Below are 72,089 nucleotides of genomic sequence, written 5' to 3' on the forward strand. Positions count from 1 at the left end.
CCAGGATGGTGCCGCCCCCAGAGGACAGACACGGGAGTGTGACAGATCTGACCTCCATAGCGCTCTCAAAACCCACCTTAGCAAAGACAATGGCTGTTCTCGTCCCTGTTTGCCTGAGTCGAAATGACTTCCCCAAAGGTGTGGAAGTGCTCAAACCAAACACACACACAAAACCTGCAGACATTCCTCCAAACGAACAGCTCCCCACTTCTAAGAAACAAACCTTGAGGAGATAGAGACAGGTATGGGTAGGGGGTGAGGTAGAATGAATCGGGGTCAGGGTCCTTTACAAAGAGCTCAGCTTTGACTCCCCACTGCTGACAAGCACCTCGCCGGTCCCCAGCCTGGCCCCAGCATGGCCCATGCACTTAACAGAGCACCATTCACAGCCGTCACATTAAAAGAAGACCACGCTCCCACTGAAGTTGAGCCAAATACCTTCCCCGATCAATCATAAATCCTTTNTTCCTCCAAACGAACAGCTCCCCACTTCTAAGAAACACAAACCTTGAGGAGGTAGAGACAGGTATGGGTAGGGGGTGAGGTAGAATGAATCCGGGTCAGGGTCCTTTACAAAGAGCTCAGCTTTGACTCCCCGCTGCTGACAAGCACCTCGCCGGTCCCCAGCCTGGCCCCAGCATGGCCCATGCACTTAACAGAGCACCATTCACAGCCGTCACATTAAAAGAAGACCACGCTCCCACTGAAGTTGAGCCAAATACCTTCCCCGATCAATCATAAATCCTTTCTTTGGCTGCATGTTCTGTTTAAAAGACTCAGAGCCATCAGGACATAGATTTAGCTTTAGCAGCCCCAGTGAAAGATTTGCAGAGTCAGGCGCCCTGTAGTTAACCGTGCCCTGGTCCTCGAGAGCGGTGTCTTCTCAGGTTCCCACCGTGGGTTTACTCCTGGGTAGACGCCAGGCTGGAGCCCCAGAGACTCACGGGGTGAGCCCAGCGCTGAGCTCTGTGGGATTCCCGGAGCCGTGGCGCCCGTGGGCTGGGCAGCCACCACGGAGCAGGGGGCCCTTCATTAATGCCCCTTGCCCAATCCCCTCATTTCCTGTCCATGAGTTACACAGGCTTCTGCACATCTCCAGACTTGTGGAGTCTTCTGTCCCTTTTTGATTGACCCCTCAGTCACCAGTGTCCAGTGCAGGGCCAGTTAAGTGAAGGTGTGGTGCCTAATAGGTGGTCAAAGGCGGCCTGGCCGCCCCCATGCGGACATGGCTCAAAGCCCTCCATCACGCTGACTGAGGCAATGTGAAAGACAAGCCAGCGCCCAGGGATGTGGACACACAATCAGCAGCAGACCCAGAAACCACCACCAAGAAATGAACACCACCCCAGGTTTGGGGCGCATGCTCCCTAGATGGGAGGTGGAGAGCAAAGGTTGAATTAAAGATCCCAGAGGGTGGCTCTGAAGGAGACTCTGGGACATGGCTCCGGGAGGAGAAACAAAGCATCACTTTCAGACACTTGGTCAAAGTCTTTGGCCATCGAAGTGCAGGGATGCGGTGAGTGACAGGCAGGCTCTGCCTTCCTCAGGGCAGTGCCCTGTGTGGCCCTGGGACTCTCCACCCGGGCAGCATTGGTACTCAGGGCACAGCTGTCAAGAGCTTCCTGCGTGCCAGGCATGGGGCTGGGGCTGGGCTGCAAGAAAGAGTAGGCTGACACAGAAGAGGAGGAGCGAGAAAACCAAGGCTAAGGGAATGGCAGAAACGTGGGGGCCACCAGACGCAAGTCACAGGTGCAGCTCTGTCCCCACAGCTCGGGAGGGGAGGGGATGCACCACACTCGCAGTAGAGTCTTTGCTCCCGAAAGTCAGGCTATCACGTCTTGGAACCGAGCCGGTGATGAGGCACAGTGGCCAAGGGGAGGTGGGGGCGTATGAGCAGTCCCCCCCTCACCCAGATGTGGTGGGCTGGCCCTCCCCGCCACCCGCTCACGGAGCACGCCTGGTGTGTTGGCAGTGTCCTCGGCGCCGCAGGTGCACCAAGGAGCACTCAATCGGGAGCTGACCTTCTAGTGAAGGAATCAGAGAAACAGTAAAGAACAAGACTGTTTCAGACACGGAAAGGGGACCGAGGAGATGCCTCGCTGGCCCAGTTGGGGCAGATCCACGCTGCAAAGTCAGACGAGCTTTGAGTCCCAGTCTGCGGTCAGACAAGGCGCAGCAGCAGCTGAGCCCCTAGGCCTGGAGGGGGTCAGCTCAGGGTTCACGCCAGAGGTTAGCGTCTGGGCCAAGGGTCAGGGCAACCGGCACAGGGCTCCAGGAGCACGCCGGCGCTCAGGCCTCCCAGTCCCCCTGCTCAGTGAGGGCTAAGGCAGCACCGACTGCGGTCATCGAGATTCTTGTTCGAGGCACCCGGGTGGATGAATGCAACCTCCATAGCTCAGAGAAAAACTGCCCCTTTGTGTGAAGGGAAGAAGGAATTGGAATTCCTTCAGGCGCAGCAACCCTGCCCAGACTCCCTGCCTCTGGGCAAGGCCTGGACAAGGCTGCAATCACATGTGTCCTTGGGCTGGCCCCCCGATGCTGAAGCAGAGGCCCTGGGCACAGATGCGGTTCATATCTGCCCTCCCCATTCACCTCCAGCACTCTGCCTGACACCTGGTGCAGAGTAGGCCCTCGGGGAACGGCCTGCGACGTGGACAGACAGCGGACGAACCCTTGGCCTCCCCCAGCAGCGCTGGCTGGTTCAGGGAGGGCAGGAACCAGCCGAGGCCACGTTGGCCCTGCGCCCACTAGCACCCTGTCTGAGGAAATGCTGTGAGGCAGAGACACGCCGGCCACGCATGCCATGCGCACCTCCGAGCAGCCTCGTCAGCCCAGCAAAAGAAAAGCAAGTGAGAGTCATTTCAACAATGCATTTATTTACTTAACCAGCACATCCAAAACAACATCGGTGTTAGTTTGGCATGTCGTCAACATAAAAAGGCACTAATCGGGCATTACACACTCACTTTTCTGTGCTGAGTCTTTGAAACCCCACGGTGCACACGGGCAGCGGCCACACACAGCTCTTGGCTCCCAGATTAGAAAAAGCGTATCTAGAGCCTATGATTTCCAGGGGAAAAGAAACTTGGAGATGTAGAAGAAAACGTTTTATTATTTAGAAGTGCTCAAACAAAACCCTGAGAGACATGGGAAACACTCCACAGAGGTCCAGCGAATAGAAGCTCACAGACCGCAGCAGCCCCGCCCTGGCCCTGGTGTGAGTTGGGTGTAAGTCCCGCCCCCACAGGCTCCCATAGGGCAGGGCCCAGGGCTCAGCTGAGATTTGTGGTATTAACAAGTCGAGGGCAGCCCAAGTCTGACTTCTTCCTTAGTTTCACAAACTTGCATTTCAAGGGAGATGGGGGTGGATGTTAATATATCTTATGTGATGTGGGTGCAGCCCCAAAAACGAGCATTCCCGAGGTCTGGGCAGGTGCTAAGTGTTCCCGTGCCACCCCCCCCCCCCCCCCCCCCCCCCCCCCCGAGCACTGCAGGCCGAGGGTTTGCAGGTGAGGAGACACGGATCGCCCCACTGAAGCAGGAAGCTCAGGGCCAAGGAGCTGGGCATAACATGTCCTGCTGACTAAATACGTTTTCCAAAAAGGAGCAGATTTGCACAGCACCCCGGATGCAACGATTGAGACTTGCTTCTTTTCCGTGCCTGTCAGGCCACTTATTAATCACAACATATTATTACTCTGCCAGTTCACTATGTGGCATGAAACACCAGGATCCAACTGAGAACAGAACTGAAGAGAACGGAGCTGGACGGCAAGAAAAGAACAAAATCGACACAGGCTAAAGCGAAAGAGAAAAACGATCCTGCGTCCGGCTAGACCAGCTCTCCAGAGCTATCAGAAAGATCAGGGAAACTTCAATGAAGTGTTCGTGTAGCTACGACCCTCAGCTTTGGCATTCCTGAAAGGGGGTGGCATTTGGAGGAGAGGGGCCTGAGGGTGAAGAGCTTCAGATGAATGGAGTCACCAGTCCCGCCTTCGCCCGTCACCTTTCCGACACAGCGGTGAATGAGGGTAATTACTATCAGCTTCGTGCTGGGCCATGCAGGTAGGAAGTCAAATTGATGTTGGAAAAAAAATGGAAGAAAAATATCAGAGCGTGGAGAAAGGAGGATGAGGGTCAAAGTCACTCCTGACACAGCAGAAAGGACATTACAGACTGTAGCAGGGAATAAATTACAAGGAAGAAGCGAGGTCATGCACCCTCCTGGGAGGCACCTACTGAAACTTGAAAATAGGAGAAGGAACGAATAGGAGGAAAAGGAGACTCACACAAACACACACACACACACTTCAGTTACATATCAAAGTCCTCAAGAAGTGGATCCACACCTGGCTGTGGGCAAAGGAACTTCAGGAGGAGGGCTAATTTTCACAGCATCGTAAGTCTTTGCTTTGGGTCATTGCCAATACTGAATGAAGGCCACGAGCATGCCCCTGCGCCAATCCTCTTGGTCCCTGAGTGGAATGGACTAGGAACGCCTGTCAGTTCTCCTGGGCCTCGCTCTGGACTTGAGGTTGAGCTTTTCAACCCATTTCCCTTTTAAATCTTCACTCAGGAACCTCTGGTGCCCGGCCTCCCGCACAGCAACTCTCCGCAGTGTGGCCAGGTTCCTAACACCAGACAGGGCCTCGGTCCCCCACTGAAGGCCGACAGGTCACAGATGTTGGCCACATCGCATTCCTCACTCAGCCTGGACGTTCCTAGTCCCGGCTGTGAAACACTCACACACACGGTTTTTGGAAGCATCTTAAAATCCCATTGCAAAGGCGGCACGTATCCATCCGCGCTTGATGGGACAAGAAATGTGTTGGGGTTGGCGCGAACAAAGCTGTGCGCGCTCCTTCCTGCCAAAGACGGAAGATGATTGACTGAATGGGAGCAGGAAAGCGGCTTGCCAGGGTGTCTCTAAAGTGGGATGAGCGTGCTCGGTGGAGGCTTAACGCCGAGCTACGAAACAGGGAAAAACAGGAAAGTCCGTGTGCTTCCCAGCTCGTCCTAGAGATGAAGGGTCACTTCGGGGGAACGTGAGAGGACAGGGTGCACACGGAGTCCAGTCCAGTCCCTCGGAGACAGTTGGGTATTTCGGAAGGCGGAGTGGCCGCCATTTAGAAGGAGCCGCAGTCAGTTCGCCAGAGAGCATTTGCAGTGTGGCCCACTGCCCGCCTCCTGGGAGGGAGGTGCGTGCAGGCGTAACACCCTGCTCTGGGCAGCAGCACAGCCTCCTAACAGTGGCTGAGGCGACAGAGACTGGCAGCTTATCTGCTGCATGTCAGGCACTGCGGTAGGAACTAGGGACACAACTCGGGCAGGACACGACCCCATCCTTCAGAGTGGTGGAGACAGAGGAGTAACCGGGAGTCCCACTAGTCCATGGTAAGGACGGTGAGGGCAGCAGGTCCAGGATCACCTCGGAGACCAGCCGCCTGTGCCAGGCTTGGTCGGGGTGGGGAGAACGGTCCTCCGAGCAACATGACCTTCAGAGTAAGACCTGAAGGATGAATAAGACATAGCCGGTTGAGGGAGCCATGGGGCTGGAGGGGTTCCAGGTTGGGAAATAGAGACTTGGGGGCCATGGCAAGATTCCAGAGCTTGGTGTGGTCCCATACAGCCAGAATGCAGGGGACCACAGCATGTGACAGGAGATAAAGCCACGGGGGCCAGTCTTAAAGGGCCGTGGATGCCTGGCAATGAAACTGGGACTTCACCTTGAGGACAATAGGGGACAGCAGATGTGTTTCAAGCAAGGGAGAGCCCAGGTCAACCATTTCCTTCGGCGTGAATATTCCAGCTACCACGCAGAGGACAAAGAGGAGGCTGGTCAGACAGAGGCAGCCTCAGAAATTTAGCAGAGAGGCTCTTAGAAACCTTGCCTAACCCCCTTGCTTTGTACCTAAGGAAACTAAGGCACAGGAAGAGAAGTTACTTGCCCGAGGACGTAAAGCCGGCATGTGAAAGCAGGCCAGGCAGGTTTGTAACACTCAGATGAGTGGGCTGCATTCACAGCGCTGAGGAGTTCCCGTGTTCCTGTTCCCACTCGGAAAGTCACAGGCAGGCACGTCTCCTCTGAGCATACGCGGCTCAGCGGCTGGTGTGCCTGATCCAGTTTAGGAGGGACTCCCACCCGCCCACCCCAAGTAGACTGGTCCCTACACTTCACGCTCCCAAATGACTGGAGAAACCAACCCCAGTGGCTTAAGCTGAGGCCGTCTGAGATCGGCAACACCGACGCCTGGAACCACACGCCACATGTCCTTCTTCCGGGAGTCCTCCCAGTCCTTCGCAAGTGCCCATCGCAGCCCTGCTCCCACCCTTGGTACCCGGGTGTGCAGGGCTGGGAAAGAAACTGCTCCAATGAGCTCTTTCAGCCCTAAAGAGGGGTCTTGGTGCACGAAAACACAGCCACAAAGGCCGTGAGCTCATGGGAGTGAGGACACAGCTCTGACACAGGTGGCCGGCTCGGGCGGCCCCCTCCGCTCTCACTCCACACCGGACCCAGGGGCTGCGCTACCACGGTGGGGCTGGTGTCACCCACCCCCCACTCCTTAGATTCAGGATCGCCAGCCCTCCCACCTGGGCTCCAAAATGAACCTGGGGAGGAAGGTCCCCAATGAGACAAGCCCGCCCTGCCCCCTGCACTTTCAAGGACAGGCGGGGAGAACGGGGTGACAAGATGGAAGAAAGGACAGGCGAGAAGCCAAGACGGAGTATTACCAGCAACCTGGAGAGAAGGGGTTATTTTGCATGTGGTGACACCTCCAGTGTGAGCCACACACGTACCCACAGGCAGATGGTGCCACAGTCCCCTTTTAGGGTGACCAGGGAACACTCCTTCTCTCACCTTCCAGGATCCCACCGAAAGAAGACTCGCTTGGGTTAATCCACCTATCGGAAACAAAGCCACCTGTCCATGGATAACGGGGGGGTCGTCGTTGCTCATCCCACCTTAGTGACATCAACTTAAAATATGTTTTACTGTCTGGCAGGCCCCACGGAACATCGGGACCCTGGACGTGGAGGGAGCAGAAGAGGGAGCGGGCGCTTGGGGGCTGAGCCCGTGAGGGGTTCAGGGGACCTTTCAGCTCTGCCCTTGAGCAGGCGGCCGGGGCACGGGCAGAGCTGGCCGGAGGTGGGCTGACAAAAGGGGTGGGGGCTGTGCCAGAGGGAGAACATGACGCAGCCACGTTAGGGGCACAGGACAGCTTCCCTGGAGACCGTTTGTCCTAAACATGGAACCAGTTTTGGCTGAGCCCTGCCTCCTACCGCAGCTGTTACATCCATTCTCTGGGGCCACTGGGGACGGCAGAGACAACGTCCCTTTGTTTTCCCTGCCAACACTGGGAAGGAAAGGCACTCGGGTCAGAGCCGTGCTGGGTTTTGCCGGGAGGTTTGGAGACTCCTCAGAAACTCCTCAGATGTGCAGACGACGTGAGCGCAGGTGACTTCTGGCTGTGCCTTCTGGTGTCACTCTGGGCAGGGCGGAGGATTCACTGGGGAGTAGTCCCCCCTAGTTTCCTGATCAACCATGGTTTGTCTCTCCAGAGCATTACGTAGCTACGTCACAGCGACGAACTCGGTCTCAAGTGCTGCGTGCAGAAGGACGGCAGCAAGGGGGCAGGGGGAGGCCACTTATCAGGTTCAAAACATCCTTCCCATCCCTTCAGATCCCACTCTGACACCGATTTCTCACGGCTCCTTCTGGGAGATGTGGCTTGTCTGGCCTTCTGGGGGGACTCTCTCACCAGAGGCAGATTCAACAGGTATCTGCGGCACGTGGGGGATGCCAAGGAGTCCAGATGTCTTAGCTCGGTTGATCTGAATGGCAATCCTTTGTGGCCCCAAGTTGTGGGGCCTCGCATAACTGCGTGAACTGGAAGAGGCCGAGAACTGTTGGTGGCTGCAGGTCAGAGTGGGAAAACTAAGCAGATGCTTATCTCCTTGTCTGTGTTGGATAAGGGTCCCTGGATGAAGTCACACTTCAAAAAACAACAGGTTCCGGGCACAATGTCCTGGCAGGTTATAGATGGGACCCAGAAACATGGGGTTCCCAGGGAAAGGCAAGGCCCTGGGACAGCTGAGTCAGGAACCAGACAGATGGAAGGACCAGAACAGATCCACAAACATTCCAAGTCCCTTTCTACCCCAGGGCCTTTGCACATGCTATCCTCGCTGTATAGGCTGTGCTCTCTCTGCCTAACAGTGCTCACAGTCCAGTCCTTGGTCACGTGGAAGCCTTCTCCTACCCCTTCCCAGCCTGTGAGATGCCAACCAGGCCAGGCAGCCCAGGCGAATGCTGTGGCCGCTGGGCAGAGAACGCCAGCTGTGATTTATAAACTGAAAAGCACAGATGCTCAGGCAGCCGGAGGTGGGGTCAGCCACTTCTCTCCACAGCTCCCGCAGTCAGAGTCTGAGTTAGCGAGGATCAGTGACTCCTGGTCCCTCTGAGCTGCACAGAGAGGCCCTGTGGGCAGGTGAACCTGTGCCGGGCACCAGGGGCGGCTTCCCTGGGATCCTGGATCTTGTGCTGTTGAAAGTTCTCTTCAGCTCCAGCTGGGGTTCTTCTCTGCGACTTCTTTGCTAAAACCCTACCAAATAACTACACTCCACGGGTAGGGGGCCAGGAACTCACTTGCTGACGTTGGTGAGAAGTAAGCTCCATCCTTCTTCATCTTAAATTGTTTAAAATACCTACTGTGCCTCCTAGTTTGGGAGGCTTGAGGATTGCCGAGAGGGATCTTTGACTTGTGATGAGTGTTAATCAAGGGCTCTACCTGCCAGAGGGTCACTCTGGCCCGTCCAGGAAAAAGGCTTTGCTATGCAAACGTGGGGTGTAAACAGTGTCCCAGGAACACGTTTAACCTGCTGAAGAGAACACACGGGCTGCAAGTAATCTGGTGGTGTTCGTTTGCATCCTGACAGTTTATCTGCCCTTGTAATCGGGTTTATTTATGTGTTAAAGAAACGAATCAAAAATCCTACATAAATTATTTTAAATCTTCTGATTAAACAATGCACATCTATTGGGGCGAGGGGGCGTTAGATGATACCAACGACCAAAGAAGAAACAGGAAATCACCCATCGTATCTCCGCCTGCGAATAATACCTAGTTTGGGAGGTCTGAGGAGCTTTGACGCTCCCCTCTCCCATCTCTACTCGCCTGCCCTCCCCCACCAGCCTCCATAGACTTTGCAGTCCATGATCCTCAATTCTAATCCTGCCTTTACCACACACTCGCTGCATCAACTTGACCAAGACAGTGCATCTCAAATTGTTCTTCCGCCAAAGGGGATGCAACAGTACTGGGCTCACACGCCGCTGGTCACAGAGATGGCCGATGTCATTCTTCAGAGGCAGCGCCTTGCCCTTACTGAACATGCAACAAACGGCAGTGTCATAGTTACTAGGTGTGCAGAAAAGAATTAACAGAGCAGGCGTGATTATTTTCCCAGGCTACCACCTGGGAATCTGGCTTTGGGGAGAGTGCCGCCATTTTCTAAATGATAAGCGTGGCCCTCTGTGTTGAAGCTGTTTGTGCAAACAGTACGGTTCAGGCTGAACACCTGCTTTCATCCTGGCAGTTGGGCACCTGGGCACGTGCCAGGCAGGAGAGTGCTTACACAAACAGCCCCCGATGCAACCCCCAGGCACCAAGTCTCCCCTGAGCTTCTCTGGCTGGCAACATTCCCCTGTGTTGTCACAACTCCCTTCCTGGGGAAGTAAGCACGTGCTGTGGGGGTCCCCCGGCTTGCTCCTGGCTTCCCCCAGACCTTATCACCCCATGAACCTGTTCCCCGTGATCTTGCTTTGCATCCTTTTGCTGCAATGAACCATAGTCAGGAGTCCTGGGGGTCCTGCTTCCGAACCACCCCACCTGGGGGTGGTCTTGGGGGCCTCCCAACACGAGAGCGTGTCCCTGGAGTTGGGCTGTGGGGCTCTAATCCCAGTTCGACCACAATTGGTCTCTGCACGATTCGAGTTCCCAGCAGGACTCAGATGACTTCCATGAAAGGTCATTTATCAAGGAGTGGGCAGGGTTTGAGAAAACCAGTGAGGGTCAGTGCAGCATCTTGGAGCTATGGGGGTTTGTTGTTTCCCACTAATGAAATGGCAGCGGTCAGGACAAGGGCTGGTAATTATCACTATTATGTTGGCTGTAGACGTGGTTTTCATGGGACTGTTTCTCTATTACTTTAGAGCCATGTCCACATAATACTCATTCTGGAAACAGGGTAGAAGGAGGGGAGCAGAGAGGGGAGGAGGGAGGGAAGGAGGGAAGGGTTCAACCCTTGCCATTTTAAAATTTGATTTGTTTCTCACTTGGTCCTTACACAGATGTTTCTAGAATCTAACTCGAGGAACACCCTGAAGTGAAAACTCTAGTCAGCCAGCAAAGGCCCTGAATTTCCTGGTATTCACCTCCATTCACCAACTTCATACAGGCATTTCACACCACCATTCTTGGATTGTGGTCACGATGCCAAAGAATCCGAACCCGACAAATCCTAAGTGGGCTTGAGGGCCCTTCTGCCCTCCCCAAGCCTCAGCCCAGACCCCAGACCCCAATTCAAGAGAAAATGGTGAACACCCCTCCACTCAGGGCTAACGGGCAGATAGCAAACTCTCCCCTCAACGCCCTTCAGATTCCACGTGTGTGGCACACCTACCCAGTGCACAATTCGTGATAACCCTGCTCCCCACCCGCACACTGCACCCCACTCCTTCCCCAGAGAGAGTGGAGCCGAAGGTCTATACACGAGACTATAAATTGAAGTGAATCAAAGACGGGCCTTGGGTAATGAGGCAGCCGGGAGCCCCAGGGAAGCTCAGCGGAGTCCAGAAAGCACAAGCTGTTTGTCAGAACTTAAAGGCACAGTCTCAAATGGAGTTGCAGGAGAGGAGGCTGGAGAGGGCTCCAGTCCAAGAGCAGTGAGGGCGGAGCGAATCGGGTCAAGGAGAGGTAAGGGGAGGGCGCACAGCTGGGCCCGTGATGCTGGAGGGGCATTTCGGGGGAGGCCAGAGGCAGAAACACTTGGAGAACAGAGCCAGTTCCTTCAACTCTTGGCAACTGCTTCCTGGTGGTCATTTACATAATGTTGCAATTGTCACTGCTATTTGCTTTCTATCGCAAAGGGAGACCCAGCATCAGAGGAACAAACCGCTAGGTTAATTCAACCCTCATTAGCCAGTGGCAACATGGAACCCGGTTAATCACCCACTTAACTTGAACATGGAGGACGAAGCCCTATTTTGTTTGGAATGGGGTTTCAGGGGGCAGATGCCTTCCAGCAAGCCACACCCTCACTCTCGGTTACTGGGCTGGTCTGCAGCAACAGCACGAAGGTGCTGACATATCAGAAGGAACTGGGACCAGAAGGTGCTGTAAGGGCCTCAGGTAGGACAGGTAGCACCGCAAAGCGAGGTCAGAGGCCCCAGCTCTGTGCTGGCTCAGAGGCCGTGGGCAACTTACCAACACCTCTGAGCCCCGGTTTCCTCTTCTGTTAAATGGGGACAACAAAAACATCAAATTAGAACATTGTGGTGAGGATTAAGTGAGATGCTGCAGATGGAGCTCTCCAGATGCTAGGCCCATTCAGTAAACGCTAGTCGCCAGGATTTTCATCTGTGCTGACACACTGCCCCTCCTTAACATAGCGCCATTCCCCAAAGAAGGCACTTCTATGTCCAAGAAGAAGCAAGGAAGGTAAGTAAGGCCTTGACTCATCTGCGGTGCTGATGTAACTTCTCTGCCTAAATTCACTGGTGGCTTTGACTCACTTCAAGGAACTTCCCAGGAGGCTGACACAAGCCGCAGGCCAGGATGGGCACCTGAGGGCCAGACTCAGCCAACCGAGGGCAGATGAGAGGCGAGAGGCATTCCGTGATCGGTTCAACTCACAAAACAAAGAATAAATCGATCTCCACTGGGTTCCCCCGTGTCGACACACACACACACACACACACACACACACACACGTTGTTCTGAGACCAGGGGATGTCACTTCCTTCGATCTTTGAGTAATATCCATGCCTCCCAGGTAGGCAGGGAACCCTCTGAACCAGAGAAACTGCCTGTCTTTGCAGCGTCTGCGTACGGGACACCACTGACTCTCAAGGCTGGGTCACCAGAGGCCGGGAAGGCTCTGCTGAAGGTGGAACGCCCGCCCTGGGAGCCCTGAGGCCACCACTCGAGAAGCCTGGGGCTGCCACGTACGAGGAAGGCCAAGCCGCAGGAGGGAGCTGCAGAGGATCGGAATACATCCCTGGAAAACACACCACTTTTAAGGCAACTGAGAAACAGTAAATGCAAATACAAAATGAAAAGAAAATCTCTCCACCTGCCCCCACCCCTACTCGTATAGAAACAGGCTCGCACTCTTACACACTGGAGCCGGCTCCGACTCTGCGCCCAGACATGGCACCAAGGGGCACGCACGCGACAGGCCTCTCTAAAGCAGCCCTCACCTTCTGTCCGTTTCCCCAGACACTCGCCCTCCCACGGTCCGCACCCCCTGGAGGTCCAACCCCCCTTTCCTTTGCCTTGTTGCTTCTCTACGAAGCCGATGCTCTGTGTGGGGATGCTGGGTGAGCCTCGGGTGCTAACCACCCCTGGAGGTGCTCAGCACTGTTCCTCCCAGTGCACCTGCATTACCTGTGTTAATAACTCTGTTTTCCCTTGTTTGTCAGTCTTTTGTCGGTGTCATTGGCAGGATCCCCAGCCGCTGAACCCCGGAGGGTAGAGGGGAATGGATTTTCCTCCCCTGCAAGGCCATTTCTGGGGCTACGGCCTCTTCAGTTGAGACTGTAGCCCTACCTGAACCCAGCCTTTGGGTTGTCCATAAAGCCCAGGAGACAGAGGGTGAGTGAGGAAGCCCCCGCATGACCCCAGCCCCCAGCCACGGACCCGAAACCCTCAGACCCAAAGCCCCGGACATCGTGGGGCAGAGCCTCACGCTGGGCCCTGCACGGACTCTTGATCTGCAGAAGCCACGAGCACAATAAAGTGGGGTCTGTGTTCTAGGTGATTCGTCATTAAGCAGCGGGGAGCTGAAAGAGTAGGGAAGCGCCCCCTGCCCCTGGGAGCATGCAGCTTACATGAATTCAACTATGTAGGTTCGGCAACAAAAAGTGAAAATCAAGTCCTCGCTAAATAAGTGGAGCAGGTGATTTGGCTCACCGGGCACTGCATTCAGTGGGCACATCCCTGGACAAGGGTGAGAATGAGCTGGGAGAAGAGGCTCCCCCTCCAGTGGTTCTCAGCCAGGTGAAGCACTGCCCCCTAGGGGACATTCGGAGGTATTTGGAAAAGTGCTTCATCGTGAAGGGATGGTGGTAAGGAGCGCCCGTGGCAGTGAGGGAGAGACGCTGATGCCCATGCCGCACAGACCGCCCAACACCAAGGGTCCTGCCCTAAACGTTCAGACGCCCCTTCTGGGAAGCACTGCGTGGTCTCAGCTTCAGAGGGCCTGTCGTGGGGCACGCAGCTTAAAAACTGGTGTTTGTGCTCGAGCAGTGTGGCCCTGAAACGCAAGCTGCCACTTTTCACAGGGCGCTTGGAGACACAGTGACTGGCTCCAACATGGCAAGAAACGATATCAAGCTTCACTGACTTCGTAACAGACACTCAAACTTGACCCCAGAACAGCGTTTCCCTCAGAGGTCTCAGGAATTAGTTTTGACTGCGTCCAGTCGTCACCTTGCTCACTGACTTATCTGTGACATTCAGTTCTGCTATAAGGAACACAAAGAGTCCAGACACACAGACACACAGACACACACAGATTTTGTGGGGTTTGTTTTTAAGTTGCACGTGCTATAGTCTAGTGATATTATTTGTAAGTGTTTTTGAAGTGTGTGTGGGAGATGTCATTACTGTGTCAGTACTGAGGGTCTGCTCGAGTCTCTGAAACCAGGGAGGAGCAGCGGCCTGTTGTGTGCGTTCGCTGTAGTTTCGTCCACATACTGGTGGACATTTCGTTGTTGCTTCCCCCCCTTGTTTTCTGCAACTGCAAACAATATGTCAGGGGAAAAATTCTTGTCCTTGAGTTTTCGACTCCACTGAATGCATTTCCCCGGGTGAGGAATCGCTGGGACAACCATTCATAATCTTAATAGGCCCTGCCAAACCACCTTGCACCGCGGCTCAGCCAACTTCCCTTCTCCCCAGCTGTGTTCAAGGGTACCCCCGTTGTCTCTGGGGTCATCCTGGGTAGCTCTTCAAGGGTCTCAGGCAGGGGGTGGAGGCGATTTCTTTATCTCTCATGTTGGGCAGAGAGGGGAGAAATGTGTCCAAAAAAACTAAAGTTGGTGAGTACTGAGTGACTCCTCTAAGGCCACGACAATACTGGAGGGGTGTCCAGGTGAGACGGCACAGCCTCTACGTTCGAAGAGATGACAATCTCTTGTGCGAGCAAATTTTAGACTTTTGACATTAGAGCTGAAATAAGCCGGCGGAGGAGTTTGTGGTCCACGGCCTCTGAGGAGACGAGATGGCCACCAGTGCAGGGGCCGTGAAGCCCACCGAAGCAGGGCTTGAAGTGAAGAGTGGGAGGGACGTGGTTACTCGAAGAGGAGGAGGCACAGAATTCTGGATAGGCAGTGACAGGGATAAGGGCGCAGGTACAAATGGCAAGGGACAGGGTGGAGAAGGGGCGGAGGGAGGCGGCAACACAAAGATGGCACCGTGGAAACGCGTGTGCTGCGTCAGAGGGCAGGCGCGGTCATGGCTTCTGTTCTGCCCACAGGGGCAGAAGGGGGGAAAAAACCCCAACCCGGCACAGGGCAAGGCCGAAACCCGGGTCAGTTCTTGCACTGGGCGGGCATAACCCACACTGAATAACCAAATGTAACCAGTTCAGAGAGATGCCTGAAAAAGATTATTCCACAAATTGCATCTTTATTGATTTTAGTAGTGCAGAAAAACGAATTTCACAAAGCGCCTGACACCACACTTACTTGTAAATCGATGCAAAAACTGGATAAATGTGGCAAATGACTTCTCAACCAGGAGACAGGAAGTTCAGAGAAAAGAAAGGACAGGAACCACACTCTCCAGCAAATGGATGCTGTACCACCGCAAATACTTTTTAAAAAACAAGCTGTGTGCAGCATTTACACGCATGTGTGTGTGTGTATGTGTGCACATTACCATAAAGTTAGGAAGAAACGAAACCACTGCGAGAACTAATCGCTGCCTTTTCAAAAACCACCTAAGAGCCATTATTATATATGATAATGATAGTAACATAAGTAACAATAATCATCACAGAAAATATGCTATATTTCCATAACCCTTTTGAAGTTTTTTGACATTGCCAGCGCGATCTTTTCGCGACAACACTGCAAGGTAAGACCGGGAGGAAATTATAAATGTTTCATCAGCAACATAGCAAGCAGAGCTAATGTGAATTAGAGCAAGAATTTTTCACCTGGAGCCTAGACAGTCTTCCAAGGTCCTCAGGGGGCATCTGGGATTAGTTTGGACTTTTCAATTTGCATGTTAATGTGCAAGTGTGGTAATGTGCATTTTCCAGAGCAAGGGGTCCATGGATTCTCTAATGAGTCCACAAATCCCCCAAAGTTAAGAACTGCTGAAATAGGAAAAGAAATAGCTATGAGTTTGACATTGAGCAAAATGTTGACATTAACAAAGCGTTTTGACATTTTAAAACACATTACGGTAAGGTGTGTGGTAACTGAAGTCATATTTACCTGTAGCTATATAGACATACGCGAATAAAGTAATAAGCGTGACTTCTTCTGGCTGTGATGCCGGACCCAAGGCAAGATTTGCCTTCCTCCCTGATGATGAACAGCTGTGTGTTTTTTCCAGACGTTGGACAAGCAGCCCAGGAGAATCAACCTTCAAAGAAGAGAAGCACACAGGAGAGCCCCACAGTTTCTTTAGCTCATGTCCTGGAGAGAGTTTCCAGACCAGAGCCCAGGAAGGAGGACCAGGCACAGCCCGGTGGCCCTGCTCAGTTGGAGAGACAGAGTTTGGAGTTCGGGCAGGTCCCAGTGGCCAGAATTTTCACAACAAGAAGTGAAAGAGGAGGGAACTGTACAGGCAAAGAACTTGGAAGATTTGTAGGGGGTTTCCTCGGGCCTCTGGCTGAGGACTGAGCTGCGTGCCCTTGGGAGGACCCTACTCAAGGTCAGGGAAGGGCACCAGAGAAGAGCAAACCATGGTGCCTACGGAGCTGAGAGCGCTGTGTGGCTCCAGCAGCCAGTCTGGAAATGTGAAGCCTTGAATAGAATTCCCGGGCGGATTTTGCCTCAGTGGTAAATTTAAGGTTGCTCTGGACCAATCCTAACTTGAGTTAGGAGCCAATCTCAAAAAAATCAAACTAACTTCAAATAACTTGGATATGTTGCAAGACAACATCCAACAAAATTTAAAGAACCAGAATAAAATCCAGTGACCAACTGTGTAATAGTCACACTGCAGACACCCAGGTAAAAAGTATGAGGGATGAAAAGACATGGGGAAATACCACCTGCAACCTGAAGGCGTAAGATAGTAAATTTTATGGTATGTGTATTTCACCACAATTTGAACATTTTAATAAATAAAAACAAAATAAAAAGACCTGAAAACATGAGCCACAGACTGGGAGAAAGTATGTGAATAATGTATTTGTTAAAAGATTTGTAACTAGAATTCCTGAAAACCCCTTAACATTTAACTATAGCAAACAAAAGTAGCCGAGTGAAAAATGGTCAAAAGATTTGCACAGTATTTCACCAAAGTATATAGATAATGGCAAATTAAAATATAAAAAGATACTCAACAACAGTAATCACTAGGAAAACATAAATTTAAACCACCATGCAATTCCACTTCAAACCCTTTGGATGGCCATAGTTAAAAGTACTGGAGAAAATATCAAATAACTCAAATTCTCAAATGTCGCTGAGGGAGAAAGTCAAATGTTACAGGCACTTTGGGTCTCTCATAAGGTTACGTACACCCTTGCCCTATGAACTAGTAACCACCCCGCCCAAGGTATCCATTAAGGAGAAAGGGCGTTCCACACAAAGGCAGGCAAGGGAGCGTCAAAGGCAGCTTTACCCACAACTGCCCAACACAGGAAAGAGCGCCAATGCCCGCAGACGTGAACTGGAATATTACTCTGCGGTCAAAAGGGGCGAACTACTGATGCACACCACAGCACGGGTGACTCTCAAAAGCACTGCGCTGAGCAAATGAAGTTACACATGAAAGGTTACGGTCAGAACGATTTCAGTTATATCAAACTCTAGAACAGGCAAAACTATGTGTTAAAAAGCAGCCAAGGGCTGTCAGCAGCTGGGGGATGGCAAGAAGGAGCAGGCTTGGAAGGGCCACCAGAGAAGTTGGAGCGGCGAGACGCCCCCTGTCACATGTGTGGTGGTTGTTCCGAGATGGTACGCATTGTCACAGCTCACTGAAGTATACACCGAAAATGGACTAATTCAGTGTGTAAATTATACCTCAATAAAAGTGACAGAAATACACTAAAAAATCATAGTCCAATTTGCTAAGAATTACCCAATTACAGTGCAAGCCAGATGAGGCAGCGCATATACACCCCTGCTGTTCCCCGAGATGGGCGGGCGGGTTCTAACAGCTTAGCAGACTCGGAGGGGCCAGTGTGACTGCTTGTGCAAGGGAGTGATGGTGCAACCCGAGAACCCAGAATCTGTGAACGACACACCCAGGATGAGCTCTGGGTGCAGAAGGTGCCTCGGAGTCTCCAGGGAGCCTCTCTCTGCGGGTAAGTCCCTGGTTCCCTCGCTCCATGACGCCCCGCCTCCTCACCTCGGGCTGCCGAGCAGGCAATGGTCCATATGAGTTCGCGATGTGGACAGTGTGTGAAGGATGAGTGTAACCCCTGCGTGGTGCACACAGGTGGGAGCGGGAGATTCAGGGGTGCAGTTTCCCTCGTCATCCCTAACGCGCCCACTAGTAACGATTTCAGTTATATCAAACTCTAGAACAGGCAAAACTATGTGTTAAAAGCACATAGTTAGCTCCTCTGAGGCCCGCGGAGCTAACACCTGACCAGCACCCCCCTGGGTTCCCCAAATGTACCCGTGTACCCTGCCCACAGCCTGGCCTTCCTCTGGAGTTTTCTCCCCGCCACCCAGGGCCACAGCCAGAAACTGGGTGGTCAGCCCTGACCAGCTCCATCTCCTCCTCCAACCCCACCCTGGTCGCTCTCATCTGACCTTCTGGTCATTCCCGACGTGCCCACTTGTGTGCCACCTGCCACGCAGCTCGGGTCTGACCCAGCATCATCTCATCCCCGAGGGGCTGCAGGGGCCTCCTCGGGGGTCTCCCCGCCTCCGCCACTGTTTTCCACCCCTTCACCTCACAGCAGCGAGATGCCTTTGCCTTTAAAAACGGGAATCTGCTGTGGCACTTGCTTAGTGCCCAGCCGGACCGTAGAACAGACCGTACCTGTTCTGCTCACAGGTCCCGGTATAATCCTAAATGTGGTGTGTGATGGATCCATATTTGCTAAATGAAGGGAGAGTGGGAAGATTGCCTAGTTTCATGAAGATGGAGAAAAAGGAAGGACAATGCTGAGAACAGCATCTGGGCCCACGCCAGCCGCAGCGACGCCATGAGTGAGTCCTCGGCCCAATGTGAAGCCGTCACTCCTGCACTGGGCCTTGGGAGTGCGGGGGGGACGTTGACGCAGACCTGTATGTCCAGCAGGGGGTGAGGGCAGAGACAGCTCTCCTAACTATCCCAGGTCTACGTCGCTCAGGTGCTTTGCGTTCCAGGACGGACCGAGGAGAGTGCCTGGCAGCACAACAGTGCCATGATCAGCTGCCACGCACAGACCTCTCGTTCTCGACCACAGTGCCTCGCACCTACGCAAATTGCTCATCAGTGCCACTCACTCTGCTGCTGTGCATCATCCAAGTTCTAACCAGAGATGACAGAGGTTCCAAGAGATTCGTTAACTTGCCCAAGGCGCACGGCTGACAAGTGCCAGAGCGAGAACTTGACCCTAGGCAGCCGAGTCCAGAGCACACTCCCTTTCTGAGACGTGTCGCTTTCCACGTGGGTTTCACACTACAATGTAGCCATACCCTATCCATCAATCGGTGGTGTGTCTTTGTCGTCACACAGCCACACCAAATGAATAATTAGGAGAAAATGCTACATGCATGGAAGACTAAGAAGCAGAGGTGGCTGGGAGCAGCAAAAGGCCATGCAAGGGTGAGGCCCCCCCGGGGAGCAATGCCCCCCACCCACCACCTCCAGTGTCTGTGAGGTGGCAGGGAAACCTCGGGTCAGCCAGGCAAGTGCAGGAAGAAGCAGGGGGCTTAGAGGAGCGAACCCCACACATGGGGGTTTGGCAAAGACACACCTCACCTGCCTCACCAGATTGCTCCGAGTTGGCCCAAGACTCGGTTACAGTGGCTTTGGATGCAACTCTGTTATCCAAAGCCTGGAACCCACCGCTAAGTCTNTCCACGTGGGTTTCACACTACAATGTAGCCGTACCCTATCCATCAATTGGTGGTGTGTCTTTGTCGTCACACAGCCACACCAAATGAATAATTAGGAGAAAATGCTACATGCATGGAAGACTGAGAAGCAGAGGTGGCTGGGAGCAGTGAAAGGCCATGCAAGGGTGAGGCCCCCCCGGGGAGCAATGCCCCCCACCCACCACCTCCAGTGTCTGTGAGGTGGCAGGGAAAACTCGGGTCAGCCAGGCAAGTGCATGAAGAAGCAGGGGGCTTAGGGGAGCGAACCCCACACATGGGGGTTTGGCAAAGACACACCTCACCTGCCTCACCAGATTGCTCCGAGTTGGCCCAAGACTCGGTTACAGTGGCTTTGGATGCAACTCTGTTATCCAAAGCCTGGAACCCACCACTAAGTCTGTCCACAGGGCACAGCCAGGGCCTGGTGTGTGCCTCAGGGCAGCTGTGTGAGCAGCAGACATACCCAGACCTGGCCCTTCTCCTAAGACAGCAAGGGGCAGGTGTCCACGTCCCCTCTGCAGGCACCTCTTCAATTCCCGATTCTCACCCCTTTCCTGGGCCGCATGCGGCCAATGCCAGTTTTCTCCTCTCTCGGGTGACATGTAAGACGGGACTGTGGGAGTCAGCACAACTCCGAAAGGACACAGTGGAGCCCCAGCACACCTCGAGGATCACCTGCATGCCTAAAACTCACTTCCCACAAGAGCACAGGTGAGCAACATTACAGACAACACTGGTTTACCACCTTTGGGGAGGAACACGCCATGGAGCGCTTGGTGCCCAGGCAGCCCTGGGGACAGGTGCTGGGAGAGAAGACAGAGCAGAAGTGTGAGAGCATATGAGTGTGCATGTGAGTGTGCGTGAACTCACAGTGAGCTCAGGGGTCACAGTGGTCACTTAAACCACAGGCAGGCCCCAGCCGATAAGCAAATGAACAGCCCAGTCGAGTGTCCCAATGAAACTAGACTCAAGAACACTGAAATTTCAGTTCTATGTGATTTTCATGTAGTATGAAACATTGTTACTCTTTTGATTATTTTCACCCATTTAAACAAGTAAAACCCTTCTTAGCTCCCAGATCGTACAGTGTGTGAGGACAGTGTGTGACCTGTGAGCGTAGCCCTGGTTTAAAGCATCCTGGGAAGACTTCCAGCCAAGATGGAGGCAAAGGTGGAGACACTGTGCCTCCTCACACAACCTAGTTTAAGGACAACAAAGATTTAGAAACAAAAACACAACCAAAACAAACAGAAAATTGAACTGTACTGAAGTCGGACAATAATGAATCATTCATCCAGACCAGTAAGAGGGGAGGAGTCAGCGGCTGGTGGAGAGGGGTCGTGGCAGAAAAAGGTGATGGTTGGCGGACCGGGCACAGGGAGGAGTAGAGCAAACCCAGTGAGATGTGCAAGGTGGCTGGGTGACCACGGACACACATTCACGCACAGATAAACCAGGCAGGTTTAAAACTGGTCAGTGAGACAGACGGCACAACCCAAGGCCCCAGTGATGGGAAATAAAGATCAAAAGTACCAACTGAAAAATCTTTCAGGGGTTGAAGTGCCAGGAGAGGCCCCCAGCCTCACAGGAGAGTTCATTGGAGAGACCCATAGGGTCCTAGAACATACACAAGCCCACACTCCTGGGAACCAGCACCAGAAGGGCCCAATTTGCTTGTGGGAAGTGGCAGAAGGGACTGAAATCTGAGAGAGAGGACCAAGCACCACTGCTCCCTCTCTGACCCCACCCCCAACATACAGTGTCACAACCCAGTGACTGGCTTGCCCTGCCCTAGTGATCACCTAAGGCTCTGCCCCTCATATGTAACAGGTGTGAACAGACCAAAACACTATGGCTCAAACAGAAGAACAGCTCAAAGCCCCAGAGCCAGTACTTTTAAGGGACCAAGAGATAGCCAACCTACCAGATGCACAGTTCAAAATACTGGTGATCAGGATGCTCACAGAACTGGTTGATTTTAGTCACAAATTAGAGGAACAAATGAAGGCTAAACTTAAGTGAAATGAAGGGAAATGCACGGGAAACCAATAGTGATGGAAAGGAAACTGGGACTCAAATCAAGGGAGTGGACCAGAGGGAAGAAAAAAATGACCAGACACAAAAGAATGAAGAAACAAGAATTCAATAAAATGAGGAGAGGCTTAGGAACTTCCAGGACATCTTTAAACATTCCAACATCCGAATTATAGGGATACCAGAAGGGGAAGAAGAAGAGCAACAAGTGGAAAACTTATTTGAACAAATAATAAAGGAGAACTTCCCCAATCTGGCAAAGGAAATACACTTCCAGGAACTCCAGGAAGCTCAGAGAGTCCCAAAGAAGTTGGACCCAAGGAAGAACACACCAAGGCACATCATAATTACATTAGCCAAGATTAAGATGAAGGAGAGAATCCTAGAAGCAGCAAGAGCTAAGGGGACAGTCACCTACAGAGGAATTCCCATCAGACTGTCAGCTGATTTCTCAAAAGAGACCTTACAGGCAAGAAGGGGCTGGAAAGAACTATTCCAAGTCATGAAATGCAAGGACCTACAGCCAAGATTGCTCTATCCAGGAAAGCTTTCATTTAGAATGGAAGGGCAGATAAAGTGCTTCTCAGATAAGGTCAAGTTCAAGGAGTTCATCATCACCAAGCCCTTATTATATGAAATGTTAAAGGGACTAATCTAAGAAAAAAAAGATGAAAAATATGAACAGTGAAAGGACAGCAAACTCACAGTTATTAACAACCACATCTAAAATAAAAGCAAACTAAGCAGACAGCTAGATCAGGAGTGGAACCATAGAAATGGAGATCACATGGAGGGTTAGCAACAGGGGAGTGGGAGGAGGAGAAGGGGGGAGAAGGTGCAGAGAATAGGCATAGACCGTGGGGAGAAAATAGACAGGGGGAGGGCAAGAGTAGTGTGGGAAATGTAGGAGCTAAAGAACTTATAATACATGGACATGAACTAAAGGGGGAAGGTGGGTGGGGGAGGGGGTGGGCAGGGTGGAGGGGAATGAAGCGGGGGGAAATGGGACAACTGTAATGGCATAAACAATAAAAGATATTAAAAAAACAGTAAAAAAAATAAAGCATCCTGGGAATGTAACTCATCTCACAAAAAAGCTGTGCAACATTGTTATAGTAAACTCGATCTTCGATCTTCTTTCTTGTGACCCTGGGAGGTGCTAGGTGCTCTCAGTGTGGGTAAAACACTGCAAATTCACGGCCACCTTCCGCCATGGGGCCCCAAGTGACAGACTGATGTTTACGAGTGCTTGCACAATGCCACTTTCATTAGCACTCGCGTTTAATTGACAACTAATAGCCAGCAGGCTCTTCTGTGTAACGAAGCAAACAAAGGATTTATTTGAAGAAAGATGAGGATTTTTTTTTAATTTAATTTCCTTTATAAAAATCTCTCTGTGTGCCCACAGAGTGATGGAAAGAGATGTATCATTTGGATAATTTTTAATTAAGGTGCACGAACCCTGGCAAGCTGAAAGGTTTTCTTGGGGGAAAGGTCTCAAACTGTTAACACATCAGTATGTTTCCGTCTGTTAGCTTCTCCCGGGGTGACCAGCACAGCCCTAATGGCAATTTCAAGGAAGGATATTGAAATTCTGGATCTTTCTGGTTCTTCAGGGCTATTTAGTGGTTAGGTCTCAGAAACCAAGGAACCTTCTCAGAAAGGGGGAGGGGAGTGTCAGATTCCAACTGAGGTTCTTAATGACACATCATTCATTACCCAGGATTAGCAACACAAGTCACACCGCCTGGCTGTGCCTGAGCCAGCATTCAGAGCAGGTGAACATGCCCAAAGCTCCACCTGCCACCAAACCAAGGCTTTTACAAAAAGAGGCAGGAAAAACCTCAAGCAGAAAACACTAACCCCGGCTTCTGGCCACATCATGCTGCGCCTTGTGTTGCACGACTGTTGGTTGCACTGGTTCTCACGGCTGCCACAACAAGATGCCACAGCTAGACAGCGTAAAACGGCAGCAGTCCACTCCTGCACAGCCCTGCAGGCTGAAACGTCTGCAGTCAGCAGGTCAGCAGGGCCAGTTTTCTCTTGGGCACTCAGAGGGGACCCAGTCCCACGCGGCTGTCTACCTGCCTCTGCAAGCCAACTAACCTGGTGATGCCTGGCTTATAGGGGCATCCCTCCAATGTCTGCCTCTGTCTTTGGTAGGGGACATAAGAGTTGGAAAATTTTAGTTTAAGGCTAATAGTTAGAGGCCTAGCAAGTAACACAAACATTAAAACTTTAGTTTCAGGAACTACAGATAGATAAGGCCCATCCTGGCTCCAGGAAAACAGCCGACCTCCTGGGGCACCGCTAAAGATCACCGCCAAAGATCACCGCCTGCGGACAAGTGGAGGCATCCGGGCCACTGTGTTCCAGGGAGAGAGAGATGACCACCCACCCCTGGGAACAGCTGACTGCCCAGGACAGGAATACTGCAGTCTCTTTCACCTAATTCCCCCTGAATTTCAAAACCTTTCACCACACCTTGTTTATTCCCTGTTATAAAAAGTCTGGCCTGGAAAGAAAAAGGGAAGACAGTTCTTTCAGGTGCGAACCCGCCATCTTCTCAGATCACCCGCCATCTGAATAAAGCGCCCAAAAAGATTCAATCGCTGTCATTGCTTATTGGGTTTGGTGGTGATAGGTGGCCCAAACACCGGTGTCTTTTCTGGTTTCACAGTCACGTGGCATTCTCCCTGTGTGTCCCTCTCTGCACCTCTTTTCCTGTCCTTATGATGCGGACACTGCTCATAGGGCTCAGGGTGAACCCAGGACTGCATCCCAGCTCTGAACACACCTTCAGAGACTGTTTCCAGATAAGCCACATTCACAGGTGCCAGGGTCAAAGACGTCAGCCTGTCTTTGTGGGGGCACGTTCAAGCCCAAACAATTGTCTATACCCACCTGCCTAGTTTTGTTTCAGTTTTTCTTTTCCTCTAACTTTCTAGTGTTACCTCGAACCTGAAGCAAATGGTCCAGCGTTGACTTTCAGGTGCTAAACGCCAGCCAGCCAGGGACGGTGGGGTTTTAAATCGCGCCTGCCTTAACCAGGGCGGGGTGGGGTGGGGGCCAGGCAGAGGCAGGAAGTGATGCTGAAGGTCTTTTGAGTAACATGTGAGTCATCCAGCTGACCCCTCCCACAGGTGGATTTTAAGTACCCAGAGTCACAGGGTCTGTGGAAGCCCTCTCGTGGCTCACACCTGGGACACCTTCACAGGCCTTTCTTGCAGAGGGCAGTTTTTAGAAAGGAAGGCTCCAACCACCTGCATTTTGGCACTCTGTGCATGGGGTCAGTGGTCAGCCCACAGCACACCTGAGACCTGGGACCTGCAGAGACCAGCGTCCGCAAGGACACAGCCTGCAGCCCCATGCAACACAAAGGCTGGACTTGCAGACACTGAGAACCTCCCCTACCATCATGAACTGGTGAAAGGAAGCAACCAGTCCAACAAAACATGCCCATTTCAGGGACAGAGTGCGGGCCGAGGATGCAGTCTCCCAGTCAGGAGACCCGGGTGGAAGGGCTCTGACCCAGAGTGCACCGCTGGCTGGCAGCGTCTAGGGCAAGCTGCTGCCTTCGTCGGCATGTCTGCACATCAGCGCCCTCTCTCCACCTTCACTCCCACCCCCCTCAGCTCGTGGTTTGATTCTTCAGCCTCCAAGGGAACCCAATGAGCCTTCAGGCCCCACGGCGGACTTTTGGGGGGCACCCCAGCACAGTTTCGACTGGGGACCAGTCAACTTTTTCTGTAAAGGACCAGGGGGTCAATATTTAGGCTTTGCCAGCCAGACTCTGTCACAACTGCACAGCCCTGCTGTGGTCGGCAACAGCACTGTATCGGCATTCAACAACATCAGGGGGCATGTAGGGCTGCCACACCTGGGGGCTGTGCTGGTCTGCTGGGGCTGTTGTAACGAAGCACCACAAGCCGGGGGGCTTAAACAACAGAAAGGCATTCTCAGCTCTGGAGGCTGGGAGTCCCCAGTCAGGGTGGCAGCAGAGTTGGCTGCTTCCAAGGTTGGAGTGGGAGTCTGGTCTGGGCCCATCCCCAAGCTCCTGGCAGTTGCTGGTGGTGTTTGGCATTCCTTGGCGTGGAGAAGCACCACCTGATTGATCACTGCCTTCATCTTCACGAGGCGTTCTTCCTGGGAGCTCTCTGCGACCCAATTTCCCCTCTTTATAAAGACACCAGTCCTACTGGATTGGTGAGGTGACCTCTCCTAACTGACCACACCTGCAATGAACCTATTTCTAACTAGGGTCGCGTCCTGAGACACTACGGGTTAGGGCTGCAATGTATTTCTGTGGGGTGGGGTCACACTTCGACCCATTACAGAGGCGAGGGACGCTGCTAAACACCCTACGATGCCCAGGGCAGCCCCTCGACCAAGAACTGGTCAGCCCAAATGTCACCACCGTAGGCAGGTCACTTCCCAACGGGGCTGCCCACTGGGAATGGCAGCACAACCATTCAGAAAGGGACTTCCCTTTTTTCCCTGCGCTTGCCTGTGTTCAAAAGCTTCGGTTATTTTTTCTGAAGAACAAATTCCTTCGACTGTGATCACGTTCAATCCCCAACCCTTCTCTGCCCTGCTTCAGAATTCTCAGCGAGGACTGCTGGAGTTTTATTTTCTGCACCTTCATGTGTGCAGAGGTGGATTAATGCTACTTGTAAAGAGATTCATCTTCCCCTCTCCCACAACAAAGGTGATACACGGGAGAAATACATCACAGGAAACAGCCATTAGCTCTGGAGTGCGTCTTGCCCAGGCGGCTGCCGGAGGGCCCCGCCCCCTGCAGACACTCTACCTGATGTACATTTCAACAGGGAGGGCGAGTGGCAGCTAAAAACTAAAATGATCACTTAAATGAACTCTGGTTGCCGCTGAGGGCTTTTGTTCTTCACACCAGTCCGTGTTTCACTAAAAGCAGAAAGGATCCGTATTCGAATCCCCCATGATTCCCCCACTGAGTCCTCACAATTAGCAACATGAGTATTTCACTCCTGGCCTCCCCCCACCCCAACTGCCTTTCCCCTTAGTGACCGGAAGCACGAGGACACTCTTCTCAGGTGAGAACAAAAGTAGATTGAAAACGACTTTCTCTCCTAACTTTCGCATAAAATCCCAGTTTATTGTGAGCCGATGCAAATGAAGGCGCATGGGTGGGAAAGATTCAGCAGGCAGAGGAGCGAGTTCAGGACGACCAGGCATCACACCCCCACCCCATTCATGGGAATGGGGGCCACCCCCAGCTCCAGGAGTGGGCCAGTCAGGACAGTCGAGGCCTCTGGGGGTATTAGACACTGGGTAACGTTTCGGGCACTGGAATACAAAGAACAGTAAGCCCCAGTTTGGGGAGGGGCCCATAGGAGATCCACAGTTCAGTATAGGAAATGCCACGAAACAACTTTCAAGCTTCAGTTTCCCCACGGGTGCCCTTAAAACAGCTCTCATCTTTCCCGGAGGGTGTGGCTCAGTTGGTGGGCGAGTCAGCCCATAACACGCCCAACGGTTGCAGGATCAATTCCCAGTCAGGGCACACACCTAGGTGGTGGGCTCACTCCCCAGCAGGGGCGTGTTCTGGAGGCAACCAGTCAATGTTCCTCGCTTGCATCAATGTTTCTCTCTCACATCGATGTTTCTCTCTCTCCTTCACCCCCACTAATACCACCTTCCTCTCTCTGTAAAATCAATGAAAAAAGGCCCTCAGGTGAAGATTAAAAAAAGAAAAAGCTCTCATCTCTTTTCCTCGAAGGATGGGGGAAGAGCCATACTCTACAGCATACCCAGACAGTAAAGCCAGCAAAGAAAAAGAACACGAAGCCCTTTTATTCATCCACCCACCGTGCACTCAATGCCTGCCGGGGGCCAAGGTACCGTGCTGGACCCCAGACCCTGGACCCCGGACTCCCACCAGTGAATGAGACAGACGGACCCCTGTGCTTGTGTCTTACACATTCTTTTATTTGGGGGGTGAGGGCAGTGAGGGCAGTGAGAAACAGTGAGCCAATAAATACCAGTGAGTGCCTGGAGGCCTGGAGGAAATAAAAGTGGGTAATGGGCTCGACACCCAGTAACTGGGGTTGGAGGGACAGGGAACTTCTTGAGATAGGATTGCTGAGCAAGGCATTTCAGAGCAAGTGACATTTAAGCTGGGTCAAAATTATGTTCTTTTCCCCCACTGATTTAGGTTCTTGTTGAAACACATCAGACAGAAAGCAAGGACTTGGGTGAGGTTATAGACACACAGGTTCCCTACTGCTTCTGTGCTTGATTGCTAATACTTTTTAAAAATCCTCACCCAATGATATGTCTATTGATTTTAGAGAGGGGAGGGAGAGAGAGAGAGAAACACTGATGTGAGAGAGAAACATTGATCAGTTGCCTCCTGTATGCATCCCCACTGGGGATCAAAACTGCAACTGAGGTGCATGCCCTGACTGGGGATTGAACTCACAACCTTTTGGTTTATGGAACAAGGCTCCAACCAACTGAGCCACACCGGCCAGTGAATGAATGCTAATACACTCTTGTCCACATGGAAGAGTCTTCCTGTAACGTGACCACTGGTAGGGACGTGGTAGGGGTAGGGACATGGGGCTTCCACCTGCTGACAACTGAGAATTGCCCAAAGAGCCTGGCAGCCTCACTGACCTCCAGCCTCAGGAGCAAGTGGGGGGAAGAGACCGGAAGGCAACGGGAGCACAGCTCAGAGCCCTTGTGCAAGAAAGAGTTTTCTTCTGATGGTTACAGGCCCAAAACACGTTCTACCATGTAATAAACAGCTCGTTCTCCGCCTCGGAAAGCAAAGCAAACCTCATCAGCATGGGGCAAACGACCTCGACCTCCCAGAAGCTACAACGAGAGGAGGAGGCCCCCTCCCTGTCCTACTTTGAAAAAAACCACTCATATGCTTGCAGCGGGGCCACGGGCCCACAGGAAATGCCGCAGGCCCCGGGGTCTGCGGCATAAATTCTCAGACAAGCTGGGGGCATGTGGGCCGGGTGCCCAGCTGGGACCTGCTGAAGCGACTGGGAGATCAGGCGCCACCTCCCGTGTGCTGCTGGGAGCGGCCCCCCTCGGGGGGCTCCTTTCTCAGTGCATTTCCGGTGTGGCCCAGGGTCTTAGAACCTCGGCAGCTTCTGTGAGCTCAGAAGGCTAGGAAAAGAAAAACAACAATTTCAAATCATGCTTTTAGCTTTCAAAGGTGAGCAATCTTTTTGGCAGCGCTCATCTCAAAATGCATTAGCCTCTTTCCCCCTGAAATGCCGTTTGCTCTTCCCATTCTCCGCACGCGTGCCGGTGTGCGTGTGAACATGCAAGCCACATGCCTTCTGTCCTAAGGTTTCAGGGCCTGCCAGATCCCTGCCAGCAAACATCTACCCTAGCTCGTTTCCTCCGAACACCCCGCCCTTTGCCATCCGTGTGTCTCCAGGAGCTGACAAAACAGAGGATAACACTGAAAGGTTGCCCCTGGCGAGAACTTTCACAACGCACTTCGCAGCTTCGCGTGAAGTTCCACCCGGAGCGTGATGCTGTCGGAGGAAGCTCCCCTAACCCCGGCAGAGCCCAGGTGGAGCCCGGCACGCGTCCTGCCTGAACACTGAAGAGTCACACTCCAGATCCACCCAGGGCCCGCAGCCTGTTCCCCGAGACCCACCTTCTTGACCTGGAAGCTGAAGGAGCCACACTGCCCCTCGCTGGCCACTGTGAGCCTGAGTGGGGTGAGGACGGATGGGCATGGGGCCAGGAGCCAGGGCTCCTGGGGTGCCTCGACCCACTCAAACCTGGGCCAGGGCAAGCTCCCCAGGGAGCCTCTGCTGCCTGTGGACTTCCCAAACGACACAGTCCAAGCAGAGGGGAAGCACAAGCATGGTCATCCGGGGAAGCTGGTCTTGGTGATCTGGAGTGGGTAAGCTGATGTAAAGCTCCAGGGTCGTCTCTGGTTTCCCAGGCGGGGCCTCCTTTCATCTCCTTCCCCTCCCCTCCCCCCACTACGCCCTGGCTCCCAGCGCCAGACCCTCTGCCCTGGGAGCCCCGTCCAGCTCTCCCTGTTCTTGCCCATGACGTCCATCTGCTCAAGTGGGTGCCAAGCAATGAACATGCTTTCTGGCAAAACCGATCAACCAAAGAAAGTCTTGATATTGGTGGTCCCAGCCAGCAGGGGTCCTAGGCGGGAGACCCTCTTGCCCAGGTCTAAGGAGAGACGGTAACAGAGGGACTGGCTTGGCTGTAGGCCTGGCAAAGTGTGCTGGCCAGTCCAGTGTAACGGCCGTCAGTGGGCGGTGCCTCCTTGGTGACGGTACTCTGACTTTCCATGGAGAATGGATTGCTTTCTCCATGTGAATAGGCCTGGTAGCCCTGTCCACCCCGGCCTGAGGGGAGCTGCTCAGAGCTTGCATCTGGCCATTTGAAAACCAGGCTGGAAGATGGCCGGGGACGCTCCACCTGGTGGCAGCACCCTGTACAGACGCACCTGAGTGCCCCCCGTTCCCGCTTCCTGGCTCCTCGCCAGCTCCACAGTTTCTGCTCTGCCCACAGCCTGTTCATCTTCTCCTTCCCCCTGTGAGCTACTCACGCATACTTCCAACAAATTCCATTCTATTAGGTTAGCCAGAATTGGTTCCCGTCACTTGCTTCCAAACAGCCCTAACAGACACATTAATCACGCAGCCTTCATGGTGCGCCGGACTTCATTTACGCCAACCTAGGAGCACAGAATCGAATTTGAAAGAATATTAGTTTTCCTTTGTCACTTGCCTGCTAAAGACCATCCAGTGGGTGGAGTCCTCTCTCCGTCCTCCCCAGTCCCCAGCGAATGTAAGCTGACGCATCCACAGGTTCCGGAAATCAGAGTGAGGACATCTTGGGAGGGCAGGCGAGGCATTATTCAACCTACCACAGGTGTGCAAACACCCGGCACATTTGGGGGCCTTACAAAGGTGAGTTGTTTTGCCGGCAGAGAAGGCTTCGGTAAAAATGGATCTTGAGGTCAAGGAGAAGGTGGACTATGAGTCCCTGAGCAAAGTGTACAAACTATACACTGGGATTAGGGTGAAAGAAGCAGAAGGAAGCAGGCCAGCGTGACCAGGACAGCAACACTGAGCAGTGGAGGGGTGACCAGGACCCTGGGACGAGACAGGAGACTCACGGGCCATTTCTCCCCGGGAAGTTAGGAGTTAACTCCACTCGCTGAGTCCAGTCCAGGACCCACTCGGAGGCTGATTTCCGTTCGCCTCCCTCTGCCCTGCGGACGGACGTTCCAGGAAGAAGCCCTGGGCTCGCTGTGTTCTGACCATCCCACTCCTGGCCGAGGGGTCTCCACATCTACCTGCCAGGAAGCCACGGCGTGGTTTGGGGTTTGGGCAGCCCCGAAAGGATTAGGTTTACAGGGAACTGTCTGCTGAACCCCCTCTGCTGAGAGTCGTGGAGGCAGAGCAGCTCCCTGTATAGATGCCTGAGAAACCTCCACTCACCACTGGACACACCTCAGAAGCTTTCAAGACCACTGTCACCTCCTGCCTCAGAGCACGACCTCTCCCTTTGGCAGTCGGGGCTCTCCAGAACCTTCACAGACTCATTCCGTTCACGCACGTGCCTGAGATCCCCAGGGCCCTCAACACGTGTCCTGAACGCCCACAGCTTTGTGAGAAGCAGGCTGCGGCCCCTTCCAAACCACGTGCCAGCGCCTGTCCCTGCAACGGCGACACCAATTACCACGGACATTTATTGAGGACTCACTACGTGCCAGTCGATGTCCTAAGCGTCTCGCACAGTCATCTCATTGAACCCTTGCTATGAGCCTGTGAAATGGGTCCTAGCTGTCCCTATGTTCGAGATAAGAAAACGGAGACACCTACAAGTTAAGTAACTCGTCCTAGTTACACAGTTGGCTTTGAAACAGTGGGTCTCACCCAGTAAAGACGACCTGGTGAACAGAGGCCAGGGGTGCTGCTAAACATCCTACAACGTCCAGGACGGCCCTGCAGCAAAGAATCACCTGGCCTAAACGTCGATAGTGCCGAGCCTGAAAAACGATGCCCCAGAACCAGGAGGTTGCACAACGTGTAGCCTTCCTGAACATGCTTTTATTGTATCTAGAGCTCGCTACACTGTAGTAAAATGATTTGTCTCCTTCACTAGCTCCTGAGTTTTTCAAGGGCAGGGACCACCTCTTACAAACATTTATATTTCTCACGCATGACCTATAACTCAATACATGTTTGCAAAATAAATGAACCAACCAGCAAGCAAATGAATGAGTAGTTCCTGGAATGGAATCTTCTCCTTCCCTGAAAGGTTCATTCTCTTCTCTCTCTTTGGCCCTGATCATCTTCTGCCTTAATTTATCATCATTTGTATACTTGTCTCATTTCCACTAGTATGATAGAATGTTCCAGAAGGCAAGTGGCCCCTTCTGGCCCCTTTCTCATCCATCAGTCACCCTGCTTGGCCCTGGGCAGATGACTAGTTAGCCAATGACAAGTAAGATTCCTCAAAAGAGGGATGACCTAGGACAGGCATGGTAGCAAAGGGGCCCTCAGAGAAGGACTTGGGGGGCCATAGAAAAAGCGGGTAATGTACTGTTGCCCCTCGGCTTTGACATAGTCCTCATTCTGTCTGCAAGAAGTCTCCTAATCTCTTGGCTTCCTTACTTCTCCTGCCTGACATAAGCGTGAAACAATGCCTTCAGCCTGAAACAATGCTGGAGGTGGGTGCCACCCTGTGCTGGAAACAGCAGGTTCCCTAGGGCAATCAGGCCTCAGGACGAATGCATAAAATCCTGTGAAACCAGCTTTGCTAATACCTTCAATTTAAATGATAAGGGTCCAAGCAGGAAGTGACTTCATTTCCCAAAGTTTTATGGCCCTTTAACTATCTGACCCTGACTCAGAATAGGCCCTCAGAGTTCTTCGAATGTTATCTTCAAGCTGCCTTGCTTCATGTTTAATCATTTTTGCCTGACAATGACTGATGAGCTTTACATATACACCCTGTATTCCTGTGCAAATTGAATTCAATAGAAGCTTATCCAGGCAAGGGTCGAGGTGCTCTCCCCTTGAGAGAGAAGCTGAGCTGTTCCTTTTCCTCCACAGGACTCGGCAGTCCGTGTGAATTTGTCTCGTCTCATCCACAACGCCGTGGACCCCAGGAGCCGGGATCCGCATCGCACAGGCATTCCACAGGCAGCAGGCAAATGAAGGCCGGTCAACCTGCGGGAGGGTACGGAGCATTCTGCTGGCTGGTTCCACTCTCCGGTGTCTGGGCTCCCCGTTGGACTATACCTGCATTGCTCCCTTGCTTCATCCAGGTCTCTGTTCAGATGTCACTTCCTCGGAAAGGAGGTGTCCCCTGTCGCTTTCCACCCTCCTTCGCTCTGCATCTCTGGCAGAGGTGGTAGAACGGACTGAACAGGCTTCTGCTCTCCCACTCGGCCCAGCCACCCAGACCGCTGGAGGAGGGCCGGGCAGCCGACTCCACGGAGCACCCAGTTCTACCACCTCCTCGAGAGTGTTCCTTCCCGCTTCACCCCTCAGCACCCTCTCCTCCTTTTCATCAGAGAGCTTGCTAGGGTAACAGGAGATGATCTCAACTACAATCTCCCGAAGGGCAGCCTATGTGGCTCAGTGTGGTGGCCACCACCAGGCCACACAAATGCAGAGGAACAAATGTTTTTTAGTGATTGTCATCACCCCTTTTGTTTGATACAGCTCTGGATGCTGACGAGGTTGGCTGGCGGAGGAGGCTCAGAAAGCTTACTGTCTCTGCACAGAGTGTGTAGACATGCAGACCCTCACCGCAGGCACTCTGTAGAGCCCTCTCTCCGGCATGAAGAGTAAAAGCCTGGCCTCTGGCCGGCCCCAGAGAGGGGCACGTGCGGGGCATAAGACCCAGGCCAGCGTTGTTATCAGGGACACCTGGACATTTGGGTTCTGCATTCAAGGAGCTTCTGCTCCAGCAGGGGAGAGTACAGGTACCTGACACGCAAACCACAGCACTAAACAGCCCATAAAGTGACCATTGTCACACACGAGGATGTGGAGGTGGGTCTGGGCTGCGAAGTCGCAGGGAGGCTCACTGAGGACGGGCCTGTCCCTCTGCACCGTCACACGGGTAGGCCTGCCCACACAGCTGGCTAGAATCTCAGAGGGGCGAGGGGAAGGAGGAGGCTGAGCTGAGTTTGGGGGACCTAACTCAGTTTGGGGGCTGGCCTTGACCTCGAATTATCGTGCACACACCCAAACGCAGGCAGCCCCTTTTCCTTTGCTTCTGCCTGGTTGACTCCTCCGTCAAGGCAGGGCCGCCTCCTCCAGGATGCCATCCCTGATATCCTTGTCCAGGTCAAATGTTTCTCCCACTTTGGGCTCTCCGGTTGGCATGGTCACCACTGCAGCTGGACTCTTGTCCCCTGGTTCTTCGTCAGCACCTGTACTCCCATCTATTACCTGCCATGTGAGATCCCCAACTGCCAGCTGTCTCTCCACAGCACCCCCTGGTGCAAGGTAGAGCTCCTTACATACTGAAGGCCTCAGGAGACCTGAGTTGAGCTAGACACGGAGGGACAGAAGGAAGGAAAGAAGACAGGGGAAGAAGGAAAGAAGGAGGGGAGGGAGGGATGGCATGGGGTGCAGGCACCGGGGCTGAGGAAGACAGCAGAGGCTCCCCTGGGAACTGCGGGTGGCGCAGCGCTCCTTGTTTGCTGGGGGGAGGGGGCCTTCCCCAAAAGCAAATGACATTCACTGATAGGTTTTAAACAGGAAGTGGGAGGTGAGGGGGTCAAACATCTGTTTTAAGGAATCCGTTGGGCCGTTCAGAGCAGGATGCTGTCAAATAGTCCAGGCAGGAAAGTAGGGAGGCCTGAGTTAGGACGGGGACGGTAGACATGGGGAGGAGGAGACGGGTTTGAGAAACACTCATACACGTGTGGCCAGCATTACTGATTGGAGACTGATGGGAACAGTCAGCCAGCATTCACCAAGCACTTCCTGTATGCCAAGCGTTATGCTAAAGGGATTTACAAGTGCTGTGCCACTTAACCTTCAAAGACCCAAGATAAGTGCTCTCCAATTTTGTGGTTGAGAAAAATGAAAGATGTTAAATAATTCGTGCAAATGACAGTTGGAGACTGGGTGGCTGGCTCCAGATCCAGACTGTCAGCCACTGGACCAAAGAGGCCCCCAGGAGACAGAGTCACACAGGGCAGGAGTTCCGCGTCCCTTCATGGAGCTCACAGTCCGGTGTTTTTAAACCTTTTCTATATAAGCAGCAGAACTGCAGTTAAAAAAAAAAAAACAGTCTAAATTTCAGGCTTGGGCAAAGGGGTGGGCAGCGGTACCAGTCATTAAAGATAGAAAAGGGGCTGCGTGCACAGAGCAGGGCTGGAGGGGACGGGTCCCACCTGAAGTGCCACGCTTGAGCAACTGTGGGGACACCCAGGAGGATGTCCCATGGGCCACTGGACGTCCAAGTCAGAGTTCGAAAAGAGCCTAGAGCAATGTTTGGGAATAAAACTTGGAATGAAAGCTGAGAGACAGATGACCAAGGTCAGTGGTTCCTTCTCAGAGCTTAGGGTGCTGTGGAGGTGATTCAGGAGCCAGCAGTGAGGCAGAGAAGGGGTCTTTATGTTGCCCACCCAAGTGGCACAAGTACAAGTACAATAGATACACTGGACAGAGAAGGCTTTGGTTCAAAAGGATCATACAAGCTTCCTGGGCAACCCAGTCCCAAGCCAGGTACATCCCAAAAGATCATGAGATTATTTCAGAGCATCTCTCTGGTAGGAAAGAATGTTCTGGCCGAAGGGCTGCTTTGCTTCGTGTTTGCTCAGGAATCACTAGGGCAGTTCAGAGGCTGCCAAAACCAAACACAGAGCCTATGGCCAGGGGACCTGAGACAAGCAGGGCCCGGCCTCTGGGCCCTGAGCACGCCCTTGTCCTCGGACACTCAGGGGCTGGAAGTAAAGAAAAGGAGCATGACTAGCCCTGGACACTGGCCATGTACGTCTTGGTAAATAAACCTCCGCCACCTCCTGTCACGACAGTGTAGGGAAGCCGTCAGCGGGCCCACTCGCGGGGTCCGGCCCACGCAGCTGTCTTCCATCAGCTCTGCAAGCCGAGTTCTGAGCGGGGAGAAAAGTGATTTCCGCTTCATGTCGAGAGCCAGCAAACAAGAGGTGATGCTGGAATTCATTCGGATCTCACATATACACCCACAGGCTTCTTTCCTCCTCCTTTTTTATTTTTTACTTTCTGGGTTTAAAAAATATTAGTAATAAGCAAGGATATAGATGTGCCTATTCTTGCCCGACTTCTCAATAACAGATATGAATAAGAAACCACAAGGGTGCCTTCCCTGTATACACTTTGGATGTATTTTCCCCATTTTGTTGGCTCCAAGAGTGTTTGTTCTGGCTGCATCCGAGACGGGGATTTTTGAATCAATTTCCCATCTGATGAGAAAGAGCGTGTCGTGTTGAAAAGGGTTCTCGGGGCAGCCACAGCAGATGCTATCACTGGGCGCTCATCATGATGAACCCACTGTCCAGGGTTTCCATGAAATTTTTATCAAACCGCTGGTGATTTCCAACTAGATAACTGAAACGAATTTTTTGGAGGCTTTCCATAAAACGTGCTTCTCTGGAAATGGAAAAACGGGGGCAAATGGGCCTGGCCTGTGCTCCGCACCGTGAGAGAAAAGGCCCAAACTCTCCCCCCATGGCGTGTCTTCCTCTCTCTCCCCACGATTTCGTACCACACCCGTGTACGTGCGGGGAAGCAGCAGAAGTCCGACAAGGAGCCTACTGTTCTCATCCCCAGGTTACAGACGAAGACGCTAAGGCTCAGTGATGAGCAACCTGCTTGTGGAAATGCACACTAGGAAGCAACAAAGCCTGGGTGGAAGTTCTCTAACTGCACACACATACACCCCACTGTGTGTATGTGGGGGGGTTGGGGGTGCTTCCCAGGCATCATGGGTTAGACCGGAATTAGGGAACGTGGATTCTGATCTGCTATCATCGGTAATAACAATTGTAGACATTACTGAGTGTTTACTATGTGACAGGCATTTGCAAATATGTTATTTCACTTAATCCTTACAACCAGATTATGAGACTTAAAGGTATGAGTCTTGCTTAATTGGCAAATGATAAAGCTCCTATTCAAACCCAGGTGACTGAATCCTTCCCATGTAAACACCCAACTGCTGAAGATGTCCCCTGTTCCAGTTGTCCACGGCAGTGTCACACATTACCCTGGGACAGGCTGGCTTAAAACGTTCCTTTGCTTTGGCCGATCCTGTGGGTCAGAAGTTCGGGAAGAGCTCTGCTGGGCGGTTCACTCGGATCCGTGGCGTCGGCTGAGGAGTCTGGGGCTGGAAGATGCACTTCCAAGTTCGCTTTGTCATCTGTAAGCCTCACCTTTGGCGCCCCTTGGCGTCTCTCCTACACATGGCACCTCATCCTCCAGGTCCTCTCTTAGCACGATGCTCTCAGGGTGAAGGGGTTTCCTACACGGTGGCTGGATTTCCCTAGACTAGAGCATTCCATGCAAGCTACCTGGGCAGAAGCTGCAAGCCCTGTGACTTAGCCCCAGAAATCCCACCACATCACTTTTCTCACCTTCTATTGTCAAGCAAATCACTAAAGCTGGCCCTGACTCAGGTGTGGGGCTGGGGGGATTACTTGTCCTGAGAGCAGTTGCCAAGAATTTCCGACAAGGCTCCATCTACAAACTGAGAGCATACTCGCCTACTTCAGGGCCCCACACGAAGGGGAAGAAGAGGAGTCTCATTCAACAGTTCCGAGCTCAGGGAGTGTTCTGGTGTAGCCTGGGTCACTCCACAGTCAGTGGTAGTAGCAATCACGGCAGCTGTCATTGGCTGTACCCCTACTATATGCCAGTCCCCATTCTCAGCCCTTACATTCCTTAACTCACCTCGCCCAACTCACAGCTCCATAGTAGGTTCTGTTTAGCAGGTGCGGTGTTTCAGGTGGGGAAGATGAGAAAGTCCCAGAGACAGTGGTGGTGGAGGTCGCACACCAATGTAGACACTCTAGTGCCGCTGAACTGTGCACTTATAAATGATTAAAATGGTGACTGCTGTGTTACATACACTTATCAGGATAAAAAAGGGGGGTTGTAGAAAGTCAGTTACAGTCCCTGTTGGGAGAGATGCTTGAGGCCAGTTAAATGAGTGGGAACACCACCTTCACCCACTGCCAAAGTTTAGCAACACACAAACAAGTCATGAAGAAACAGTCCTTTGGGACATTTTTGTGACTTAGGGAAAACTGAAAGCCTAATACAGTGTACCACAGATTAATCACAAGTCAAGTGATCCGAAGGAGTAGCTTAAAGACCTCTATTTTAAATAGGCAGCTTCCACCTAAAACACAGCAGAATAAAGAAGTCCCTGTCCCTTCTCCCCTCACAAATCAACTAAGAACAAAAAAGGAGAACAAAGACGAGAGACCCCAGTGCAGCGTGGGGGAAAGTAGGTGTGATCTGTATCACCGACTCACAAGGCAGAAAATAAGAGAATAAATCAAATGAGCGGCAGAAAGTCCAGCCGAAGTCCTGGCAGAGAGACCTGCCCCTGGGAAGTGAGGTCACCTGCCCCAGGGACCCCACAAATGTTCGGGACTCTGAGGCACCAGGTACAGAGTAGATGGACGGAGGGGAGGGCTGAAAACAGGCAACCAGAGGCAATTCTGGATAAGGAGCTATCAGGCTCCCCGTTTTCCTGCCTGCCCCCAACCCAGCAGAGGGACGTGGACACCCCCCTCTACGCCTAGAAGAGGTGGGTTTATTTTCTGAAGAAACTGAACTAGAAGGGGTCTGGAACCGAGCGCATAATGCTCTGTAAAAGAGACAGTTTTGCTGAGGACAATGCCTGCAACGGAATTAAAATAAAGAAGATAAAAATAAAGTTAGTTGTTGTGGTTCATATTTTTGTCCTTTGGCCGATAACAATGCCTAGCACAAAGAAGATATTTGACAACACTGGTTAAATGAGTGGACTCTATAAAAAGGACTTCGATAGAATGCAAAAAAAAAAAATAAGAAGAAATACAGTTAGATGATCAATCTAGAAAGCCCTTCTAAGGTTTTCAGAGAAAGAGAACAGAGAAAACGGAGAGTAATTTAACAAAGAAAAAGTACAAGAAAACTTCCCTGTAACAGACATGAACCCTCGTTGAGTAAATGCAGGAGAAGCCACACTAAGATCCATCACCATGAGATTCCTGAAACATAAATAGAGAAGATCCTAAAAACATCTAGAGAGTATTAAAATGTCATACAAAGGACCAGGAATCAAGATGGCACAGAAATTCCCAACAATAACACCAGAAGCCAAATAAAATAATTAAAGGATGCCTGAAAACAATTAAGAAGAAAGATCCAGCATTCCATACCCAGCCGAACTATCTATCAGTGTACGATTAAAACAAAACTATTTTAGACATGTGAGGTCACACACAAAGATCCTTCTCATGCACTCTGTAGGAAAGTACTGGAAAAGAAATGCCATTAAAATGGGGACATCAGCTAAAAATAGTAATGACAACATGGATTAAGGAAATGCAGAATCCAGCAAAGAAGGCAAAGGGAATGCCAGGATAACGGAGGAGAAACGTCAGGATGAGTTTGGTGCAACCGTCCACACGAGACAGAAGCAGCGTTGGAGCAGGAAGGCTCCAGGGGAGAGACCAGGGAGGAAAAAGAATGAACTGATGGATTATCTGACAGGTTTGACTGAGAGAGAAGTTGTATTGAGAGGCATTTTATAGAATAAACATAGAAAGACTGCGAAAAAGATTTTTAAAAAATCCAAGAAAATGAAGAATGAAAATTTTATTAGGAGGTTAAGAAAAAAGAAAGTGTCATCATAGAAGTATAATCCTAACACACTCCCTGACTCAGCCATCAATGACATTTGCATAGTAATAATATGGAAACAACAGCAATGACAATGCAATGTGGAATTATACTGTCCGGAGCACAGGGAGAAGGGAAGGAGGGACATGAGAAATCCAGAAATCCTCACCTAGGTATAAAATAAAAACAGCAGACAATGTCCCAAACTGATGAGTCAATATCTAATACTCTGATATGATTTAGACAAACGGGAGGAAATGGTGAAGAAACAATGAAAAGAATACGGAGGTGATTCCTTCTGAGGAACAGGATGGGGGGTACGCAGGGGGGATAGGGAACCAGGCACTCCTGCTTTGTGTTAGAAGCCTTTCAGCATTATTTGATGCTTAACTGCCCATAGGCTTTACTTTGTAATAATATGTATTTAAAAAATAAAAATAGCTTCACTCTATACTTTAAAAATGGAGTTTGATTTTCATGTCAATTGTATTAACTCCCTGTGCATCAGAAGAGGGTCCAAAGTGAGCACCAACAGCAAGGCCCTTAGCAGTTGCACCCGGGCTGTAAGCCTATCCAAGTTGGGGGAGGGGGGCCCTCTGCCCCACCCACCCACCCCTACTCCATCCCCACCCCCACCCCACCCCCCGCCCTCACCACACTTACTGGGGCTTTGAGGCCTCCCAGACTCAGCTCCTGTTGTCTGATTCAGCCTGGCCTGTCTCCCTTCCATGAGCTTTAATTTCCTGCCCCAGAGTCAANACCCACCCACCCCTACTCCATCCCCACCCCCACCCCCACCCCACCCCCCGCCCTCACCACACTTACTGGGGCTTTGAGGCCTCCCAGACTCAGCTCCTGTTGTCTGATTCAGCCTGGCCTGTCTCCCTTCCATGAGCTTTAATTTCCTGCCCCAGAGTCAACTCCCCAATCTACAAAGATCAGGCATGAGTGCTATTTCTGGGCAGTCACATTTGGTGAAAACGGTTCGGGCAGGATCAGGTTTATTGCTCCAGCCAGGTAAACAGAAATCTCTCCAGTTCAAATATCACTGCCAAAAAAAAAATCCCCCCTCACTTTTCACCAGGTCAGCTGACTGAATTTATTGCCCAAATAAGATTTCTCTAAAGTTTACATAAAAACCCCCAGCCTACGAGTGACATGCCTGTCAGCAGCATTCCCTGCAATTTGATGCTGAAATAGATTAGCCGTGCAAGCTTGTCTATCTACATTGATTGGACACAGGCATACGTGGTGTGTAGAAAAATCTAGATAATCCACAGTTATCTGCGCTCCTCTTCCCTGTGCAGCAGAGGGCTGGAGGGGTCCCTCAGCACACTGACCGCACTGATGTGAGGTTTGTTCTGAACCTCCAAGGATGCAGCAATACAAGGCTGTTTACACTGATCACAGCCTGCATGAAAGTTAACGTAAATCAATTAGCAAAGTGTACATGTGGCAGCCATTGCTAAACCATACTGTGTAAATAATAGTCTGCAGCGCAAAACATGATGATAAAATCTATTCACCATGCCCAGCCCAGCTGAGTTCCTCGGTGACCTTCAGCGGCAGAATGTTCAGCTGTCACTCAAAGGCCACTGCCAACTAATGTGGACCATCGCGAGTTGCTAGATGCCAGGGTCATCTCAGAATTTAACCCAAGCCTCATCTATAATGACAATGACAGTGTACATTTACACAGCACTTGACCGGCTGCCAGCCTCTTCCAAGCAGCTTATTAATTGACTTCGTCTTCCCCGTAAGTCTGGGGAGAGTAGAAGAGGCAGGAAGGCGTGGGGCCCATAGGAGACAGAACCCATTTCCCTGTGACTTTGCCATTTAGGGGCAAGTTCAGTTCCACCCAGCAGGTGCTCGTACTCAAACAGCAACTATGGCTGCAAGCCCCACTTCTACGGGTGGTAGAGCTGAGAGGAAATACTGGGTCTCGTCCCGGTCCTGTGCTCTCCCTGCACTGTGGCAGGTTCCTGGCTCCACCTGCAGCTCCATCAGAGTCATGACCTGGCGCAGGTCTACGGAGCCCCTCCCCCACCAGGACTCTTTTGAGGGAGCCCGGGAAGGAAGGTGCTGGTGTCCAGACTTGGCACTCAGCTCTCCACCATCCCACCCCATGAACCAGTGGCCATCCTTTGCTGTGCGCAAGTTACTGGCAACAGGGGAAGGTCTGCTGAGAGGGGAAGACAAGCTGCAGCCTTCTGCTCAGGCTTTGCCTCCTTTGCTCTCCCCCAGGCTCCTTCTGCCAGGGTCATGCGTCCCAGGTGTCGTTCCTTAGACACACAGGGTGCCCCTGCCTGCGTCCTTGCCCCGGTAGCTCCCTTTGCCCTAACTCTCCCCCTTCAGATACTCAAGTGGCTAAGTCCTTCGCTCCTTCAACACATCCCCGGAGGGTTAACTTCCAAATCACATCTACTGTTAAAAAAAATCCAAGGACCCTGGTTAAAGTGCAGTGAGACAGGCTTTAATAAAGGGGGGCTATCATGGTGGGTACAAGGATGACTGCAGTGGGGTCATACAGTAGCGGGGAGAGACTGTGCTCAGCCCCAAATGCAACAAGGGAAGGTGGGAATTTACAGGCAAAGAACAGGGTGGCGGTCAGTGGGTGGGAAGGGACTAGGAGGAACCCTCAGGGATAAGGGGGGGTTCTGGCTAAAGTAACCCACCAGGATTCTTGCTCAAGGGAGGCGGGGGGGTCAGACATCCCCTGGGGGATGGTAGAAGATGAGGAAGCCCATCGGATATCAAGAATGGGGGTTTCTGGCTAAATTGACTTAGCAAGATTTTTTCCTAAAATTGGACAATGCAGAGACTAACATGGAAATCCCAAATTAGAGGCCCAGTTGCAAAGGAGCTCAGAGGAGCTCAGTTTGGTTGAGGAGAGAAGCTTTGCCAACACCCTCGGCCCTGTACTTGAAATCACAACTGAGCCACCCCTCCTGACCGGGGCTCCAGGCTCCCCCACCTCTCCCCACCCCGCCCTGCCCTTCCCACCTCCTACAGGCCGAGCAGGATGTGCTATGCTCACCTCGTGCCGCCTCCACTACCACTGTGGGTTCCACAGAGGGCAGGGGTTCTGTCGTTTTATTCCCTGAGTCAATTAAAAGCCTAAAACAGAGCCTGGCATCTAGTAGATGTCTGACAAATATTGCTGAACAATTAAACAATCGGATGGATGCACGGTGGATGGACAGATAGGCAAACGTTTAGACACAACTGCCCCACTACCTCCGCCAAGGTCACACCCCGTGGAGCCTCCTCGGCAGGCTTCTCCCTGCAGGTCACACGGATGCTAATTTTTCAAGCCTCTCATGAGGCTGGTTCCCGGTAGTCGGTCTCTCCCCCCAGAACCCAAAGCTGTTTGGATATACATACATATGTCAGGGTGCACACAGCACGGTACACACATACACACCAGGACACATGCACACAACACACACACATCAGCACAAACACATGCACACAACATGCATGTACATGACACACACCATATATACACCAGGACACACACACACATCATGACACATGCACATTCAGGCATACACAGGCACAGCACGGCACACACTCATGCATACCAGGGCGCACACCAGCACACACACCATAACACACACCACAGGGCATGCACACCACAACACACTCCCATGCACACCAGGAAACACACAGCTTCCCGTCTCACACAGGCCCATTAGAGAGCGGCCTGAGCAAACGCGCTGGTGCAGAAACCCCACTTCACTCAGCCAACGTCTGCGGAGCGTGGACACGAATGAAAGCACCAACGGCCAGGAGACTTAAGAAGCTTAATTGAACCTCATTTCTCCACGATGTGGGTGGCTTGTTTCTGGCCAGCCTGCCACCATGCCAAATGCTCCGTGACAAATCGTCAGCTACCTCTGGGCTGCGGTTCTTAGAAGCAGCTGGCGGAGGGGAATGGCCACTTCTAAATCACAGGCTGTGTTGCTGCACACGGAGCCATTGCCGTGGCTGCAGGAGCGGTGCAAACAAGACTCGGGGCTCTAAATTCAGTCTCCGGTCCTCTACCTGCCGACAAGAGGAGTGAATACAGAACAGCAAGGAAGCACAGCTTCGGACACGAGTCAGTGTGGAGATTCCCGTTCTGCATGGAAGCCTCGGGAGCAGCGTCTCTCCACCAGCAGGGGCCGCCTGCTGGTGGACTCAGAGAACGAGACGGGCCTAGTGAACAGGGGCGGAGGGATACGGTGGCCCGTCGTGCGAACTGAACGCCCAGCAAGCGGTGAGGGAATAAATGAGAGCCCTGTATCTTACTAAGGGGCCACCGTTTGTCGTTAAAACCAGTCCGGTAGCACTGGAAGTACTGGCACCGAAAGACATATAAGATGCATTCAGTAGAGAAAGCAGGTTATAAAATAATCCATACTATGTGATCCTAATTTTGTTCAGAAAAAAATGTGTCTATATAAACCATAGGCTCCTAACCTATGAATGATGGGATTATAGATGATTGGAATATCTACTGTATTCTAAATATTCTACAAGTATTATTTTGTCAAAAAGAGGCCAACATTCAGATTCCAGGCTAATACATGGAAAGAAGCCTGCCCACGCCTGGAACAGCGCCTTCAGCCAGCACGTTCAGGACAGGCAGGCGCTCAGCTCGCTGAACCACACTGACTGAGCCCCGTGGCCACTACGTTTCACCTCTGGAGCTGAGGTGGTCCCTCCCAATAAAGGTCCTGTCCATTCCAGTTTCCTTCCTCCCACCCAACCTGCTGAAGTCCCCACAGGCCTTTGACCTGAGGCTGCCCAAGTTAGCACACAAACTCTGCTGTCTAGCTCAGCTCCTTCTGCACCTTGCCAAACTCCAGCTTGTCCCTCAGGCCTATGTTTGTGCTTCATCCCCTTTGCCTGTGCCAGTCCCCTCGCTAGGGATGCTCCTTCCTTTCAAGGTTTGCCTAGTAAACTTCTTTTCATGTGTCAAAAACCCAGCCCAAAAGACACCTCCTCCGGGAAGCCTTCCCAGATTCTCCCAGAGAATCACTTCCTAAGATCTGGGAATTCACCTCTAGCCAAAGTGCACTGCAGACAGGCCTGAAGCCTGAGCCTGCTGAAGGATGCACCTAGTCGATGGTTTTCCTCCAACTCACCACAACCGTATTGGCGCCTGTTTTTCCCCATAAGATATTTGCACCTGGCGAGTGGGCAGACACACAACGAAAACTCTACCTGTAGGGGTATGAGGCAGAAAAGAGCCAGAAAGTCAACACAAGACTGGCAAAGGAAACCTCCTGTCTGGCCAAACCCTCGCTCTGGGATGAGTGAGCCGTCTTCAGCTGTAATTCCCAGGGGCCACCTGGGAGGGCCTGAGAGGCTTCCCCCGAACAGGGAGACCCCCGTGTTGCTTCCTGCCTTAGGAACACGTGGCCTTTGGGCGTTAAGGAAACGGCACACCCCCAAATGCCGTCTATTGGCTGATGTTTGTCAATCTCAGCATAATTCCACCTGGCAGCCAGGGACCCCTGACATGGCAGCCCATGGTAGTGGAAACTACTGCCAGTCTGTCCCCCACCAAGACTAAGCCCTCTGGGGACACCAGGACCACAGTGTGGGCACGCCGCTTGGTGTCCCTGTGGGACAACCAGAGGAAGGTGTGTGCTGGGGGCAGAGGGGGATGCTGGGACATTCTTTATACGAGGAAGAGACTTAAGACTGCTGCTCTGTCACCTAATGAGAGTTTTGCCAAGCCCCTGTGCCTTGCTGATGGCACAAAGCCCCCCACACCGCCATGCTGCACCACCACTGCCTGCCAAGTAAGCACCCTGGGATGTCCCTGAAAGACCAACTCGGTCTTCAGTCCCTAATGCCTCCGACCAGTCCTTACAGGATGAAGAAAGGCGAGCTGGGCCTTGATGACACAGAGCAGGCCGATACCCGAAGAACCATTGGATTGATGGCACTCTGCATTTTGATCAGACGCCGCATGTGCCCAGTGACCCATGGGCTCTCCCCGGCTGGGTTTTAACTGCCCCAAGGGTAACAGGTAGCGTTATGTACATAATGTAGGGCTGCGCCAGTGAACCTTTTCCATCTCAGGGCACACACAAACTAATCACTAACATTCTGTAGCACCCCAAACTATACATTATTGACAACCTGACAAGAAAAATCGCTATAGTTTCGATTCATTCACACTGGACAACTACTGTTGTGTTGGCTGTTGTCATTTTCTTATGTGACAATCTAAGGGAAAGGAGGTCCATGCCCCTGACTAAATAGTCAGGTATTGCATGTTTTAAAAAAAATTCTCACAGCACACTGGTTGAAAATTGCTGATCTCGGGGGCGGGGGCGGGGGTTGGAGCAGATGGAACTGCACTGAACCCCACAGACCAACATTAATCGCTACTAGAATTTTGAAACCGAGCACATTTAATTCAGAGTATAAATGGCAAATGCCTTGTTCAGTAGAAAAACAAAGAACCAAATTGTGCACGACCCAGCTCAGGACCTTTGAATTATGCTGTTTGTTAAGTATACTCCACATGCATATAATTAATCCAATTTGGCTCCACAAAGAAGGAGTTGCTTCCCTTAATGATGAAATATTAGAGTCAGCTAATTCAGTCCTTAGTGCACATTCTCCTATAAGCGGCCAAGCCAGATGATGTCTCCTGGGGCTCTCAGAAATTTTACCAAAGCACAGGGGAAAAAATGCATAAATAAAAGATTGGCTGAAAGGAAAGAACCACCTCTCCTCCACGGCAGTAAAACTGGCTTGCGATCATGCAGTTATTTTTTTCTTTGGTTGTGTGAGTGCCGGTCTAGCCTCACCATTCTCTACAGCCCCTGATACGGGCTGCTTGAAAACCCAAGGCAAACAGAGGCACCTTGCCAGCCCAGAGATGCCCTGTGCTCCCCTCCGCCGGTCCGGACGGAGGTGTCAGTCTCTGACAACGCACCAGTGGGGTTGATGAGGACGGAATGCTGCTTCCTGGGTGCACGTCCCTTTACGGACTCAGGAGTCTGTACAGGGAGTCTTTACAGGGAGTGTTTACAGGGAGTCTCCCTGGCATGTGTTTGAGGAGGGAAGTGGAGAGAAATGGTTTTGGCAGGAGAGCATTTCGGTTTCAATTTCACCTGCTTTGCTTGGCTGACATGGGCTTCTAGAAGTTCTGCAGTGTCTGCTGGGGTTGGGTATCAACCTAAACGCAGGCAGGCTGGGGAGAACTTGTGTGCTCTGAATTACCCTCCAGGGGCTCTCCACAGCTTACCAAGAAAATCACAAGCTCTTCAGCAAGGCTTCTTACACATCTGCCCCTCTAGCTCTGGCCTGTGGCTAACTGGGTATTTGCACTCCCAGGAGAAGGCAAATACTATAACTCAGAACGTGGGAAGGAAGCCAGTCCTCAGTATTAAAAAAGCTGCTTTACTATCTCCAGGACCTTCATGGTGGCTCCCAGCCCAGGTGTGTGATGTTCAGAGCCACCTGGTTTGGCTCTCAACCCTACTGGTCACCTTGCTGTCTACTTTTAATGCTACCTCTCAGGATGCAGACAAGACTAGTCGCCCGCCTACAGCTTTTGAGTGCCGTCCTTGCCCACCCCTGGTTCTACTCCCCTGGCTTTTCACTGGGCTCTGTCTTGTTTTATTGGGGCTGTCGTCCCTCTGACATATTAGTGGCGGCAATGGATTCTGAACAATGAGACATCTTCTCTAAAGTTCTTCCATTCACTCAACAAAAGTCTTTGCATGCCAAGCACAGTGCTAGGCAGGGGGAGGCTAGGGCAGGGGATCAGAGCTAAGAAAACACAGCTCTCGAGGGCACTTCAAGCTGGCTGGGCACCCCAGGGGGCAGAAGGCACAGGAAGGAGATGAGACGGCTGAGAGTCGGAGCTGGGGGTCCCAGCACCCTGCTCTGAAGCCTCTTTGGCTCCAGTGAGAGCTGCTGGGAGGGTGCGGGGACATGGTCCCCATAGCGAATGTGATACTTTGCACATGCTTAGTCAATATCAGCTCTCATCACCATCAAGGTCATGGGCATTTCCACTACCATTTTAGGCAGGAGCCAGCCCATGCAGTCGTCATACACACATTAAGGGGTGAGGGGACGTCTGGAAGGCACAGCGTGCCCATGGGAGGCACTGAGCCAGGATGGGCTGGGGTGCGACTGTGATGGAAATTCTGGACAATCACTGCTCTGGCCGTGTGCAGAACACACTGGAAAGGGGCCAGATGGAGAGACAGACAAGTTCAGGAGGCTGCAGCAGCAACTTTGGCAGGAGACGGGGGTCTGAGCCAAGGTGCTGGTGAGGGGGCTGGACAGGGGTGGTGGATTCCACAGGCACAGGGGCGACAGATGGGGAGCTGGCTGCAGACACAGTGGTTAGGAGCACAGGCTTTGGGTTTGGACCCTGCCCCTGCCCTTCCTGCTCTTTGTGACCTTGAGCAAGTAAGCTGAGCCACCAGCCCCTCTGTATTCCTAGCTGCATATCAAGGAAAAGGGGAATGTTACCAGCCTCAAAGGTGGATATCAAGGTTAAGTTTGTGAATGCATGTAATGCACCTGGAATGGTGTCTGACACTGAGAAAGCACTGACCAAATGGCTTATTGTTCTGAAAAATAACAGGGCTTGGGGCCCCCACAGACAGACCGGGAGGAATCAGCGGCGGTTAGTTTGATGGTCAACAGCCGTCAGACAACGTACACTTTCCCATATTGGACATCACCTTGTTTGGGGGCGGGGATGTCTGGCCCTGCGCTTCGGCACTTCAGACAGATGCTGTGGGTGTGAAGGCAGTCTTGTTAATCGAGAAATCCCGTTATTTCGTGTTGCTCTCTCCAGCTCAAGAATGCCACCCTGTGCACAACCCCCAGGAAGGAAGGCGAGTTGCCCACCTGCTTCCTCAGCTGACATCCAAGGCCATCTGCCCTTGTGCCCTGGAAGCTGGGCTGCAAGGAACTTTCAGCAATTCTTGAAACGAAAGTGGTGCTGAGGAATCAGACACAATCTCAAAGCTACAACACGGGGATGCATTGCCATGACGACCCGAGTCCATTATTTTCAAATACTATGGGAAAAATCTAGCCATCAATGGCACTGAAAGGAAGCTTACTGCCTTTTATTCCTGGGGGAGAACAGTGCATGTCCTAATGTGTCTTTGCATCCTCCCTGAACACCAGGCAAGGCCAGAGCAGCAACTTCCCCGCACATTTCTAGAACAATGAGAACCATTCTCTCCGTGTGGGACAAGGAAGAGTGTCACCTACAGCATCCTCAGCGAGCATCCTTCGTCTGGCCACAGTAAGCCGCCCGGAAGGAGTGAGCTCATGACTCCTCACCACAAGGAAAGAAACAGAGAACCCTCCCCGTACTGCCGATCAATTGTCTTGGCATCTAATTATACCACTGCAGGACCCTAGTGAGGCCGACTCACTGACTCACATGTGGCGTTTGGATATATCCATTCAATTGCCTCCAAACCCAAACCTGTGAAATAGACGCACAACCAGATGATGAGTAAACAGTAGTCACATCCCCAATTACGAGCGCTACGATGTGGCAGGTCAGGTGGCCGCGGAAGCCCTACGACAGCTTTTCCGCCACCTCCTGATGAACCTTTAAGAAGGGACGCATTACATCTGCTCTCAAGTCAGGAGGAACAGCAGGCACAAAATAGATGAGATGTTTGCACAAAGACGTAAAGAAATACGAGGCCTTAAAATACACGTTCATTACATACCCACACACGGCAGTGTTTGGGTCAGGAGGCACAGCTGCTGGTTTAGAGGAGATTGCGAATTCGATTTTCCTGTGTACATAAAACAGGCAGCTCCCCTCACACTTATAAAGCCTACAAAGTCATTATTTTTAGCACCCTCTTCTTACCTCTTTAGTAACTTGCGGCACTTCCGTTCACTGCAACACTTTACCCCGGGAAGAAACACCCACCTGCCCAGGCGGGAAAAGCAGCCACTGTGGCTGGAGGGAAGGGGCGGATGGAGGAGTGTGTGCGCACCGTGCAGACACTGTCGGGTTTTCTCCCTCTTCACATCCCGAGACAAACCTCTGGAAACTGCCGGTAGGGATGAGCTATTTTAGAGAGAACGTTTGACTTTGAAAGATAAATGTTTTTAATGAATGTAAAAAAAATCAAAAGGGCCTCTGCAAATCAATAGCAGAAATAGCAGATAAAATTGTATTTCCCTTTAATTAAAAAAAATCCCAATAATAAAGATGAGGGTCACGTCTCAGTTCTCACACAGGTGGGCTTTGGGCAAACTTTCCTTGCTCAACTCTTAATCCCTGGAGGCTGATACAGAGGCAGGCGTGTGCAAGAGCATACTTGGTCAATATCCGGCTGGCTGGCCGGCCACGCCAGGAGGAGCCCTGATGGCAGGCAGATTTGAGCACCAGACCCACCGGCACACCATGCATCGCGCCTTCGGCTGCAACATGAGCAGGTCTCTGGCACACCCAATTTGAAAAGGGCAGCGCTGGCTCATTCGGAAACCTTCCCGCAAACCTTCCAACATCTCCTGCCAGAATGAAGAAACGAGCTGTTGGGAGTGTCAGTGGTGTGTGCCTCCGTGCATTTTCCCAGACACCACGCATAAAGAGCTGTGCCCCAAAGCCTGCAGAAAGAGGCCAGGGCGTGCTACACCTGCAGAGAGTGGCAGGTTCTAGGAACATAATCTCATTCGGAGGGACCGGTTTTCCCATGGTCTCTGCAGAGGCAGAAGATAACAAGCCAAGGCCGGCTCATTTGGGGCCGGTGAGCCCAATGGCATGTCCACCTCCCCTCCATGATGACCCAAACCCCTGGGAACCACATGCCCTAAAACTAGCACCTCGAAGTTGCAGGAGGGTAGACCTCGCCGGTCTAAAGAGATGGTTGGATGCTGAAAAAACAAAAGAAGACTGCAAAAAGGGAAATACTGAGATCGTCAACCCAACTCATCACACAGCAGCCACCGCTCGTCCTTCCAATATTTTGGATACATATTTTAAAAATGTAAATGCTTATAATTATAAGTTAAGTATCTGACAAGACAGCTGACTGTAGACTTGTGAAAAGCAATTATTTTGACATTGATTACTTTCCACAGAGGAGCCGAGTATTGTAACTGCAGCTGGCTGGAAGCTATCGCAACCTTCTCTGATGTGCTCCCAATTTGGCGGGAGTTAATTAATGGATGTTGGGGGTTGGGGAGGGTGAAGCCAGCACACAGCTTAACATACAAATTAATTGACATGAAATAAATTAATACATTTCATTTAAATGCTATTAATTTACCAAACAGAGAGAAACAGGCACAGGCTTTGGGGAGCTACAGCATTAGCATCAGCTACAGGGATGTCGCCCGGTTACCATGGCAACCGCCTCATTAGGTTTCCAGAGGACGCCAGCCCATTGCATGGGGCTAAGGAGTAGTGGGCAGAGGATTCCAAACATCAAACAGGAAATCAGAAATACCAACTAGAACCAAGCAATGCTTTGAGGATAGGATGCACAGGAAGCTGTTTATCTGCAGGCGACCTGGGCTCCGGCCTGCAGCCAAGAAAGCCAGAGTTTGAAACCCAGCACGCCGTCCCTTAGATAAGGTATTTGCCCTGGGAGAAGCAGGGGCACTACAGGATGTCGAGACGGTTTTCACATGCCCCCTCCTTCCATAAGCCTCCCATTCGACACCCATGCTGTTCTTTCTTCCTGGGACACTCTCGCCTCACTCTCTTCACCTGCCTCTCCTGCTATGCCTGTTTCAAGTCTCAGCTCCGATGTCACTTCCCCCAGACGTGCCATTCCCCACTGTGAGCCCCACCAGCCCTCCTGGGCCCTATTAGAGCAATAGTCACTATGCAATGTCACTGTGAACTGCCTCCCCTGCTCACCCCTCAGCAGTGCACGACCCGAGGGCAGTGACCCCCTAGGGTCACTCTCCAAGCGCAGTCTTTGGACCAGGGACACAGGCATCTCTAGGAAGCTTGTTAAAAATGCAGGCTCCCAACCCCCACCTCAGACCTTCTGAATCAACCTGCATCTTAGCCAGATCCCCGGGACAGTCTCATATGCACCGAAGACTGAACGCTGCTACACACCACTGCTTCCCCAGAGTGTGGGCCTTCAACCAATGTTTTAAAATCAAGCCTTCCTTTTATACCTCAGCTTCCAGCAGCTGGACCATCGCAGGTTAATACTGTGAGACAGGCCGGTTCCAATGCATGGTGCTGAAGCAGAATGTGGAGCGCCCCCTACAGGGCCTGAAAATCCTTGCTCTGCCGCTCTATGCACTCGGGGAAATTACTTAACTGCTTTGTGCCTCAATTTTGTCTTTTGTCATCTGTGAAATGGGGGTGATGGTTTACCCATTCGACAGGCATTTACTTGAGCATCTGCTGTGTGTCTCTCACTGTCCCATGCCTTTGGGAATCCACAGTGATCAAAAACTGAATACCTCCCTTCTCCCATGGAGACAATGAAAAGACACACATGAAGCCCTTGCCCAGGATACGGAGAAGAGTCCACGCCTTCCTCTCTGAAGCTCTCTACACACTCTCCTCCTGCCCACGAAGGCATTTGCATTCCTTCCCCAAAGAGAACGTCACAGTCCTGACCGTCTGCTCTCTTACTGGCAGGGAGGGGTGGGGCACGGCGCTCTCCGCGGGCGGAAGCGAGGGAAGAGGGAGCCCACACCTCCCACAGTTCGACCCCATACTCTTTGCCCTCAGTGGAGAGTCAACAGCCAGAGAGTGGGGTTTTTTTCCTCTTTCTTCAGAAAGATGAGTAACCATAATGCAGATGGCCCACCAGAGAGGTGAGGAGGAGCCAAGTTTTAAAAGAATCTAAAACCACTCGATGTGGTAGCCATGGGCCATATGGGCTATTTAAATTTAACACGATTACAATTAAATTTAAAATGCAGCCCCTCAGTTGCCAGGGCCATACGTCCAAGTGCTCAGTGGGCAAGCGGCCACCACGCAAGGCAGAGCAGACACAGGCGCTTCCATGACTGAAGGAAGCGTCACGGGGTTGTGCTGGCCGACGGCCGAGTCTCTCCAGCTTCGGCGTGCACTCGAAGATCCTTACATCTCGTTGACACGCAGACTGCGACTGCACAGGTTTGCCGCAGACTCTGTGTTTCTGCTTCCAGGTGTTACCGATACTGCGGGTCTACCAACCACACCCAAGTAGGGAGGGTCTATCGTCATAACGGAGGCATAGATTCTGAAAGACGGATAACTTCCAAATCTCACTGAGAGGGGCCTGAGTAGTTTCGTCACAGACGGTGGCTCACTGGGCCATCGCCTGGCACTGTACTGTTGGGAAGTGACAGAAGTCTTCAGGGGAGCAGTGAGCTTCTAGTGATGCCTGCAGAGTGGGATGCACACTATTCACGTTTTTGACCACCCTGGGCTTTCCAAAGTCCGATCCCAGGGACATCTCCCTGCCACGTGCCAACTCAACAGTGGCTTGCTGAGAATTCTGGAAGGAACCAAGGAAAACCTAGAGGAAGGACAGAAAGGCTACCCCACATCATGTTAACCCTAGGACAAAGAAAATGTGCTTTCATCTCACCTAATTCTCTCCTAGGACGTCACCAAAAGTCTCATTTGGGATTTTTTCTAAGGCTGCCCCTCCCCTCTCTGGTCGTCGGGCTTCAGTTGCAGGTGTATGTTGTAATGAGCTGAAGGCAGTACTAAAGGCACTCACGCCTCTCCGCCGTGCCCAGCAAATGGTCCGTGTGGGCACAGGCAGAGCCCAGGCACCCTGTGGTTCAGTCCAGTGTACAGCCGGGTGGAGACCCCCCATGTCTGAAAAGCCGCCTTCCTCGTGCAGAGCTGCTGCTCTCACTCAGGGTTTAGCCCACACCCTGACCCCGTGCTCCGATGCCCCTGCAGGGTCAGCCTGGGCGTTACTTGCTTCGAGCGCCCCACCTGCTCCAGGACATCCCTCTGGTCCCGCCGGCCCATGCTGCGCCCTGACAACTGGTGAAAGACACCCTTTCTTTGTCTCCGTCCCTTGCCTGATGACCATGTCACAAGGAGAGGGACTGAGCATATCCCTTGATTTTTCTAAATTAATGACATGACACCAACTAGATTATTTTCTGAAGAAATAAGTCATCACTGTGTTGGCCACCACCAAGGAATTTGCTGTTTGATTGCTGTTTCCCCTTCATCCCTATGCAAAGAATTTGGGTGTTTGAAAGAGTTTACATTGGCGACATTTCTTTCCATGAGACCACGTCGTTTTCCTGGCCATCACTGATGTCTACCACGTGAACTTGCACTGAGATGGTCAATCATCATTTGCGTCTGTCTGTCGGGCATCAGGTCGCCTCCAGTGTGTCACTGTTGATACACAAGGCTGAGGTGCGAGTCCTCCCGCTCTGGGCTCTCTCGGGGCAGGGGCTTTAGGGGTTCTCCTGGGAGCCCTGGTGCGTGCTATGCTTTGGCCAAGCCGTACTCTGTGCATGTCCCCAACCACCTCTCTAACCAGGCCAGGCAAAGCAGAATTTCCTCCGATGCTTTTTAACAGGATCTCTAGGCATTTGGGTGGGACAGGGCATCACTGTATGACTTCCCTGCGCGCTGTAGGAAGCTCGGCCTCTCTGTCCAGTTTGTTAGATGCCAGCCACGGCCCTTGGTTATTATAACCACCCAAAGCCCCCAGGGGTCTGAGAAGCTGGGGTTGGGTGGCCTCTGCAGGTTGCACATCAGTTTCTATCTCCATTTCCCAGACTCTGGCCGGCGTCCCTATAGGAACAACTGGACACCAGGGGTTGCAGGCATCAGCCACGCACAGAGGGTCAGCCCCAGTCACCGCCCAGCAGTGAGCCAGCAGCTCCACTCGCCCACTGCCCCTCCTGGGGTTGGGGTCTGGCTTCCAGCCACGCGATTTCACCACCTCTTGTTTATTGAAAAGACCCTTTTCTTTTTTACTTTTCCTCAATTGTCCCTCCACTGACATCACCAGCATCTGCTCTTATGAAACCCACATGCAGGGCAATTCCCAGCCAGCACCCACCCCAGAGACACGGCCCAGCCTGCGTGTGGGTTAAGGTCACAGACTCCGAAGCAGAGCACTCTGGTTTGAATCCTGTCTGTGCCGTTTCCTAGCAAGGCTGTCCAGGCCAGGGGGGCCTCTGAGGCCCAGAGAGGGCCATTCCCTCATTTGCTCAAAGGGCACAAAAATACTTCATGGGGGAAATGGAATCTAAGCCGAAGCCAATCACAAGCCAAAAAAATGTTTTTAAATGTATCTTTCCACCAAACTAGCCTCCTCACTTTCATTAAAATGTAGAAACCTTAATTGCATCACACTGTCATTAGTATTTAAGGCACCTGGGAAAAGAAAGTACAAGACTGGAATTGGTATGAGCTTGGGAGACATAGAGAGAATGGTTCTGTGTTCAAATAATCAATAAGGATTACCAAAGGTCTTGGGTCTTGGGATGGAAAACAGAGTAACAGAGAAATGCTACATCCCATCCCATAGGAAGTCCAAGTTGTGATGGTTTTTGCTTTAAATAAAAGAAAGAGGGCTATAATGCGCTCTGCTCCTTTTGAGTCCTATAGTATGGAAAGGACAAAGGCTTCTTAATAATCAAGGTTGCTGCCGTTCATGCCGTCCTTGCAATTCTCCTATAACGGCAGCCTTCGGGCTACTGCCAGTGGGTTTGCACAGGTGAAGCTGTTGAAAAGGATTTTAAACCATTCAGACTACACGTAAACACCATAACTGCCTTTAATGAACTAGAGAAGAAGAGAAGTCAATTCCTGTCATGTATAAAGAGGCTAGAAAGAATAAGCATTTACACACACACACACATGCTGAATCCAAGGACCCCAGTCACTGTGCAGACCCCACCGACCCCCACCGTCACTCAGCAGGATACAAAACCAGTTGTCACTCTCTAGTTGCCAGGTGCAGCACGGAAACTCGGGCTGACATCGACGCTTACCCATCACATGACAGACGAGCGCACTGCACCTGAGGAGTCTTTAGCCAAAACACATCATGTTTATCCATATTTCATTTTCTTCTTAAAGAGTATCGACCCCAGCCCTGGCTGGTGTAGCTCAGTGGATTGCGCATGGGCCTGTGAAGCAACGGGTGGCTGGTTCAATTCCCAGTCAGAGCACATGTCTGGGTTGCAGGCCAGGTTCCCAGTGAGGGACACGTAGGAGGCGATCACACACTGACGTTTCTCTCCCTCTCTTCCTCCTTCCTTTCCCCTCCACCCCAGAACAAACCATTTCCGGTCTGCACTTCATAGTGAAAAATGCTTTCTAAATTTATGGGGAATGCAGCCCTGGGAACGAGTCGACCTCCCCAGAGAAGGCCAGTGCCTTGTTCTCCAGTGCCTGACCCGTGATGAGATGCCGACCACCAGGACACCTTGTTTGGGCCAGTTTGACATGCTTGTTGCACCTAAAACTTTCCCTCCAGAATTTTAAAATAATGTTTGGGCGCTGGCCTCAGCACCGAGGTGGCTTGTTCTCCAGTCTCGTGCTTTAAGGTGGTGACACGCACGCTTTGGTCAGTGTCAGATCCCCTGAGGGGCTCCGAAGAAATACAAAGACTCTGGTTCTTTACTCCTTCCAAGGGCCTGGCATCTGTGAGTGTCAGTGACGGGGAAGGTGACCTGCGTACACACCCAAGTCGGAGAACTAGGACTGCAGGTCACTGAACTGCCACACCCCTCAAACTGCTGTGCGCCCACAAGCCACCAAAATGGGCCAGAACGCGGACCATGCTCCCACTGGCTGGCAGCAGGTTCGGGAGTCGGCACCTCCACCGCTCCCAGGTGACCCGTGGTCCACGGAGCAGCGAGTCTCTGGGACAGCGGCTCTCAGATGGGGTGTTCTGTCCCCCAGGGGACACTTGGCAATGTTTGGAGACATCTGGGGTGGTCCCATCTGGGAAGGGATGAGACTGGCATCTATAGATAGAAGATAAGGATGCTGCCAAACAACACACAAGATGCCCCCTCTCCCACCTAAACGAGAATCCGCCAGCCCAAGATACCAGTTAAGAAACCCAGGCCTAGGACACACACACACAGATGCTGAAACGCCCGGCTGAGAAACAGGGTTAAAGTGGCAACGTCACCACATTGCTAAATGGGAAGGAACGGTGACACTAACGTGCCTTTCTCACAGCTGCAGCCGCGGGAGGTGAACAAGCCATCTGTCCGTCTGTATTTTGCTTGTCAGTAAGTTTTGCCTAGAAACACATATCATACCATGACAGCAATTTACCCACTATGTGTGTGTGTGTGGGGGGGTGCACACACTATTGAAACACACCACACACTGCAGGTCGGCACCACAAAATCTGCAGGGAAAGGCCAGGAGCCTTGCTAGCTCAGACGCATCCAGGAGTTTCTATTCTGAATGCACTGACCAGAGGAGACCCATCCAGCCGCACTGAGGCGGGCTCCCTCCTCTCACCCCTACCGCAGGTGAAGCATCTCACGGGCACGCTTCGAACATGCCTGCCTTTGAACGAGGTGCTGCGTGTGCATGCGCATGTGTGAGTTGAGGAATGGAAAAGGGGAAGAGAGATTTGTTGTCCCCAATTTCCCCACAGGTGAAATTTTATTCCTAAGAGAATAAGCTGGGTAAAGGATCGAAATGGGACTTAACCTGTTTAGATACGTCTTTCATTAACCCTCAGGGGAAACTCTCCTATAAGGCATTCGCCCACGTGATGAGAGGGGCCCCTCCCGATCACATGAATAATCTGAATACGCCCTGCATCACTGTTTAAAACAATCTACAAATATAAATGTCAATACAGGCTTAATTAAGAAAGCTCATCTAGTGCTGTTTGGGGAAATTTTTTTTTGGTGTTTGTTTTTGAGTGTTTGCTAACCAGTCAGAACCATTTGACAGGTAAGAAAAATACACAGGATCCAAAATGACTGTGGAAAAAAGATGGAAACGCCTGTCAGGAAAATGTGTATCAGAAGAATGTGACAACTTGACTCAGGTTTGATAAAGGGCGGGGGGGTGGGGGAGTGGACAGAGATGGTTGGGAAGGAAGTCAGGGTGGGGAGAGACAAGCCAGGAAAGTTTACTAAGAAAAACGTTTTCTTGGTTTTTTTTTGGGGGGGGGGAGGTTGTTTGTTCATTTCTTGCTTTTGCAAAGAAATGAACAGCTTTTTTCCTCTACAGCCTCATTTTCCTGGCCTCAGTTGTAACTCTCCATTCTACGGCACGTGCCGTGCGTGCAATTAACCACCTCTCTAGACAGAGGTTCCTTGGAGAGCTGGCACCAGGGGTCCTAAACAACCACATTCCTCTAGGGGGCAGCCATCCAGTCTCATCTCTCCAGCCCTGGCTCACTCTGGTCAGTTCCCACTGGCAGTTTCCTGCCCCTGGAGTTATTTATTTGTTCATTCCAGCAGACAGTCTGTGCCTGCCAAGTCCCAGGCACTGTACCTGGCCGCAGGTGGTGCCTGGAAAGTCACAGCTGTTCCAGACAGAGGCAGCTACGGGGAAGCACCTGTCCTGCCTCTTCCGGATGCCCCTGGACAACAGGTCTGTTGAGCCAAGTGGCCAGTGGACAAACACATGGAAGTTCTGGAGAATGTTCCAACTCAGCCTGAGTGGCCTCTCTCCTGTCTCTAGTCCACATGACTTCGTCTCTTCCCCACTATTTGTGGAGCGATGTGCCAACCATCTTCCTGCCACAGTGAACAAACCAACCTACATCCTACCCTCATGGAGCTTACATTCTAGAGGGAGACAAATAAGTAATTATAAAACAATTATGAGTTAGCCAGTGATACCTGCTAACTTAACTCCTCTGTGCCTCAGTTTCCTCACTTGCCAAGTAGGGATAATAATGTGGCTACAGGGATGTGGCCAGAATCCAACGAGTTAATTCACAGACAGCATTTACCAGTGCCTGGGCACACACGTCCAGTGAATGTCTGCCGGCACTCTTGTGATCGCCAGCCTAGCTGCTAACCAGCATTCAGGTGTCCAGAGCTCAGCAAGAGCATATGGCTTTTGTGGAGTCTTTGCGAGGTGTCTTTGGCACCCATGCACCCAGGCGTGACAGCTCTGGGTGCTTCTACACAGCATGTATTTCAAATTGGGGGGAAAGGATTAGGGCACAATGGAGGACTTTAGTCAAAAGGGCAAGAGCTGCATTTAAGCCAACAGAGAGCCTCGGAGGCCTGGTGAGGTGTCAGGCCGCAGAGGGGTATTCTCTGTGGCCAGGTGGGCAAGCCTGGCTACGTCTTAGTCTACCCTGTACTTGGTAGAGTGACTTAGACAAGTCATTTCCTCCCCACACCTGTAAAAATAAACTCAGAGATCACAGAGGTTTATGACAAGAACAAATGCAGGTAACTGGAATACAGAAAGTGCTCAGCTAGGGTAGGTTGCCACCTCCCCCGCCGCCCCCCCCCCCACCTTTCTTAAGAAGGAGAAATCAGTTTCTATATTGGCACTGCAAACCTGTACAAGTTACTCTCTGAATCCAGGCTACAGTCAGATGGTAAATGTTTACAGACGCCAATTTGAGGCTATTGAGCCTTTTGTAGGGAAACAGGGATGAAAGTAAGGAGTAAAGACACAAGAAGCAGGTGGATGTGTGCCAAGGACGGCTTTTGCAATGGGAGACGGGAAGTGAGAGGGAAGGGACCCAGCCTCCACCTCCCATTGGCCAAACATCCCTGAGAAGAACTGGAGGAGATGCGATCGCCTTTTGCAAACATACACCTGTCCCCGAGATAAGACGGGAAGACACGTGTTCTACTTGCCTTCTGCCAGACTGACAGGAAATAGCCCGGAATTGCCGCCAGCTCATCTCAAAAAGACATTTTTTTAAAAGAAACTGTAAGAGACAAACTTGATCAAGATAAGCTAGTTCCAAAACTCCGCCACAGCAGCCAAAGCATTTTTATTCATGAGAACTGCCACGGACTTCACCCAGAAAATGAAATCCCAAATGCGCACACAGAAATCACTGTGCTTATTTTTTAAGGCAATGGGAGTGACGTGAGGGGACATTCATTTGTTCCAATGAGATCTCATCATAAAATTATAATAAATTACTTTAGTCTTATCACTTGGTAAACGGTTTCCCTTTTCTTTCTGGAGCTTCCAGGACACTGGGGTTTCTGCGAGTTCTGTAACACCGGCACGTTCAGCGGCGTGTCAACTCTGAGCCACTAGGGGGAAATAAAGGCCCTTAACACAAGGGTGAGGATCTGGGGGAAGCAAAACCACAATAAAATCTGTTTGGGGCCCAGAGGGTGGGAGCCTGAGAGAGGAAATTGGGCAAATGCACCCCAAGGGTGCTTGTCTGAGATGCTCTAGCAGTTCACAGTGGGTCATGCACAGCCTCCCGGATGTGCCCCAAAGGGTTACCCCTGGGCAGTGGGTGTTCTGGAGCCTCGGTGCGTTACTGCGGGTCGCTCGGCTGGGCCTTGGCCTCCTCGCCTGTGAAATGGATGTGATATTTGACCTGAAGGGTTTGCCTGGGGGCGTGTTTATGAACATGCTCTGTGAGCACAGGGTCCTGTGCTCCTGGGAACAAGCACTGATCTCACACACAGCGGGAGGCTTCCTTCCATCTTTCCTAGCACAACTTGAAATGCGTGCAAAGTGTTTAATAAATACAGTGACAGTTCACCTCGGAGCCCCAAACTGCCCTTTTTATTTAACACCAGGCTTTGGCAATGCTCCCTGCACCAGGAGAGGAGAGAAATGAACACCCCACCCTGAGATGTGCAGAACTGAGATGTGCTCTAATTAGTTTGCCTGGAAACACCGCCAACCTAGCAACGCAGATGAGAACCATTTTGCTCTTAAAGAGACATAGGACTTTCAGGTTTCGGCACATGACGCCTGCTCCTTCGAGGCCTCTGAGGTCCGGGGTTGCTGGTCCTGGGGTTGGCGGTGCCTTCTAGGAAGGCCCTGAGTCCCAAGGTGGTGGAAAGACGGGGTGATGATGCCCCAGCCTGGACTGGGGGGCTGCTCATGCCGCCGTGTAGCTGCTGCGGGGGCTTGGGTGAAGTGTTTCCACCCTATGAACCTAGTTTCCCTCCTCTGGGACTGCTCCCCACGAATCCCGCCTACCTCCCAGGATGACTAAAACCACAGATGAAACCCACTTGGCCTCATTAAACAATTTAGGACAACCGGGAATCGCCAAAGAATTGTGCCAGCGATGTGCGGGCTTGCTGAGGGAACGCAGGTCTCCTTCCCAGGTGGCTTTACAAAGCTCTGCCCGCACCAAACAGCACCCCAACGGGGGTGTCCCTGGCCACCTGGCTCCTCCTTCAAGCCAGAAGGAGACTAAGCGGACAGAAAAGTCTGGCAACTGAAAAATGTGTTTTTCTCTATGGGCACACACAGATTGGCCAGCAGTGGGGAAATATAATTATCATAATACGTTTTCTCAAAGATTGGTTTTTATATCTCCAACTGTGCTAAAATGTGAAATTTGTCCAAATCAAGAAATAACTTGAGAAGCGTAAAAAAGGGAGAGAGATTATAGCAAAATCAATATTAACAAGAGTGGAAATGGCAAGGCTAGAGGCAATGAAAACCTCTCTCAAGCCAAGAAATGAGATCTCATCATAAAATTATAATAAATTACTTCAGTCTTATCACTTGGTAAACGGCCCGAATTCTAGCATCACGGAGGCCACACTTCCTTTCGGCCAAAGGACGCGCCTTGGCCTTGGCTCCCGTGCAAATCAGATCTGGACAACGGGAGCGTGCGAGCTCACACAGCGTGCATTATTTTAAACGCCGCTCCCCTCACCTCCTCGGGCTTTTCCGCAGGACATCCCTTTTATTCAGGTCCTGCATCCTGCTACTTCCAAAAGGGCTACTTGTGGACGTGTGGATGTTGATATTTGAATTTTGCATCATTTTCATGAGTTACCAAATATTATTTCCCTTCAGATTATATTCTCAACCATTTACAGATGTAAAAGCCACTCTGAGCTTGCAGGCTGAGAGAGACAGGCAGGCAGCCGGACCTGAAGCCCCGGCCAGAGCTCTCGGCCTCCTGCCGCCTGTCTCCTGACATGGCCCCTGCTCTGGCCCCTGCAGACACATGAGAGCCAAGCGTCCAGGCGTCCTCTCCTCCTTCACCCTGGGTCGGGGGGCAGGGGGGGGGCTCGGTGTGCTCTCCCTTCACCGACCAGCTGAGGGGGGAGGCTCTGTCATCTGACTTAGACTAACGTCACCTGCACTCTCTCTCTCACATCCTGGTGCAGAGGACCTGTCCGAGGCCTCTCGGAAGGACTCCGCTCCCGGCTGTCTCAGGTCACTCGGGAAGTCCCAGGTTACACTGGACAAGAGCAGCGGCCGCAGTTACCACATGTCGCCAAGCCTACCTCCGGTGGAAAAGGCTAGTGACTCACTTCGGTGCCGTGAAAGGGACAGAGATGGTAGGCTGGCAGCATGTAGAGCTGTCATGAGACTGTGACACAGAATGGGAAAATTACAAACAGTGGAAACGAGACACTTTTCCAAGCGGAGCGCCCTAGAGCTGTGTAAGGCACGGGATGCGCCTTCCCCCCAAGATTGCCAGGAGCCCTGCGGGGGCGCCTCTATCGGGTTAAAGAGGTCACATTCAGGCCAGAATTCACGGGGACAACCCCAGCATGGCGAGAGGCCCTGACAACCCCAGAGCCATCATCAGTGAGATCTGGAAGCTTCCAGCGAGCCTGTTGCCTGGTCAGATCAGAGGTTTGGCCCCTGGAGGGGAGCTCTCTGAGTCCGAGGCCTGCAGCCGGAACTGGTCTCAGCAGGAACTCCCTGTTAAGGAGTGTCCACCTCCACCGAGGCCAGCGGAGTGTCTGTGTGGTTCCAGAAATGCAGTAAGGACCGAGACCTTGGCACTGCAGTTTGAAGGAAGTGGGCTGAGTATTTCGGAAAAGTGGAGACTCAGAGATGGGGAGGGGTGAGCCGGTGACTGTTGTCACCACCTTCAAATCGCCAAAGAGCTGTTGTGGGGAAAGAACATTGGGAAGCAGACTTCGGGTCAAGGGAGAGGGGCCACAGGACAGGGAGGCTGGTCTCCGCCAGACTCGGGGTCCTCTTTCTATGACAGATGCTGGAGGTCCCCTTTTACTGCCCCACATTAATGGCAGGGGGGAAATCAAATGAAAGGAAAAGGTGGTAAAATAGTGTGTGTTTCAAAAAGTAAGTTCTAGGTTAAACTACTGACTCGCTCTGGCCAAGTTCACAGTCAAGGGATAAGCGGACGAATATCGCTGACACTCTTTCCACATCTGGCATTTTGGAGTCACCGTGACGGCTACCGGTTGCACACGCTGGTGCAGGTGGCCATTCTCACAACTCGAATACCAGGAGGGGTGTGTGCCTTGGATGAATACTTTCAAAATAGAAAACACCTCCTGGTAAAATTCCAAATAAAACATGCCACAGTCTTCCCTCCATTTCCATGTCATTGCATTCCTTGAAAATTCAGTGCAGACTCAACCCTACCCCCCAAAAATCACAATCAGATCTGTAAACATGTTTTTTGTTGTTGCTGTTCTTGTTGTTTTACCTACATCAACACAGATGCTTCTCCAGATGTGTGACTTGCAAATAATTCTTTCCTACGAATGGCAAGACAAGCAGCATTTCCCCCACCCACCAAATGCCAGTAGCCTCCCTCCGCCACTTTGAGAAGCTAGCGTCCCCCCGCCCCAACACGTGCCCCAGAGCGGGCAGGACAATCCGCAAATCCGCAGAGAGAACCCTTGCCACAGGAGACAGATGTGACATCAACATACTGATGAGCACCCCCACCAGCCTCCCTACTCCTGTGCCAGGCAACACTGACGGGCTGTGCGAATGTTAACTCATGGAATCCTTGCCACCGTCCTGTGGGCCAAGGTCTGTCACTGGTAGTCATTTTAGAAATGAAGGACCAAGGCTCCAAGAGGTTAAAGAACGTCCCCAAGGTCACCGAGCTCACGGCAGAAAGGGATTCAAATCTATGTTGTCTGGCTCCACATCCAGGCTCACATCCCCCACACGACTAATAACCTCCCCACGCAGACGCTATCATTTTAGAACGCCCAGCTGGGAGGCTGTCCAGTCCTCGAGGGTGGAAGTCCAAAGTCAAGGCATTAGGAGGGGTGGTTCCTCCTGAGGGCTGTGAAGGAAGGCTCTCTTCCCGGCTCTGCTCCGTGGCTTATCAATGGCCATCTTCTTCCGATGTCTCCTCACATCATCTTTCCTCTCATGTGACTGTGTATCAAAACCTCTCCTGTTTTGTAAAGACACCAGTCATGGTGGATTAGTGCCCACTCTAATGACTTTGTCTTAATTACATCTGCAACGACCCTATTTCCAAATAATTCCGAGGTACCGAGGGTTAGGTCTTCACTGTATGAATTCTGCAGGGGACACAATTCAGCCCATAAAATCCTTCATTAAATTAGGTGTTACCTATATAATGCACTCAGCACGTGCTGTGTGGATTCTGGGTGTTCAATAAGTGGCTTATATTATCATTATTTCTATAATTAAGTTTTTTCTCTCAAGAACCATAATGGAAGACAAGGAAATAAAAACCTCAGCGGCACTCAATCAGATCCATAAATTTCCAGAAGGCAAGGAAAACAAGACATGCCTCTGTCTAGACACGTCTTACCGAATGTGCCCATTCCGGGCCTAAAGTGGACCTCTCCTGCTTGGCCAGTCAGGTTCCAAGGCTGGCTCCCTTATGCACTGAGGTCACGACTTATGCATGAGTCCACCACGCACCCCCTCCGCTAGCCCACTATCAGATCCTCCTGGTTGGCTCCTTCAAACCCCCGGGAGCCCAGGCTGCGATTTCTCTCCTACCATCAGCTTGGACTCTTGCAAGGACCGCCCACCCAACACGCCCCACCCACACACGGCCGCTCCACCCTCCTCTGTGCTCTGCGGTAAGGATGTTCATTTTGTAAAGTAAAATTTGTATTCAGGTGCAACATTTTGTATAAAATGTAGGCAAATCATATGTATACAGCTTAATGAGCGTTCACACCGTGAACACCCCCCCCTCAAAACCAGCACCCAGATCAAGGGACGGAGCACCCCCAGGACCCCTCGAGGACCCCCAGGTGGCTCCTCGGGTCACTGACACCCTCACTGTGACAGTGGCCCATTAACTGAGGATGGCATTACTTATTTACACATCTTTTTGTCTGAGAACGTTTGGGTTGTGCCCAGCAGCACTGGTACTTACAATGTACTTTTCCAGCACGAGGACAACGTCCTGGCGTTTACACACACAGGGTGGAGCAGTGGTAGGTTTATAGCTGCTCATGTGGAAAACAATACAGGAATTAATCAATAACAAGGCAAGAATAAACGGTGCACTTTGTGAACTCACACTGGTGAACACCTTCGCACCTCTGATGAGCGTGCCCACACAGAGGGGCGGTGGTGTGGGAGTGTGTTCGGCATTTGCGGACGCCGCCCGTTCCTTCTGAAACAGCCGTGCCCACCGACACCCCTGCACACACATTCTGGCTGCTCCCCACTCGTTTCAGCACTGGGTCTGTCTGTCATCTTCCTCCGGTGCAGCCCTCCTGGTGGGGGTCCTGTATCACTGCACTTTAAATTTACATTCCCCTGGTTGCTACTGGGGCTGAACATTTTAATATTTTTTTGGCTATTGAGATACCTTCTTTTGTGAGGCGAATGTTAAAACCCTTTGTTCCTTTTTCTAATAAGTTATCTGCCTCTTGTTATCGACGCATAGGCATCTTTATGTGTTACGGAAATGGTCTTCGGTCAAGGACACACACGGCAGACACCCACCCTCGTCCCACGGACCACCTTGTCACTCCCCTAACGGTGTCTGTCGAAGAACAAAAGCTCTCAGCTTTAATGTACCTCAATTTGCTGATTATGTTCCTCTTTATGGTTGAAGATTTTATATCCAGCTATAAATAATTTTGCTTTATTTTCTTCTAAGACAGCTTTGCTTTTGCGTTGGTTTTGTTGGTTTTGTTCACTTTGCTGTTTACCAGGAAGGTCTACCACCCGCCTTGCTTCTGTTTTCAGATGAATACCCAACGGGCCCAGCAAACATTTTTCAAAACCATCATTTCACTACCACACTGCAGGGCCGCCTTGTAAATCAAGCCACTGCATCGGAGTGGGTCTGGTTCTGGGTCCCCTGTTTTGTGCCGTTGGTCTCCTTGTCCAGCGTGCTGATGGTTTTCAGTGACTCTCGGGACCTACCACTCCAGTCCTGCACCAAGGCTCTCCTCTCCTGGCTTGCCTGGACTCGTCTTGGCATTTTGCCTTTCCACAGGTCTTAGAATCATCTTTTAAATGTCTAGCCCCCAAAGCTGGGAGGTTTTGCTTGGGATTGCCTTCGATCTATTTATGAATTTAGGAAAAACGGACATTGACATTTTTACAATATTGCATTTTCTGGTCCACAAACATGAATTCATCTATTTATTTGTGTGTTTTTTATTTATCTCATGAACGTTCCACATTTGCAGGGAACTATTTGTGAAACCTATTTCTAAGTATTCCATTTTTTATGGCAGTGTAAATATATTTATTAAAACTTTACTTCCTACTTCATCGCTGCTGGCATGGAAAACAGCTTAGTTTTGTATACTGCTCTTACTAACCTTGCCAAGTTCATGGATCGTGTCTAACACCTGTCTTTTGGGCTTTCTAACACACAACCATTTTCACCTGCAAATGGTAACGGGCCTTTTTTCCCCCAACCATTACTATTTTACTTTCTTTTCCTACCCTTGGGTCACTGTCTAGGACTTCCAGGAAGCAGTGATGCCCCTGGTTATTTGATTCCTGGTACCAAGGAGAAGGGCTTCTGAAGTGCCACCGTGAGGCATGCTCTGTGTGGTAGGCTTCTTCTAGACCCTCACTGCACGAACAGAGTGCCTTCCATTCCCCGTTGGTGTGCTCTGCACAGACAGAAGTTTGGTCAGGTCCCTCCCTCCTCAGGTTTTTACTGTGCCCCTAACTCCCGTAGGGACGTCCAACCCACAGTCCGAGGGCCACGTGCGGCCCAGGATGGCTATGAATGCAGCCCAACACAAAATCATACATTGACTTAAAACGTTATGAGATTTTTTTTTTGGTTTCATGTTTGTGTATTTAATGGATGGCCCAAGGCCACTGCTCTTCCCCAGGTGTGGCCCAGAGACGCCGGCAGGTTGGACGCCCCTGCCTGGAGCCCCCTGGGGGACACTGGCCTTCTTGCTCTCTCCTCTCCAACCTCAATCACTTCCAGTTCCCTGACCATCAGGCCACACTCCCATCACCAGAGGTCCTTTGCAGCTGCCTTGCCATGTCTCTGGAAGGATCCACAGCACCCTCTCCATATGCTCGTCTCCTGGCTACATCTTCCTGGCCCTTCAGACCTCTACTGGAGGGTCGTCTCAGGGAACCCTTTGCTGACCACCGACCTAAAGACCACATCGGGCTGTGGAAGGATCACTTCTCACAGAACTCTCTGCCTTTCCTTCAGAGCTACCTTCTCCACCAGACTCACTGCACCGTAAGCTTCCTTGGAACCAAGACTGTTTTGTGCCCCATTATATTCCCAGGGTTCAGCTCAGTGCCCAGTTCCAAGTGAGCTGGGGCTGACTACATACTGGTTGAATGAGCACAGGAACTAGAATAAATGAACCAATTCAGACCATTCGTTTTAATCACTCTCGGCCTCCGTTTGCATGGTTGCAAAATTAGGAGCTTCATGTCTTTTACTGTTGACATTTGAGGGTTCTGTTGAAAGAACCGAATTGTTGCAAATGACACAAGTCAGCTCTTGATGAACGTGAACAATTCTTCTCTCCTTTTCTGATCTCATTGCACTGGCTGAATCTGAAAACACAAAAGCCAGTGAGTGTGCTTTTGTGACCCGGACCCTTAGCGCTCTGAGCTCATCTCAGCGTTGCCGGAGGCAGATGGTGGACTCGGCCCCCGGGGGAGGCCTGGCCAGAAAGTGCAACGCCCTAGATCAGGGCTTCACAAGACTCACAGGGCCCATGTTCTGGAGCCAAATTAAAGTTAACAGCCCTTTCATGGGTTGTCTCTGCCCACTTCAGAGACGAAGTCCTTTACAAGTCACCCAGGAGGAGGTCTCTTCAATGTCAGAAAGAAGTCCTTTTATGGGTGAAAATTCAGACTGAACCCCAGATGAACTAGAAGACAAATGTTTATGTCCCTACGTGGATCATTTGTAAAACAAAACACTTTAAACTGTCCCTGATGTGTGATTAAAGGCATTGACATAAAAAGAGGACTCCATTAAAAGAAAATGAGTCATTTGTACACATCGGTTCAATTTCTTTCTGGCGTGAAGAGAAGTAGGCACATCCACGTGAGAGGTCAAAATGCACCTTCCCCTGGCCACACAGTTACTCTCTGTTACTTCACCCCGTTTCATCGTCCTTATGAACTAACCAGTGTCTGAAAGGATTACGTGTATTACTTGGTCTTTCATTTTGGTCTTATTTGTCTAACCCAACGAGGGTAAAAGCTCCGCGAGGCAGGGCCTTGCCTGCTCTGTTCAGCCCTGTGTCCCAGGACCCGCCATAGTGCTTGGCTGACCTGACACACGTTCGCTCAGAAAGTGACCAGACCGGCGACCAATCAACCTTCGTACAGAAACAGAAAGATAATGGCAGGTTAGAGACAACTGCATAAGGGGAAATGATCTTTTGTTATGTAACGATTCCCTCATCACTAAAGTAAAAATTGAATAAATTAAGGGTGACAGAAGCTTCTTTTTTAAATTAAGTTCTTTCTGTGCTTCCTTTATGAAAACCAATTTATCAGGTAAACTTCAATTGACAGTGTATCGATCAGCCTACGATAGGATTGACTACGGTAACGAAACACAAACCCCACACCACAAAAACCTAACCCCCGAGGATTTCATTCTCATTTATGCCACACATTCCCCTCCCCCGCAGGTCGGCCACAGCTCCGCCCCGCGATGTCTTCACCTGAGACCCGGGTTGGTGGAGCGGCCTCTACGGGGGGTGTGGCCAGCCTTGGGGGAGGGAAAGAGAACCTGGCAAAGCCGGCGTCGGCCTTTAAAACGTGGGCTTTGACATGACACAGGTTACTTCTCCACACGTACCTTGGCCACAGCAAATCACGTGGTCAAGCCTGACATTCCCGGAGTGGGGGAGCCCCAGAGGAATGGAGCTAGGTGCCTGGTTGACCAGTTACACCTCTGCCACACTGTGTTTTCAGCTTTGGGAGCTGGTGCGAGAGAGGGCAATGGGGGATTCCAGGTCCGAAGGATAGATAGACAGACAGACAGACAGACAGACAGACAGAGTCAGACAATAAGAACTGTTCTACCTCTGAGAGCCATCTGGGGACCACACTCTGCCAACTGTGACCTCACAGGGGAACAGGAGGATGGGCAGATGCCTCTCCTCGGAACGCTCGGGGAAGCCCTCCGATTGGGGACCGTCGTGCCCTCTTTCAACCAGGGGGCAGCATCAGGGAAGTCACTGCTGAGAGCCCCCAGCGTCCTTCTGAAGGCTATTGCCTCTAACGGAGAGGCCCATTCTGGACCTGTGAGCCTCTAACTGCTGGTGACGCTATCTGACGTCAGGCTGCCGTGGCTAAGCGCAGCCGGCTTGCAGGAATAGCCTTCGGTGAGAGGCGTTTTTCAGAGCCACCACTTTCAGGAAATTACTTCTCCCTCCCTACGACTCACTCCTTAGGGAGGAGAGAATTCCTTCTCAGAGACTAAGAAGGGACACGGGGAAAGAGGTGTCAAGACCAGAGTGTCTGAGACTCAGTTTCAAGCTGTGCAAATGGGCCAGATGGAAGGACCTGGAAAGAGAGCAATCACGGTGAGACAAAAAATAAAGATGCACAAATTCAGCAGCATTTACGGATCTCCTACTGTGTACAGCAGCATAGTGTAATATGCCCTAAAAACAGCTTTAAAAAAACACAACCCATGTCTCTGGGGGTGTCCACAGTCTAGTAGGGAGACAACAAACATTTTCCATGAAGGGTAGAAAGGGGGGTTGTTCTGAAGTAGGATAATCACTCATCCAGCCTGGGACCCTTGGGGGAGGGCCTGTAGGTGTCCAATCAGAGATAAGAATGAGCAGGCCTTAGTGGGGGGAACTGGGAGGTGGCTGGTTGGCAGTATGGTGGGGGAAAGGCATCCAGGCAGAGGGCCACCCGAGTAAGGCACAGAGGGGTGGGGATGAGGAGAACTGCAGTCTGTGCCCTCGGCTCAGGGTGGCTTCGCACGGGCACACACAGCGAAACTGAGCCCAGACAGAGAAGCCAGTCAGGAAGGACCTCGTGGACAATGGCATTCGATGAAGGAAGCTGGACAGTGGCGGGAAGGGGGCAGTTCCAGAAGGCTGAGCGACGTTCTACCCCATGGTTGTTAAAAATTGTCCCCACTATCCCAAGCGTAAACAATTAGCTGAAACCTTCTCTCAGTCAAACCCCAAACACAACCGGAGGAACAGCTGACCCTTGGGAAAGCCTTACAAAAGGAGAGAATATCTGCATGTGTTTAACCACATTCCTCTCTCTGAGATGCCATCTTGGGTCAGACGGTCCCTTCCCGCAGAAAATGTGGCACCACTGTGGTTTTCCACCTCTCCAGGCACACACTGTACGGAACCTGAGAGGACTCGGGGTCTGGGGCGCCCTGGACGGGGCGTGGCTGATTTCCCACAGTGGCACGTGGCAGCCAGCTCGCACCAGCTCACACCAGCTCACACCAGCTCACACCAGCTCGCACGTGCTACGTGCTTGGGAATTTTGTGAGCCGGTAGTTACACACAGTGATGTAAACTTGCATTTAAATAAATTATGCTAAAAACAAAGATAATAAATACTCCGAATGCATTACCCTCCTAATTATTTTCCTACATTCTGTTGTTGTCTTTGCTTATGAGGAGATTTACATTTCTTTTATCTGTGTGGTAGAAATATTGTATTTCCCATTAGTGATACCACAGTGGTAGCAGGGAATCAGTCACAACAGGACCATATACAGCACGGAAATTGTCCAGTGCTACAGATCAGTCCCTCCTCCACCCCCTCACTCCTCCCTCCAGGAGCTGGTTGGTGATATTTACCAACATACCACAGATTTCACAGGCTGTGTTAAATCCAATCAACACGCTAGCTACTCTCCCCTGTTCTTGTTTCTTTACCCCCACCCCACCCCACATACTGTGTACACATGTACACACACAGATCTATCCTCTCCACCTTCCTTAGTCTTTCTGGATCCTGGGGCACATCTTTACTCTGGAATATACCCTGCTTTTCCCCCTTCCTCATGAATTAATTCCAGGATATACAATTCGAGCCCTATGTTGCTGTGCTCCCAATAATAATTGTACCTCAGTTTTCTCATCTGCAATATGGGAGGGGCGGATGAGAAAATCTCATAGGTACTATAAAGAATTGGACCCTGGCCAAGTGGCTCAGTTGGTTGGAGCATCATCCCATATACCAAAATGTTGCAGGTTCAATTCCCAGTCAAGACACATACCTGGTACACACCTGGGTTTCAGGCGCAATCCCCACTCAGGGCACATGCAGGAGGTAACCAATCTATGTTTCCTTCTCACAGCAATGTTTCTTTCTTGCTTTCCTTCTCTCTCTCTCTCTCCCCCACCCTCCACAGTTCCCCACCCCATCCCCCTTGCTTAAAACATCCTCAGGTGAAGATTAAAAAATAAACACATACATTCAAATTTTTAAAAAAGAATTGGAAACCCTTATTTTAATATACTGTCCCTTAAAACACATCACTGAATCAAAGTAGTTAAAATCTTTTATTGAGAATGAGGCAGACACCAACTTTGCCCATTGTATCCCGCAGTTCGTACGTAACCTCAGACAAGTTACCCAAGCAACCCTGCCTCATTTCCACATGCTAAGTTCACCCCTGCCATTGCCATTACCACTGTCCTCAGCACTGTCCATTGGTTCATCTCAGTTTGGAAGTAAATAGCATTGCCCACTTTAAAGATTTCAAAAATGAAAAATCAGAAAAGCAGCAAAGATACACACAAAATCCTAATTAAGTAGGTAGTGATGACTTTCGGAAAAAGGATTTACCTCAAATGCAGTAAATTCAACATTAAACAGATTAACAGGAATTTTCAGCCAAGATGGAGGTGTAGGTAGATGCACAACCAAAAGAAAGACAGCACATTTAAAAACAGAAAACAACTAGAACTGCCAGAAAATCGGGCTGTATGGAAATCTGACAACCAAGGAGCTAAAGAAAAAACATTCATCCAGACTGGTAGGAGGGGTGGAGACAGGCAGCTGGGGCGGAGAGGATTATGTAGGCAAGGAGGTGGCTGGCAGAATGGGTAATCCCCCATTTGCGTACGGGTAAACCAGGAGGAGCAACTGGGGAATGAGACCACGAATCCCAGGGTTCCAGCTCAGGGAAATAAAGCCTCAAAACCTCTCACTGTAAAAACCTGTGGGGGTATCAGTGGTGAAAGAAACACCTAGCCTCACGGGAGAGTTCATTGGAGAGACCCACAGGGTCCTAGAACATACACAAACCCACCCACCTGGGAATCAGCACCAGAAGGGTCCAATTTGCTTGTGTTGGAAGTGACTGGAAGCTGGCTGAAAGCCAAACAAGTGGCATTGTTCCCTCTCAGAGCCCTCCCCCACATACAGCACC

The sequence above is a fragment of the Sturnira hondurensis genome, unplaced genomic scaffold (assembly GCF_014824575.4).
Source record: "Sturnira hondurensis isolate 20B ecotype Veracruz unplaced genomic scaffold, ASM1482457v3 Scaffold0004257, whole genome shotgun sequence".
Classification (NCBI taxonomy): Eukaryota; Metazoa; Chordata; class Mammalia; order Chiroptera; family Phyllostomidae; genus Sturnira; species Sturnira hondurensis.